Below are 72,089 nucleotides of genomic sequence, written 5' to 3' on the forward strand. Positions count from 1 at the left end.
TTCTTGGAGTGTGGTTGGACTCAAGATTGACTTTTAATACACATGTAGAGAAACTGCTGACCAAGTGCAAAAAGGCACTGAATGTTATGTGATGTTTAGCAGGTAGTGATTGGGGTGCAAGTAGAAGTTCTCTTAGGAATATATATATGGCTATCATCCGATCAGCAATAGATTATGGTAGTATGATTTATGGGTCGGCGAGTAAGTCTCTACTAAAAAAAGTAGATGCTGTACAGACGCAGGCTTTGAGAATATGTTGTGGGGCATTTAAAACTTCCCCTAGAGCTTCCATGCAAGTTGAAATGGGAGAAATGCCGTTGGAAATAAGACGTAAACAACTGAAAATGGTATATTGGGCATCTTTGATGGGGCACAACAATGAACACCCTACTAAAGCAATATTGTTAAAAAGTTGGGAAAATGGAATAAGTAATATTGAATATTGGTCAAGAAATGGAGGAAATAGCGGAATCAATAGAGGTAAAAAATATAAAATTCAGTAATACAGTACACATGTCAGCGGTTCCACCATGGATGTTTGTAATGCCTATAGTAGATCTTTATTTAACAGATGAAGTGAAGAAACAGGATTGTGATCCAATAAAAAATAAGAGTTAATAAATATATTGGATCAGAAGTATTATGATATGATACATATATTTACTGATGGTTCAAAAGATCCAGGAAACTATGAAAACGGGAATAGCAGTAGTTATTCCACATTATGAAATAGTTATTAAGAAAAGAACCCAGATTTTTATCTGTATTTACAGCAGAGTTGGTAGCTATTGTTATGGCTCTCCAGTGGGTAGAGGAAAATAGAATAAAAAAAATGGTAATATGTTCAGATTCATTGGCTGCGTTAAAGAGCATCCAATCAGGCCAGTCTAACTGCAGACAAGATGTTATACTTGAAATACTGCAGTATATATATAGAATGGAAAATTAGGGCATTTTTATTTCATTTATTTGGGTTCCAGCACATGTTGGAGTTAAAGGAAATGAGAAGGCAGATAAGCAGGCTAAGAATTCTTTGAACTTGAATCAGATAGGAATTGACATAAAAATTAGTAAGGCAGAAGCAAAAACAATAATTAGGAAAGCTCTTATAAATGCATGGCAGAAAACTTTGGGAGAAAGAGAAGACTGGACGACATCTATATAGAATTCAAAGGGAAGTAGGAATACGTAACAATGACATGGGATTAAGAAGACGAGAAGAATCAGTAATAATAAGAATTAAAATAGGACATACTGCATTGAATGGAAATTTAAATAGAATTAAGAAACATCCGAATGGATTATGTATGCATTGTGGGATTTTTGAAACTGTAGAGCATGTACTGTTGCATTGTAGAGCATATAACAACGAACGACAAATGCTAGAAGCTAAAGTAATAGAAGAAGGTGGAAGCATGATGCTAGTAGATATATTAAGTAAGCTAAAAAGGAATAAGAATATTAGATTTGCTTTGTTGAAATATCTTAAAGATACAGGAAATTATATAAGAATATAATGATGGTTATTTATTTATTTATTTATTTATTTGTGTATTTATTTATTTATTTATTTTTGACTATTAGTGGTAGTATTTAGTATGATATACATACATATATAATACATATACATGCATCGATGCTCCACACTCCAGTTCAGATGGTGGCGGTAATGCACTAATAAGCTAGTCTGCCAACCGCCAATAAACAGAAAGAAGAAGAAGAAGAAGTCTTTCAAAGATGGCGGCTTGTTTATAGACGTGTGTTTGTTGCAGTTTTTTCTTATTTGTTTTATTCCTAAACAAACAGCCCAACAATTATTTCTTATTGTGTTATTTAAGATCAAGTTCAGTGCATTTTATTATTTTAATATTTTAAACATGAGACTATTTATACAAACATCTTTTTCGCGACTGGTGCGTTTGATAAGGAGGACTGCCTCAGATACAATGCCGAGAACAGCCGTGAGGAAGCGGCTGTCTGGACGGATGCGACGGGTCTTTTCGGCGAAAACGAGAGGAGAAATTGGGAGGCAGTGACGCTCGGGCTGTGGACACAGAGGCCGGCTCGGTTTACTGGGACGGCTGCGGGTTTGCTTAAGGACCAGGCGCATGACACTCATCTTCTTTGGGAGAGAACTTGTTTCTGAACTGCAGGCCTCCTCACGATTGACTTCGCGAGGTCTACGGTGGCTGTGGTCACAAGGAAACGGGAGTCTTTCACCCTACGCGTCGTCGGCTGTTCGGAAAGAGTCTTCAGTCAACGTAGAAAGGAAAACATTGTTAGTTTTCCTCCTGCTTTTATTATCAGGAAACGTCCACCCAAATCCAGGTCCTGAGGTAATCCAACTTCAAAAAACACCCGATGAATGTAAATCTGCAAAAGGTTTGAGGTTTGTGCATCTGAATGTGCGGAGTTTGGTCAATAAAATTGACTTCTTACGAATATGGGCGGATGTGACTGATGCAGATGTATTGGTTTTTACAGAGACATGGTTAAAAGCATCAGTTATAAATGATATGATAAAAATTGATGAATATAATATTTTTAGGTGTGATCGCACTAAAAAAAGGGGGGAGGAGTCGCAATTTATATAAAAAGTAATTTAATTGTTTCCTGCATACAGTCGATCAGCAAACCAAATGGTTTTGATCTAATTGCCCTAAGATTAACTGTATCGGTAGGATCTGATATTATAGTTGCTGGATGCTATCGTCCCGCCGCCTTCTTCATCTTCGAGTGAAATATGTACTTTACTTGCGGAGTCTTTCTCTGAATGGAACAAACATGAACTTATAATACTTGGCGATTTTAATTGGGACTGGCTTTCGCCATCGTCAGACCCATTTAAAGAGATTTGTGATTCTCTCTGCCTAATTCAACTGATTACTTCAGTAACTCGAGTCAATCAAAAGGACCTGGGTAAATCAACTCTATTGGACTTAATTTTACAAATGCAATCCCATAAGTTTACTGCAGTTGGTGTTTTTTGTAATGACATAAGTGATCATTGTGCTGTTGCATGTGTGAGAAACTGTAAGACTTTCAAAGATACCTCCACGTTTTATTTACAAAAGAATATTTAAACATTTTTAATGAACAGGCTTTTATGCATGATTTATATAATATTGATTTTAGGTGTTATTTCATATATGCCAGATATCAACCTAGCTTGGGATTATTTTAAAAAGGTTTTTTTTTAACAATATGTGACAAGCATGCTCCACTTAAACGTTTAAGGATAAGTGGCAAAGACAACCCCTGGTTTAATGATACTCTCTCTCTACACTTATCAGACAGAGAAATGCTGCTTGGGCGAAGGCAAAAAAAATCAAATGATCTATTAGATTGGAGTTCTTATAGAGCATTAAGAAATTCATGTACTAATTCAATAAAATGTGCAAAACGTGATTATTATCTCTCTATGGTAAATGAAAATTTAAATAATCCTACTAAATTCTGGAAGCTAGTAAAATCTACTTCAGGAACGAGTTTATCAATTAAAATTCCAGATCACTTAATTGGTTAATCAAAATATTGTTAGAGGTAGAGCGAATATTGCTGAATCTTTTAATAATTTTTTTACTGCAGGCCCAAGTTATGAGTCTGATTTAGGTGTCTCTACAGAATTAGTTGTCTCTGATAAACATTGTCCCAGGCAGGTGTTTAATTTCTCTCCTATTACAACATCCCAGGTTTATAATGCTTTATTGAAACTCGATGTCAAAAAATCTGCAGGGGTGGATAAAATTGAGCCTTATTTTTTTAAAAATAGCTGCTGGTATTTTAGCAGAGCCAATTGCTTCTATTTTTAATTTAAGTTTAATTTCAAATATTATTCCGAGAGCGTGGAAGTTGGGCAACAGTTATTCCCTTATTTTAAAAGTGGAGATCCTTCAGATCCTAACAACTACCGTCCTATTTCTAGATTACCAGTCTTAGCTAAATTATTTGAATCATTGCTAAACGATCAATTAAAACAATTTTTAACAGATAATAATGTTCTTAACGATTACCAGTCAGGCTTTAGAGCAGGTCATAGTACCCTAACTGCAACTTTATTAGTTACAAATGACCTTATAAACTCTTTAGATTGTAAAAAGTCCTGTGCCGCATTATTTGTCGACCTTTCAAAAGCCTTCGACTCTGTTGATCATAATTTATTATTACAGAAACTTAGATCTATAGGTATTAGTGAAGCTGCTATGAAATGGTTTTGATAAGTATCTATCAGAACGAACTCAATGTGTGAATATAGAAAATTATAATTCTCCTTTTCTTCAAGTTAAAAAAGGAGTTCCACAAGGATCTATTTTATCTCCTATCCTATTTTCTATTTTTATAAATGATTTGGATTCAGGAGTAGATTTCTGCTAATGTGCATCTATATGCTGATGACTCAATTATTTATACAGCAGCAGCATCTATAAATCAAGCTCTGATGAATTTACAAAAAGCATTTAATACTATAAAATATACGTTGGATAAATTAAAATTAGTTTTAAATTCAAAGAAGACAAAATATATGATTTTTAACCGCACTCACCGTAAGGATACAGACATAACAATATCAACTTTATGTGGTTCAGAAATTGAAAGAGTCGGTTCCTATAAATATTTAGGTATATGGCTAGATGAAAAATTAGCATTTAATGTTCACATTGATCAATTGCTGAAGAAGCTTAAATCAAAACTAGGGTTTTTCTATCGTTTTAAAAAATTGTTTTCCCTATGAGGCCCGAAAGAAACTGGTTGAGAGCACCTTTTTTAACAATAATTGACTATGGTGATCTTGTTTACATGCATGCAGCTTCCTCTGTACTAAGAAAATTGGACTCTGTTTATCATGCAGCGTTACGTTTTGTATGTGGTTCAGAATACCGTACGCATCATTGTATTTTGTATGAATCTTTATCATGGTCCTCTTTGTATCATAGGAGAAAATTTACACATGTATGTATTTATTGCAAAGGCACTCCTTGGTAAATTACCATCATACATTACAAAATTTTTAACTTTTTATACTAATGGTTATGGTACCAGATCGCAGCTGCATTTTTGTTTAAAAGTCCCAAGAGTATTCACTGAATTTGTAAAGCATGCTTTTTCTTTTTAGGCCCCTAGGGTTTTGGAACAACCTACAAAATGTATTGAAATTAGAGTCTTTGCCATCTTTGAGCACTTTTAAATTTATTCTGTATTCTACATTTAAAGAGTCTTGTAAATGTTTTTCTTGAACTTCGATCTATTTTTGATTTGTTGGATTGTTGGATTGTTTGTGTTTTAATTATTTATGTGTCTGAAACTATATGTGTGCTGCCGTTTTTGACCAGGTCTCCCTGGAAGAAGAGATTATTATATCTCAATGGGATTTTTTTCCTGGCTAAATAAAGGATAAAAAAAAATTGTAACTGTAAAGGGTCTATGTTTATTTGCGGGCATTTATATATAAATTCCCTTCTCTTTCATCCACACCATATTATCATATGGAGGTTTCTTACTCGGAGCTCAAGCCGAGCCTCCTTCACGGACAGCAAGCCAAGTTCGTTTTACCATTACCTGGCAGGGCTGAATGGACAGACAAACTCGTGAAATGTGTTAGTAAATACAGGCCCAGACTTGAAACAGACTTGTAGTGAATGTCGTTTGCATATAGTTAGCAGAATTGAATGTTTGATCTGTACATTAATTCAAACACAGGCATACAGCCAAAAGTGCTAATTTTCACTTGACAGATGGTAAGCAGAACAGCCAGTTTGTCTTATTTTAGCTGAAGAGAAAACTGAAGTATAACCTTACTCGCTGTTCGCTGCAGAGCAGCCACTCCCAGACTGCTGCCCTGAAGGGGTTTGTGTTGATAGATGACTCATTGTATTCACAGGCACCGTTTACGCACACACAAACACACACGTCCACATGGATGCACAAAAGTACACAAAAGGTGTGTAATGCTGTCTCGCTTTACATGTAATCCCAGTTAAGTGCTGATCTGACATTTGGAGAACGCTTGCAAACAGCAGCGCAGCAGAATGACAAAGAGCAGTTTATTCTTGATTCTACTTTCCGTGAGTAAACTTTTTTCATTGAGTCAACTTTAATCATCATTTTATTAACAATGATGACTAATCTCTAATTTATTTTAGTCTTATTCTGTATTGTATCCTCCAGTCTCTTTTTGATAAAGTGTTGAAAATTGTCTATTTGGAGCTTTTAGAAATCTCACATATAATACAATCACAATTAACCAGAAAAATAATATGCAAATGATGAGAAGTGATGCTAAAAGTATGAGTGACATGTCTGTACATCCAGAATCAAGTAAACTAAATTACATTTAAGAGAAATACTACAATTCTATGTATAAATAAAACATTATATGAATCTGAAACTCTGGATGTACGTCAGATCTGTGGGAAATATAATACTGGCGATCACAAAGGGAGTGTGTCATGGTTTAGCATGCAATAGGTACAAAGAGTCAAATGTATGTTGAGGAGGAACTGTATTACAGTCAAACATGGAACAGATTAATCCATGGTTTATGAAACACATTTGCTATTCTTATCAACTGATATTTCTATAGTGACAGATGACGTTTTTAAGTAATTTGTTTACCTGCGATGTTGCTTCCTTTTGTTTTCCATAGATAGTGCAGTGTCAATTTACTTTGAGTGGTTTTAATTAATGAACTAGCTACTATGCTTTTCTTCTAAAGACTTCTACACTCTTAGAAATAGTTGGCATTGAAATGTCAAGTTATATGACTGTACAGCAGGGTTTCTCAAATCTTGCCCTGGAGGGCCAATCTGCTGCAGAGTTTAGCTCCAACACCTGATCAAACTCACCTACCTGTGATTTTCTAATGATCCTGAAGACATTGATTAGCATGGTCAGGTGTGTTTGATTAGAGTTAGAGCTAAACTCTGCAGGAAAGTGAATCTTGTGGGCCAGATTTGAGGATCTCTGCTGTACAGTCAGTTTCTCAGGCACTAAGAGGTGTTTCTATTCAATTGCTTGTTTGTTTACTGATTGTATGTTCATTATTTAGTATCACCATGTTTTTTTTGTCTATTCATCAGCTTGTTGACGTGGCCGCTACCAGCAAAAAAGATACCAGCAATCGGGAAAAGCGGGTAGGTGATGTAAAAGACCAAATCAGCACGTAATAATCTTTTAAAAACTTAAAATCCCACTTATCATCAGACCACAATACAAGACTTATTTTAGATTTAAATACACACACACACACACACATATATATATATATATATATATATATATATATATATATATATATATATATATATATATATATATATATATATATATATATATATATATATGCAGATTCACTATCAAACAGATTTTAAAAATCATCTTTCCATATTGGCTTTGATGAGTTCTCACACAGGATCCAATTAGCTTTATGTATTTATTTAATTCATTTATTTATTGGATAATTTAAAGTATTAGCGTTTGTTGTCTTAATATATCAGCTCTGTCCTGACAAATTAAGGAATTTTATTTATTTTTTATATTATTTTAGTTCTGTAGCCTGTTTCAGAATCAGAGAGGTGTTCCGTTTGAATCAGAAGAAGTTTGTCTGTAGCTTTTAGTATTACTGATCACATCATTATATTCTATCTCTGTCTCAAGGATGCTGTTCTTATTCGTTCAAAGAGAAGATGGGTTCTGTCCACTATTGATCTGGAAGAGAACATGCCTGGACCGTATCCTTCTATAGTAACACAGGTAACTTTAATCCTGTTTGTGTCCCTCATAAAATCCCTTCACAAGCACTGTTTTCTTTTCTGTGCTGCCTGGATCTGAGATCTGCCTAGATATATAGATACCAGAGGAATTAAGAGCATGAACAATCCTACATTTACAAATTTATAATCTTAATAATGGATGCAAATAAATTATCATAAATTATACTGTAGGTGTACATGATTCTCATGTATTTTTGGTTTAATTTATGCTAGATGTTCAATGACAAAAAGCAGGACGACAATGTCAAGTTCCGCATCAAAGGAGATGGAGTGACACAAGGCCCAATTGGTTTGTTTAGCATTGATGAATACACTGGGATTTTATACGTACACCGGCCCATCGACAGGGAAATAAACCCCATCTTTCATGTAAGACAAAAAAAGATTTGTTGAGTTTGTCATGACACTAATGCTAACAACAGGAAGGACTGATTCAGTTTATATCGATGTACTTCATTGGGGCTTTTTGATTCTTTTGTAGGTGGACTTTGATGTGCTGGACAGGCAGACTGATGCCACAGTGGACAAAACACTGTCATTTAATGTAGAAATAAAGGACAAGAATGACAACAGTCCTCAGTTCACTCCAAGCACTATCCGTGCATCTGTTCCTGAGAACACGCCTGAAGGTGATTGCATATACAGGCCCTTCTCAAAAAATTAGCATATTGTGAAAAAGTTCATTATTTTCCATAATGTAATGATAAAAATTAAACTTTCATATATTTTAGATTCATTGCACACCAACTGAAATATTTTCAGGTCTTTTATTGTTTTAATACTGATGATTTTGGCATACAGCTCATGAAAACCCGAAATTCCTATCTCAAAAAATTAGCATATCATGAAAAGGTTCTCTAAACGAGCTATTAACCTAATCATCTGAATCAACTAATTAACTCTAAACACCTGCAAAAGATTCCTGAGGCTTTTAAAAACTCCCAGCCTGGTTCATTACTCAAAACCGCAATCATGGGTAAGACTGCCGACCTGACTGCTGTCCAGAAGGCCATCATTGACACCCTCAAGCGAGAGGGTAAGACTCAAAGAAATTTCTGAACGAATAGGCTGTTCCCAGAGTGCTGTATCAAGGCACCTCAGTGGGAAGTCTGTGGGAAGGAAAAAGTGTGGCAAAAAACGCTGCACAACGAGAAGAGGTGACCGGACCCTGAGGAAGATTGTGGAGAAGGACCGATTCCAGACCTTGGGGGACCTGCGGAAGCAGTGGACTGAGTCTGGAGTAGAAACATCCAGAGCCACCGTGCACAGGCGTGTGCTTTTGAACCAGAAACAGCGGCAGAAGCGCCTGACCTGGGCTACAGAGAAGCAGTACTGGACTGTTGCTCAGTGGTCCAAAGTACTTTTTTTTCGGATGAAAGCAAATTTTGCATGTCATTCGGAAATCAAGGTGCCAGAGTCTGGAGAAGACTGGGGAGAAGGGAAATGCCAAAAATGCCTGAAGTCCAGTGTCAAGTACCCACAGTCAGTGATGGCCTGGGGTGCCATGTCAGCTGCTGGTGTTGGTCCACTGTGTTTTATCAAGGGCAGGGTCAATGCAGCTAGCTATCAGGAGATTTTGGAGCACTTCATGCTTCCATCTGCTGAAAAGCTTTATGGAGATGAAGATTTCGTTTTTTCAGCACGACCTGGCACCTGCTCACAGTGCCAAAAACCACTGGTAAATGGTTTACTGACCATGGTATTACTGTGCTCAATTGGCCTGCCAACTCTCCTGACCTGAACCCCATAGAGAATCTGTGGGATATTGTGAAGAGAAAGTTGAGAGACGCAAGACCCAACACTCTGGATGAGCTTAAGGCCGCTATCGAAGCATCCTGGGCCTCCATAACACCTCAGCAGTGCCACAGGCTGATTGCCTCCATGCCACGCCGCATGAAAGCAGTCATTTCTGCAAAAGGATTCCAGACCAAGTATTGAGTGCATAACTGAACATAATTATTTGAAGGTTGACTTTTTTTTTGTATTTAAAAACACTTTTCTTTTATTGGTCGGATGAAATATGCTAATTTTTTGAGATAGGAATTTTGGGTTTTCATGAGCTGTATGCCAAAATCATCAGTATTAAAACAATAAAAGACCTGAAATATTTCAGTTGGTGTGCAATGAATCTAAAATATATGGAAGTTTAATTTTTATCATTACATTATGGAAAATAATGAACTTTTTCACAATATGCAAATTTTTTGAGAAGGACCTGTAAATGAAGATAAAGTGTGCAGCTTTTTCTGTTATAGTGCTTTCTTTAATCATAGCTTAATATACAGTAATTTGTAGCGTGACTTACCTTTGAAAAGTGTAAACACTGACGTTCTGTGGTGCTTTCAAAACATTGCTCTGTTTGTTTAAGCATCCAGATCAGCTCAATCCAACAACGTGGGCTAAACCAATTGTGTGAGTTTGGGGTGGGGCTAAACTGTTTTGCCAGCCAATGGCAGATGGGGGAGTGGTTTGCACACTTTGAAAGAAAAAAAAAAAGATACAAAAGCTGTCACTGTGCCAGAACCCTTTCAGAAGGTATACCTTTATACCTTATTTACCACTAAAGAGTGCACATTAGTACCTTGAACATATATATTACAGAGTATATTTTAGTACATATATGGGACATATTTGTACCTTCTGAAAGTGTACTACCCCAGTGAGCATTTGTACCTCCTTTGTTTTATTTTTTTTTTATTTGGGGAAAAAGAAATTACTCAATCTAATTCTATTAGAAGTCTTATTGTTCTTGATCTTTTCAGATTAAATAATTCAGTGTAATATTTATACATACTAACACTTTCAAAAGTCAAAACTTACTTCCCAATCCAAAAGGAGCAGTTATTAAAAGTAAACGGCAAGCAGAGAGCTTGTTTTCTCTTTCTAATCATCCTTGTTTTCATAGGCACAGTCCAAGCAACATTACAAGCTTTTGACATTGATCAGAAGGATACTCCTAATTCCCAGTTCACCATGGCGGTGGTGTCACAAGAGCCTGCCTCACCAAAATTTACCCTGAAGGACTTACCTACCTCTACAGTCAAACAGCTGGCCTTCACAGGATGCTTTGATTATGATGTGAGTAACTAATGTCAAATGCACATTTTCATCATTTTTCAGTATTTCTAATCTCTTCTGTCTCCTGTATTTTAGAAAGCAAAACATTATAAAGTGCTAGTTGAAGCGAAAGATCAAGGCACACCTACAATGTCTTCAACTGCAACTGTTATTCTGGACGTCACTGATTCCAACACCCATCCCCCAGAATTCAGTTCAGTAAGTCAAGCTAGTCACACAATCCCAGTTTAATATGCACACAACTATAAGGAAGCCATGTGTGGATTGATGTGTGAGGAAAATGTAAACACCTTGAATGTGTGATGCTTTCACTATGAATGTGGGGAAGTTGTGGCCTAATGGTTAGAGAGTCGGACTCATAATCCAAAAGGTGTGAGTTCGAGTCTCGGGCCGGCAGGAATTGTAAGTGGAGGGAGTGAATGTATAGTGCTTTCTCCACCCTCAATACCATGACTGAGGTGTCCCTGAGCAAGGCACCGAACCCACAACTGCTCCCCGGATGCCGCAGCATAAATGGCTGCCCAATGCTCCGGGTGTGTGTTCACAGTGTGTGTATGTTCACTGCTGTGTGTGTGCACTTTGGATGGGTTAAATGCAGAGCACGAATTCTGAGTATGGGTCACCATACTTGGCTGCATGTCACGTCACTTTCCAAACATACTGTCTGACATAGAAACATTGGGTCAGACAATGCTGTGAGTTTGGGTTGACCAATGACAGAAGTGTTTAGGAAACCTGTTTGTAAACAGTCAGTTGTGTGCTTTGAATGTAATAATTTTGCTAGTAACATTAATAGCACATTCATTCAAAGTTATCTTGTATTTAATAATGGTCTCAAAATGTTATCACAAAACATTCAAATGTAACATTCTTATAAGGCTTGCAAAATAATCAAATGGAATATTCTCTTAACAATGTAGCTAATTTTTGTAACATTAAAAAAAAAAAAAAAAAAAAAACCTAAACATTTGAATGCTTGGATAACATTCAGAAATAATATTTTGGTAACATTTTTGTATAGGGACCAATTCTCACTATTAAGTAGTTGCTCATTAGCATGCCTGTTATTAATCTATTTGGCTGTTTAATAGCATTTATAAAGCACTTATTCTGCATGACCATAATCTACATCCCTAATTTAACCCAATTCCTACAATTAACAACTACCTTACTAACTATTAATAAGCAGCAAATTAGGAGTTTATTGAGGCAAAAGTTGTAGTTAATGGTTTGTTAATCGTGAGAATTGAACCTTAAAATAAAACAATGTTTTAATAACTTGATGGGAACTTTAGAAAAAATGTAATTAGAACATATTTTTGTTAGCTGGGCTTACCCTTTTTTTTTTTTTTTTTCTTCTGATATAATATACTTTGATGTAAATGAATATATGTGTGTGTAACAGTACAACACTGAAGTGATGGAAATGGAATTAAAGGAGATTCTAAGAATCGGCATCAAAGACAAGGACACACCTAACACGCCTGGTTCTAGAGCGGTGTTCTCCATCCTGAAGGGCAACGAGGAAGGAAATTATAAGATTGAGACAGACCCCAAAACCAATGAAGGTGTGCTCTCTGTTATCAAGGTAAATGCTTCATACACTTGTACACAAATATTTCATACACTTCTTAGAAAAGCTTAAAGGATTAGTTCACTGAAAAGTTAAAGCTCTGTCATCATCAGGGCTGGAAGAAAAAAAATTGGAGTGTCTTTACATTAAGTGCAAATAGTGCGTTTATTCATGACTCATCATTTACTCACACTAATGTCGATCCAAACCTCTTTGAGTTTCTTTCTTCTGTCAAACACAAAAGAAGATATTGGAGGAATGTTAAGATATGCTGCTTCCCATTGACTTCCATAGTGGTGTTTCTTTTTTTTTTTTTTTTTTTTTTTTTTTATAATTTTGGATGTTTGTTGATGCTATCAATTGTTTGTTTATTCAATAAAATTCAATAAAAAAGAGATACCGACTTTACAGATTTACACACTTATTCATCACAGTTACTTCTTTGTGTTAGTTTTACATTTTGTCGGGGGCTCATAAACAAGATTGAATTAGAAAATAGATGGACAGCTTTTAATATGCTTGTATGTTCGCAGGGGAAGAATTTTGAGAAAACTGAGATCACAGAGCTGGAGATAGCAGTCGAGAACGAGGAGAAATTATTTCGGTGTGTTGATGGAAAGGCTGTAACAGGCCCCCCACCAAAGCCAAACACTGCCAAAGTGTCAGTGAAAGTCATTGATGTGAAAGATCCCCCTGTGTTTAAAAAGCAAATTGAAAAAGTTTTCCAGAATGAAAACGGACCTCCAGGAGATGTGTTGTTAGTACCCGAGATCAAAGATGAGGACGCCGACGTTAACAAACTCAGGTGCGGTTGAATTGCACAGCATCAAATTACCCATCAGTTAAAACAATTTTCATTTTTATGCTACTTTTATTTAATAAAATATAAAATATAATTATTCTAAAATGTAAAATGCTTCTGTCTTCTGTACACTTCTGTCACCTATACATTTCAGAATTCATCTGGCTGCTCCTGTCTTCTGTCTCAACATCACTAAACACCAATAACCCAGTGCCACTGGAAGCCATGCACGCTCATGCATCACACTGCTCCACCATGAATGAAACTTGATTGTAGACGCTGACAGTGACACGTCTGCCTCCTGGAGAGTGTTCTTCTCTTGGCTGGATATTGTGAAAGGGTTTTTCTTTACCATGGAGAGGATCTTCCGATCATCCACCACTGTTGTCCTCCATGGACGTCTAGGCCTTTTTATGTTGCTGAGCTTACTATTGCTTTTTTATTTATTTATTTTTTTTCTCAGAATGTACCAAACTGTTGATTTGGCCATTCCTAATGTTCCTTATGGATTTGGAAATAATGAAAATAACAATTGTCTGTTTCTGTTGTGTAGAGAGATCCTTTACCACATAATGTGGTCCACAGCAACAGCTTCCAAATGCAAATGATACACTTAGACTCAACTCCAGACCTTTTACCTGCTTAATTGATGTAGAAATAACGAAGGAATAGCCCACATCTGAACATGAAACAGCTTTTAAACTGTCCAATTACTTATGGTCCCTTGAAAAAGGGGGGAGGTACATATTAAAGAGCTGTAATTCCTTAACCTTTCCTCCAATTGTGATGAGAATACCCTCAAATTAAAGCTCAGAGTGTGCAATATAAGCCCATAGTCATTATATGACTTATATATGTATATAATATGTAACTTAAATGTTTTGGTCCGCAGATAAAATAATAAAAATTGTGCATGCGTCCAAATAGACATGACTGTATATAGTCTCTTGAGCACCACAGGAATGAAAAACTAAATAAATAATTAAATAATGTATGGTATGAAAGATAATAGAGAACGATTTGATATTGCCAACCATTTTCCATAAACAGCAAAAAATGGATTTTCCCATTATAATAAACTAAATAAACAAATAATTATTTGGTGTATGTTTAATGAGAAATAAGTATAATAATGAATGTAACATAACTTTTTCGTTACACTTTAGTAACATAACCCCCCCCCCCATCACAGCACTGAGAAGAATGGTAATGCTAACAAATAGCTTTATTCAGAACATATGGTTTACTTTTGAAACTATTTTTACATTTACATTTAGTCATTTAGCAGACGCTTTTATCCATAGTGACTTACAAATGAGGACAATGGAAGCAATCAAAAACAACAAAAGAGCAATGATAAATAAGTGCTATAACAAGTCTCAGTTAGCCTAAACGCAGTATACATAGCAAGGGCTTTTAAATAATATAATAAATAAAAAGAAAACAGATAGAATACAAAAAGATTAGAAAGGTAGTTAGATTTTTTTTTTTTTTTTTTTTTTTTTTAAATAGAATTAGAATAGTGAGTGCAAAGGACTCAGCTGCTCGGATTGAGTTGGGCAGGTCATTCCACCAGGAGGGAACATTTAATTTAAAAGTCTGTAAAAGTGACTTTTTTGCTTCTTTGGGATGGCACAATCAAGCGACGTTCACTTGCAGAACGCAAGCTTCTAGAGGGCACATAAGTCTGAAGTAATGAATTTCGGTAAAGGGGTGCAGAGCCAGTGGTGGTTTTGTACATCAATGCCTTGAATTTTATGCGAGCAGCTACTGGTAGCCAGTGCAAATTGATGAACAGAGGTGTGACGTGCATTGTTTTTGGCTCATTAAAAATTAATCTTGTTGCCGCGTTCTGGATTAATTGTAGAGGTTTAATAGAAGTCACTGGAAGACCTGCCAAAAGAGTGTTGCAATAGTCCAGCCTGGACAGAGCAAGAGCTTGAACAAGGAGTTGTGCAGCATGTTCTGAAAGAAAAGGCATGATCTTCTTGATGTTGAATAAAGCAAATCTGCAGGACCGGACAGTTTTAGCAATGTGGTCTGAGAAAGTTAGCTGATCATCAATCATATCTCCAAGGGTTCTGGCTGTTATTGCAGGAGTTATGGTTGATGTGCCTAACTTGATGGTGAAATTGTGATGAAACGATGGGTTTGCTGGAACCACAAGCAGTTCTTTTAGTTTTTTTTACTGAGAAATTACTGGTAAATTTCACAAATAATTGCAAAGAAATTGTAACACATTGAATTAAATGTTTAATTTTGAAGCAGAAAAACTTAAAAAAAAACTTGTTAAATATACTCCAATAATATTTGTTTTATTTACATCCTCATTTTTTTTTTTTAAAGTGTATAACCTCCTGGGTACAAACCACAACACAGATTTGAACAAAGGTTTCTGAGTTATTAATGCCACATATCATTATGTCATCACTCCTGGGTTAATAATATATTCTCTGCACATTCCACAGACATGTTTCAGATAATTAAATCTATTGTTTTATTTATTTATTTAGTTAGTTAGTGTATTAATTCATTCATTCATTCAGTAAGCAATGCGCTGCTGTAATGAAAGGCTTCGAGTTGCAGTCCACTTCAGTGACTAGCAGATGGCAGTATACTGTAGAGTGTGTGTAGAAAAGCTTTGCAGAAAATAAACTCCAAATCATTTCAAAGCAGTGTTGATGAACAATAATTATTGTATATGTTCGATAATTTTGACCTCTGTATGATGTTTGTTCAATAATGAAAAAAATACCTAATTTCAAAACCATTTGACTCTTCCAAATACGATCATTTTGAGCTTCTGGACTTGGACATTTCCAATCTGGCAACACAGCTTCAAAGTGTGCATGGATTTTAAGCGCACATGGAAAACAATCGGACATTGAAAGGATGTGAGAGAAGAAAAAAGAAGAAGAAATAAATGCTGGCAACTGAAGAAATAGCTCTGTTTTTTTCTTTCTCTGACTTGCTTTCATTTTCATATTGTTTAGATTGTTTTCCTGTGTGCTCAGCCTCTTATTTAGCTGTTAGTCGTAGTCCCTGCATGGCCCAGGAGGACACCCTGATTATACAAGACACTCTACTGATAATTTATGATGACAGTGATTGATTCAGCAATTGAGTTTGCATGTAGGCTAATTTAATCCAATGGTGTGTATATCTTTATTCAAACCAAGTAATTCATAAAAGGAGCAGAAGTTTAGTTTTGAATGGCTGACACAAAAGTGTGTGAAGTTTTTTTAATTCAAATTAGTTATTTTACAAAAAAAGAAGTTTGCAGTTTGTTTATATTCTTTACCGCCATTTTTGGCACTCTAAACAAACCCAGTGTGGAAGAGTCGCAGGTCACTTTGAATACCGGGTTCTTCCTTTCGGTTTGGTCAACGCTCCTGCTGTCTTTCAGGCTCTCATTAATGATGTCCTGAGAGATATGCTTAACGTCTTCGTGTTTGTATACCTTGATGACATACTTATTTTTTTATCATCCCTCCAGGTGCACGTCCAGCAGGTTCGTCGAGTCCTGCAACGTCTCTTAGAGAACCGCCTCTTTGTTAAGGCCGAGAAATGCATATTCCATTCTCAGTCAGTTACGTTTCTGGGATCTGTCGTTTCCGCTGGGGGAATAAGTATGGACCCTTCCAAGGTTCAAGCCGTCATTGATTGGCCTGTACCCGATTCCTGAGTCGCCCTTCAGCGCTTCTTAGGCTTTGCAAATTTTTATAGACGATTTATGCAGATTCGAATTTTAGTCAGTGGCTGCCCCACTTACGTTGCGCTCACCTCGGTCAAGTCCCGTTTCACTTGGACCGAGGCGACCCCAGTCTGCGTTTCGGACCGCTTGAAGACATTATTTACCTCCGCTCCTATTCTTATCAATCCTGAGGTCGAGAGACAATTCATCATCGAGGTCGACGCGTCGGATGTGGGGGTGGGGGCGATACTTTCACAGCACTCGCCTTTAGACAATAAGGTTCACCCGTGTGCATTCTATTCACATCGTCTCTCTTCCGCGGAGCGCAATTATGATGTGGGTAACCGCGAGTTACTGGCCATTCGTCTGGGCGTTAGGTGAGTGGCGGCCATTGGTTAGAGGGCTCTTCACAGCCATTCATTGTCTGGACTGATCACAGGAATCTTGAGTATATTTCTATCCGCTAAGAGGGCTCAAACGCGCGTCAGGCTCGTTGGGCACTGTTTTTTTCTGGTCGCTTCAATTTCACGTTTTTCCTTAGGACCTGGTGGTTCTAAGAACACCAAGCCTGATGCTTTAATCTCGTCTGTTCGGTCTCCTCAGAGGATGCCCCAACCAAGGGGAACATTCTCCCCCTGGAGTGTGTGGTTGGGGCTACCGTATGGGGGGTGAGCGGATAGTCAAAACAGGCTCTAAAACCGCGCTATTACTCCACGACAGTGTCCCAAGGAATAATGTTATTCGTTGCCGAACTGTCCGCCCGCAAGTGTTCATCCGTTTGGGCACTATAATTCGTCTAAGTCCTCAGTTCATCCTGGTGTCCGGGGCAAACGCTCGCCGTAAAGGAGATTCGTCATTGAGAAAAAGATTTGGATTTTGGTAACCTACTAGAACCGAATGTGTAATATTTCCGTCAACGTACAGATAGGCCCTTCAATGTCGTTGCCCAGACTGGTACGCAATCTACAACGGCAGTCCTGTCAGACTTGTGTCATATCCATAATGGACTCACTGAGGTCCATGGCAATTCACCTCCCACTTCAAATATAGTTTTACATTTCGGCATACTCATACTCCTGATTGTGTCGTAACGTTCCCCCCGAATTTCTTCCTGTGAAATGCCGAAAACAGCCTTAGGTCAGGTGTCATCATTCAACTCGCCGGTGTTAGATTTCTATTACAGGTTTATGAAGATATCCTCCACCATGAAAATATATCGTTACAAACAATGTACCATTTCATAAAAGGAATACCGTGATAGTAAGCTCACAGTGGTGGATCTTTTTTTTTTTTTTTTTCTAAAGCCCGCCCCACGTTCTGGTTCAACTTCCCAAATTACCCTCAGCTAAGAGACATCTCAGGCGGTAGTAAATCATGTCTTCAAAACTCCATGGTCTCCCCACAGAATTGTGTTGTTTTCCGATGAGGGGTCCGCAATTTATCTCTCAATTTTGGAGGGAGTTCTGCCGGCAGATCGGCGCCACCGTCAGTTTGTCGTCAGGTTATCACCCCCAAACTATGGGCAGGCCGAACGGGCCAATCAGATTTTAGGTCGTATGCTCCGCAGTCTAGCATTCCAGGCTCCTTCATCCTGGTGCGAAACATGTTGCCCGCGTGGGCAGAGTATGCGCATAATTCATTACCGTCATCTGCCATTGGGGCTTTCCTCCACCCCACCATTTAATGGTAGCCTCGTTATTTCAATCAACCCCACTCTGTTCCTTCCTATATTTCTCAGGAGCTCGGGGTTTCCGTTCAGGCGGTTGAGGCATTCTTCAGAGATGCCGTCCGAACAGGGAGAGGGTGGAAACTTGCCCTTTGTCGGACCAAGGCTCGCTCTCGCCGAGCAGCCAACCGTCGTTGCGTTAAAGCCCCAAGATATATTTGCGGCCAGCGAGTCTGGTTATCCACCATTAATCTTCCTCTACAGTCCGCTCCCGAAAGCTAGGTCGCCTCTTGGTAACATAGCATGACCTTTTCCATTATTAAGGGTAAATTTTCAAGTCCCCGTTACTGTCATAAGAGCTCAAAGTTTCTAGTATTCCCAAATTTTTTTTTCTTTCGACGCATTCCATGTGCCCGTGGTTCATTGTAGTCTTGGGAACTTAAAGTCCGTTATTCGGATGCCCGCCCGCCCTGTCCCTCCGCCTGGTCCCTCCCCTCCCGTGTTGAGGGTTCTCCTATCTATAATTACTGTCCGCAGGCTTCTTGATGTTCGCCCTCGAGGTCGCGGTTCCAGTATCTGGTCGATTGGGAGGGATACGGTCCTGAGGAGAGAAGCTGGGATTCCCATCTCGGGACGCTCCTGGCCCGCTCCGCTCATCGAGGATTTCCATCGCTCTCGCCAGACTTCAACTTTGGACGCGCAAGGGGGCGCTCGTTGAAGGGGGGGACTGTCATAAACCGCTGGTCTCTTCCTTCTGGTTTGTTTACCTTCATTCGCGACACACGCGCTCACATCATACAGCTGATTACTATTATCTCAGCGCTCTCCGCTGCGCACACCACGACCTAATCATTCCCATTCATGTTTCTCCTCGCTCACCTCTCTCGTAGCTGTTTCCCTTTAGAATCAACACTTACACTGATTACCTCTCACCTGATCCTTTTCTCTCTAATTATCTCGGCTACTTCTAGTCACTGTTTGCTCTGTCTTTTGTCGGATTATTATTGAACGTTGAGCTTACGCTCGGTGTCTTAGTTACGATCTCTTCAGCATTTATTCTCTAGAAGAATTCCCTTGTCTTGTCCTGTCCTGTCTTATCCTGTTACGTGAGTAAGAGTTGGATATTCACCTTTGTTCTCCTGCCCATGGGTTTTTTCACCTTCTGTCTGTGACCATCACTCACACTGCCGTCTGCGAGTTGTTTGCACCGGACACGAGGACTAGAAACTGTTGTTGCTCTTTGATCTTCTGGCACTGGATTCCGGTCCCTATCATCTGTCCGTGAAGAATCTTCATTTTTGTTATTTCTCAGATCTGCGTCTGTTGACGGCAGTCTCCTTGTTTAAAGTTATCGAACAATAAACTGTACTGCATACCTCTGCTCTTGGGTCCTCTATTCAAAACCTTGACAAAAAACAAGACAAGCACATGTAATTTAAAATTCAAAATTTAAAATGAAGAACATAAAAATAATCAGATAAAAGTTTCACAGAGATAAGAAATGTTTAATTAAAACAAATACAATATATATATATATATATATATATATATATATATATATATATATATATATATATATATAATGTATATATATTCTGTGGCAAAATGTGAATGTGGGATAGTATATGGTTTTCAGTGATGTATATATATACATCATCATCAACTATAAAGGTTCATTACTCTTTTTCCTCTTGATCATTTTTTATGATTTAATAAGATGCAGATAAGTGTACACAGTGTTATGCTTCCTTTATTTTATATAATTTTTTTTATTTAACTGTAAGCTTGAAAATGTCTCTTTTATTGTCATTGAGAACTATTTGATAAGTTTAGACTACAGTGTCTGAGAAATGCATTTGTGATAGTTTGTCAGTGTTACAACACACATACACTTATCATAATCTTATCTAATCTCTGTGTGAAGTCAGTGCTGACAAACATGTCACATATGGAAGAATAAACACATGAGATGGCCTCACCCAGTTCTCTCAGTATAAAACATCAGTTATCAAGAATGCATGTGTTTGCCTGCTATAATTCTCTCTTCTGTTTAATTTTCCTTGACACTGAGGGTGTGAGATGGGCAGTGCAGACGTTTTCTAAAGGAGAGTTAAAAAATGAGAAACACACTAACTGTGTGTTTTAGAGTAACAGGTAACACAATAGAACAGGTGTGTTAAAATACTTTCCTTAACGCTAGATGCCCAGCCTTTGTCTTGACACTTCTGGTCTCAAAACAGACACACATCATACTTTTGTAATACTCTTCACTAATGCATCTCACGAGGTCGGTTGCAAAAAGCCCAGAGCTGAAATCTAGACAAAAAACTCAAATATAAGTTTAACATTTTGAATGCATCTCATACTCCCGAATTGTGTTAAAGTTTTGATGACTTTATTATTGTGAAATGTTGAAAACAGCCTTAGTAAAGAATGTGCAGGTGTGTCGTTTAACTCGCCATGTGTAACTGCAAAATCAAATAGCTATTCAGAACAGGTTTATGAAGATATCACTGTCACCATATAAATGAATGAAAATATATAGTTCAAACACTGTACATAACACATTTAACATAAAACATGACAATAAAATGATAGTAAGACAAATTACATTTTAATGTAGAACATGCTAGAACATATCTGAACAAACTCTCATTCCAATGGTATGAACTGACTTGACAATCCCTGAAACATGTTATCATAAATTACATTCTACAATTGATAAACAAGTTTCCAACAAATCACAATTGCCTGTTGTTCTAAATTCCCAGTGACACATATGGAATATAATACTACATAAAAACAATTTGCATAAAATATACACATTTCTGTATATTAAGGCAAACCTACTACAGTAAGAATATGAAAATAGAACAGTAGGTATTAATTATAAAAAATATAAATAATAAATATCCCAGATGATTCAGAATGAATTAATCAAAAATAAATTGCTATTCTTATGACATCATCATCGCAAACTATGCTTTCACCTGGCTTACATTTTCATAAGTGCCCTATTCTTTTCTATTCTATTCTATTCTATTGCACTATATTCTATTCTACCCCACTCTATTCTATTATATTCTGTTCTTTTCTGTTCTATTCTAATTTTCTGTTCTACTTCACTATATTCTTCCTACAAGTGGGAAGTTGCAGTTTATAGGTTTAGCGATATCTTTATCTTATCTTATTTGCAAAGATTTTAAATCTTTTTTTTTTTCTAGCATTAACTGGCAACAGTGCTCCTCTGAACACATTCGGTAAACGCAAAAAAATATCATGATATTATCCATCAGAAACGTTATCAACGCTCCCAAAAACAGTAGCATTTAACACTAGTAGCCTACACAGATCTGTAGCGTAGTAGTAACGTAGCGTAGTAGTAAATTTTCATAAAGTCATGCTAAAAACATTCATAAGAGCACTAGACAAAGTTATCATCTATTTTTTTTAAAGATTTTTTTTTTTTCTTTTGCATTTGCATTTGCATTGTGCTGTTGGGACTTGGAAGGAATTTTTCTCTGGCATGCCATTACATTTCCTTAGCTTCTGCCCATCCTTATCATTTTTTTTCGATGCTAAGAGTAGTCTCAGAAGTACCCACATTTATGAATTTTTATTCCTTTAATAAAGCACTCACAACAAACTGAAAACTAGCTGCACACGTTTCAGGATAGTAACCCAGGTAGCCAAAATGGTTTGGCCCAATAATGGCCCAGATCCAGCAGGCCAGAAGAAATAACTCGGCCTGGCTGCGGTTGCCAGACTCGGCATGGACATGGGATGAATGACACCCCAGAATCAGCACAAATACACTGGCCCAAGTCCGGCTGCCAAAACTGCTGGCCACAATCACACCGACGAGAAATGAAATACTTAGCCAGTACTGGCCCAAGTCTGGGTACTGAAAACTACTATATATATATATATATATATATATATATATATATATATATATATATATATATATATATATATATATATATATATATATATATACACACTTACACTTATATACATAACTTCTAAAATATGTGTATTAAAGCCTCCTTCCAGTTTTTATATAAAACCAGAGCTTTGAATAATTTGTTTTTCCACAAAATGACATTGTTACCTTAAAATCCTTAATATTTCATCAAATTTTTATTTAATTTATTTTTTTATTTTACAGTGTCTTTGTTAAGCTTACATTTACCTATATATGTCAACTAAATATGTCACCTTTACAAAGATTAAGGGTTTGGCCCTTACACCATTTCTTTTTATGGCATCCCCACCTACTACCCCATGCATTACCCCATAACATCCATATGTGTTCCTTTTCCGCCAAGTATAAAAATGAAACAATGAAAATATGAGTGATGTTAGAATTTATATGCAAAAAAAGGGAGCTTCCTCAAGCAAGCATACCATAAAAGAGGGACATATTGACAGAAAGAGAGACAAAAAGGGGAAGAGACAATGACAACCTAAACTGGTCCAGGTCTGCATGGCCATATCTCAGCCAAAATCAGACCATCCCTTATGGTCCGTAATAAGGGGCTGAATGTGGCTAAATGTGCTGTGTCTCAGTGCAAATCGGGCCAAACCTGCATATCCAAAGCCTAGCCAAATCTCGCAACCATTACTGGGCCAGAGCTGGCTCACTTTTGGTGAGCCGCTGCCAGAACACAGCCGAGTGAACCGACACTCAGCCGCAAATGGCCCGATTGCGCTGGCTACCTGGGAATATGCTGGGCAGTTCTGGATGTTCACTCTTGAGATCACGAAAATAGTCTTGCTCTGGGTATTTCTACAGCTTCTGTCCTCTTCTGCATTTTGAAATGCTAAAATTTTACATTTTCCTTGATAATATTTCAGCAATAAAAAGGGCATTCTGTATTCTCCCTCAGCTATTTAGAATCAAGAGATGTCAGATTTTGTAACATCGAGGCTGAGGCGGCATTAGAATCCAGTCGCAGAAGTTTATTAAGAGAAAATATCAATGACAGAATCGTTAAGCCAGACAGAGAGTCAGTACCGTGATAACAGTCCAATCTTTAAACATACACAAGGGGAATCCACGAGGCAGAGACGAGTAGGCAGGCAAAGGGTCCAAACACAGTCAGTCCAAATCAGGCTATCAATCCAACGGGGCAATCCAACAATCGTAAACAAGTCCTCAGGCAGAATCATACACAGAACAGGCAGGCAGACTCTTGTTAAATACTGTTCAAGCAGGAAATTATTGTAGAAGCAGAGGGAGCGGTACACAGTCAGAACTCAGGTGAGGGCTCCCTCTGCTGGTGCGGCATTACAGAACCCCCTTCTCTAGGAGTGCCTCCTGGCACTCAATGCGGACGTCCCCGTGGTCGTGGCACTGGTCGATCAAGTCTGGCTCGATGACAGTCCTCCTTGAGAGAGGGATCCAGGATGTCGCAGGCAGCTACCCACGATCTCTCCTCCTGTCCATAGCCCTCCCAGTCCACCAAATATTGGAGCTGACTCCCTCTCCGTCTTGAGTCCAGTAACTCATTCACCTCTCTGTACTGTACTCTGTACTGACTGTACACAGTCAGTACTCAGTCAGTACTCAGATGGATGAGATGGCGGCGCCGCCGCGGTCGGACGCCGTCCTGGTCACTCCGCTTAGACTGTGTTTTTATTTAATTTTTTACTTACAATTACTCTCACCTTTTTCACGCATAACATCAGCACTGATCACTTATGACAGCAGAACACTTTTAAACATCAGAAACCAGCTTTCTCACTTGTTTTTTGACGGTTTACCCAACGATCCAAGTTGGCCACCTGAGATTCTCCGCATGACGGATGAGAACAATGGCCATGAGAGGGCTCCTCCGAGGCAACGAAACAGAAAACACAGAGGGAAACACGCTGGGGTTCGCAACAGACTGAGGACCAGAGTGCACAGTCCACCTTTACCCAGTATCCTGTTAGCCAACGTCCAGTAGCTCAAGAAAAAGATGGATGATCTCAGAGCCAGAATAAGATTCCATCGAGACATAAGGGACTGCAACATAATCTGCTTAAGAGAAACATGGCTGACCCCCTCGGTAACGGACGAGGCTGTAACACCATCTGATAGCTTCTCTGTTATTCGGATGGACAGGACTGCGGAGGCCGGCAAAACAAGAGGTGGCGGAGTCTGTTTCATGGTCAACAACAAATGGTGTGACCCCAGGAACATCACCATTCTGTCGCGTTCCTGTTTGCCTCATCTGGAGCATCTGACAATCATGTGCCGGCCATTCTATTTGCCTCGTGAGTTAACAGCGGTCATCGCCATGGCTGTTTACATTCCACCTCAAGCGGACACAGAGATGGCCCTGTCTAAGCTCCACAATGAGCTTAGTGTCTGCTTAAACAACCACCCGGACGCTGCCATCATTGCCAGTGGGGACTTTAATAAAGCCAGTCTTAGACATGTAATGCCAAACTTGTACCAGCACATTTCCTGTCCAACCAGAGGGAGGAATACATTGGACCACTGCTATTCTCAGTTCAGGAATGACTATAAAGCCAGCTCGCTACCGGGTTTTGGAAAATCTGACCATACCGCCATCTTCCTCATACCGGAATACAAACAAAAGCTCGTGCAGGCAGCTCCAGAGAGGCGCCCTTACCAAAAAGTAGTATACTTCAAGTTTATTTTATTAAGTATACTTAAGTAAAGTTCATGTATATTTTGACTTTTTGTAAGTATGTCAAGTATACTTAATTGTCATTATAAGTATATATCAGCAGGGGAGAAGAGGAGGAGATACTTAAAGAAGAGTAACATAAAGCCCATTTCCCTGAGAAGTACATAAAAATGTAAACTATAAAGTTTAATTTGGTACTTTCCTATTTTTTAGTTTAAAATAAGTATACTAATAGCACACTTGAATAAACTTCTTTTTCATAAGGGCGGGTGGTGAAACGCTTGTCCGCCCAATCAGAAGCTGCACTACAGGATGCGCTCGATGATTTAGACTGGGACATGTTTAGGTCTAGTTCCACTGACGTCAGTGAGTTTGCAGATGTATCTATCAGCTTTGTCGGCACGTTGGTTGAGGAGTTAACCCAAACCATAACAATAAAAACTTTTTTGAACCAGAAACCATGGGTCGATAAATCAATCCGGGCAGCGGTGAATGCACGCATGGCCGCGTATAATGTGGGGCTCGTCTCGGGAGACATGAGCAGATACAAAACTGCCTGTTACGCTCTCCGACGCGCTGTGAGAACCGCTAAACAACAGTACAGAGAACAAGTGGAGTCTCATTTCCAACTGAATGACTCCAGGTGCATGTGGCAGGGACTGAGAACTATCAGTTCTTTTAAAAGTAAACCCTCCGTCGCGGTGAGTGCTGACTCTTCACTAGCCAACGAGCTGAACACCTTTTATGCATGTTTTGAAGCAAACCGCTCTGGCGATATCAACAGTCTGCCGACGTGTACAGAGGAAAATAACAGCTACGACAGTGACGCATGCACAATCACTGTATCGGAGGACGAGGTTCGTCGAGCTCTGAACCGTGTGAACATCAGGAAAGCGGCTGGCCCAAACAGGATTTCCGGTCGTGTATTGAGATCATGCACCGATCAGCTGGCTGGATTGTTTATGTCTATCTTTAATGAGTCCCTTGCTCAGTCAGTCGTCCCTACATGCTTTAAAAAATCTATCATCGTTCCTGTACCAAAAAGCAACAGTCCATCTTGCCTAAATGATTATCGACCAGTGGCACTCACATCGCTAATTATGAAGGTTTTTGAGAGGCTTATCAAGAACACCATCTGCTCCTCTATCCCTAACAACATTGACCCACTCCAGTTTGCCTATCGCCCTAATAGGTCTACTGAGGATGCTGTGTCCCATCTCCTGCATGCCACTCTCACCCACACTGACAGCAATAAAGGGAACTATGTGAGGCTGCTGTTTATAGATTATAGCTCAGCCTTCAACACTATAGTCCCCCACAATCTGTTCTCCAAGCTCAGAAACCTTGGACTGAATGCCCCACTCTGTGACTGGGTTCTTGATTTTCTTTTATGCAGACCTCAGGTAGTGAGGGTGGGTCAGACCACCTCCAACATCATCACCCTGAGTACAGGAGCACCACAAGGATGTGTTTTGAGCCCGCTGCTCTACTCGCTCTACACATATGACTGTGTGTCCACTCACACCTCCACTTCTGTCATCAAGTTCGCGGATGATACAGTGGTGATGGGCCTCATCTCCAACAACAATGAGGCTGCCTACCTTGATGAGGTAAAGAGTCTGACATCATGGTGCCAAACAAACTGTCTCTTTCTGAATGTCAGCAAAACCAAGGAGCTGGTTGTGGACTTCAGGAGGAGGCAGCAGCGAATCTACACCCCACTCATCATTAACAGGACCCCAGTGGAGAGAGTGAGCAGCTTCAGATACCTTGGCGTACACATTTCCGAGGACCTGACTTGGACTAACCACATTCAAGCTCAAGTTAAAAAAGCCAGACAACGACTGTACCATCTGAGACTCCTGAGAAAATTCAAGGTTTCCCCTAGAATCCTGAAAACTTTCTATATCGGGGCTATAGAAAGTATATTGACTCAGTTCATCTCATCATGGTATGGAAACAGCTCAGCCCAGGATTGTAAAGCTCCGCTGAGCACATATCCAGAACATCTCTCCCCTCTCTGCAAGACATCCACACCAGGGCTGTAAAAATCCTTAAAGACCCCACCCACCCTGGAAATCCACTGTTTCATCTGCTACAGTCAGGTAGATGCTTTAGCAGTCTGATGGCAAAAACGGAAAGGCTCAGGAGGAGTTTCTTCCCTCACACTATCAGACTACTAAACCATGGACATTAAACACACTACATTTTAGAGACTCTGGTAGTGTAGGGTTACCTAATAACTCTCTGCACACTGCACTTTTTTATGACACCTAACTGTGCAACTCATCTGCACATTGTTTACATCTCTGCACATCTTCTGTATAGCAGTTCTTGTAGCATCGCTACAAGGCATCTGTGTAGTAGTTTAATATATTGTGTATATTTCATTATTTGTATTTAATCATCTTTTTATTTGATTTTATTATTATTATATTTTTTATATATTTCGTTATTTGTATTTAATTCTTTTTTTTCTCCTTATTTTTTCGGATATTTGATTATTTGTATTTCATTTTCTCTTATTTATTTTTTATTTTTTTGCACAGTTTTTTTGTTTTTTTTATTCTTTTTTTTTCTTTTTTTTTATTTTGTCATATAACTTGTACGTGACAAATAAAATCTTGAATCTTGAATCTCTCACAGCTCGCTGAAGACGTATGTGTGCACTGTCCCACTCCCTCTCACTACACTGGATCCAATCGTTCACAGCAGGGACCGATGAGGGTTTGCCAGACCACGGAAACAAAGGTGGTTGATACTCAAGGATGCACTGGAAGGGAGTCAGACCTCTGGATGAGTGAGTCAATTAATTTTGTGTGTATTCAGCCCATGGAAGGAATTCAGACCATCGGTGCTGTTCTCAGCTGCAATATGATCGACGATATCTGCCTAGCTCTTGGTTTAATCATTCGACTTGTCCATTTGCCTGGGGGTGGTATCCTTATGTGAGGCTGACACTGATGTCAAGATGCTTGCAGAAAGCTTTCCAAAACTTGGGATGTAAACTGGGTTCCTCTGTCACTGACGATTTCATCTGGTATACCATAAATTCGAAAGACGTGATGAAACAGTGCTTCTGCAGTCTCCACAGCTGTGGGAAGTCGTTTTAAGGGGACCAAATGACAGGATTTTGAGAAACGGTCAATGATAACCAGAACAGCAGTGAAGCCGTTGGACAAAGGCAGGCCTGTGACAAAGTCAATAGAGAGATGGGTCCAGGGACGTTGTGGAATGGGCAGTGGTTGGAGGAGCCCAGAAGTTAACTCCTTGGGGGTCTTAGATTGGGCACAGACTTGACAGGCTTTGACATAGGTCGTGACATCCTTAAGCATTGAGGAACACCAGAATGAATTGCAGAGGGCGAAGTGTGTGGGATATTCCTGGATGGCCAGAACTAACTGAAGTGTGGACCCATTGCATTACTCTGCATCGTAGATTTTACGGAACATATCGTTTCTGGTGGGCAATTGACAGGTGCTGGTTCTTGGAGTTGTTCCCTTTGTATTTCCTCCAATATGTCCCAGGTGATGGGGTGATGACCACAAACGAGGGGAGTATGCATTCTGGTGTGAGGTTTTCTAGGGGAAGATCATACTGCCTGGAGAGAGCATCTGCCTTACTATTCTTACTGCCAGTGCGATATGTCACTGTACACTGGAATCGGGTGAAGAAAAGTTACCAGCGAGCTTGGCGTGGGTTTAGTCATTAAGCACTTTTGATATATTCTAGATTTTTGTGGTCCATGATTACCTGAAAAGGGTGGACTGTCCCCTCTAGCCAGTGTCTCCATTGCTCAATGGCTGCTTTCATGGACAAAAGTTCTTTATTCCCAACATCATAGTTTCTTTCCACTGCAGTTAACTTTCTTGAGAAGGCACAGGGATACAGTTTACCAGGTTGGCCATGGCGTTGGGAGAGCACGGCCCCGATTCTGCAGTCTGAAGCGTCCACCTCCACCACAAATGGAAGATTGGGGTCAGGATGTTTAAGGATGGGGACTGTGGTAAACCTGACCTTCAGGGTATTGTATGCTTGGCTGGCCTACTCAGTCCACTTTAGTTTCAGAGGCTTTCCTTTCAAGAGAGATGTCAGAGGAGAAGCGATCATACTGGAATTCCTGATAAAGAGTCTATAAAAATTAGCAAACCACAGAAACCTTTGAAGCTCCCTTATCGTGCATGGTTGTGGCCATTCTGTGACTGCCTTGAACTTGGATTCATCCATTTTTACTCCTTGATGACTGATATGGTAACCCAGGAATGAAGTCTGTCTGACATGAAACTCACATTTTTCTGCCCTGATGTACAGTTGGTTTGCTAGTAGTCGAGTGAGGACGGCCCTGACATGATTGATATGTTTATCTTCAGAATTTGAGTAAATCAAGATATTGTCAATGTAGGCTATTACGTACTGGTTCAGAAGGTCTCGGAAAATCTCATTGATGAAAGACTGAAAAACAGCTAGAGCAATGGCAAGCCCATACGGCATAACCTGATATTCATAGTGCCCCTAGTGGTGAGAAAGGCAGTTTTCCATTCATCACCCTTCTTGATTCTGATCAGGTTATATGCACTCCGTAGATCGAGTTTGGTGTAAATTGTAACCTCACGGAGCTGCTCTAGGGCCGAAGGAACCAGTGGTAGGGGATATCGGAACTTCACAGTGACGTTGTTAAGTCTTCGATAATCAATACAAGGCCTTAATCCACCATCTTTCTTTTCAACGAAGAAAAAACCTGCTGCAGCTGGAGACGTGGAGGGCCGGATGAATCCTGAGCTTAAAGCCTCTTCAGTATATTCCTCCACGGCTTGGGTTTCATTCCTGGACAGAGGGTAAATCCTACTCTTTGGAGGCATTGCATTGTGGAGTAGATCAATGGTACAGTCCCCTGCCGCTTGCAGGTTTGAAACTTCCTCTGGATTCAGTTGAGGCGAAGTATTCTATAACATCGAGGCTGAGGCAGCATTAGAATCCATTCGCAGAAGTTTATTAAGATAAGATATCAATGACAGAATCGTTAAGCTAGGCAGAGAGTCAGTACCATGATAACAGTCCAATCTTTCTACATACACAAGGGGAATCCACAAGGCAGAGACGATTAGGCAGGCAAAAGGTCCTAACACAATAATTTGGGGAAGTCGTGGCCAAGTGGTTAGAGCATTTGACTCCTAACCCTAAGGTTGTGGGTTCGAGTCTCAGGCAATACCACGTCTGAGGTGCCCTTGAGCAAGGCACCGAACCCCCAACTGCTCCCCGGGCACCGCAGCATAAATGGCTGCCCACTGGTCTGGGTGTGTGTTCACGGTGTGTGTGTGTCTTCACTGCTGTGTGCGTGCAATTTGGATGGGTTAAATGAAGAGCACAAATTCTGAGTATGGGTCACCATACTTGGCAGTATGTCACGTCACTTTTTTCAGTCCAAATCGGGCTATCAATCCAACGGGGCAATCCAACAATCATAAACAAGTACTCAGGCAGAATCATACACAGAACAGGCAGGCAGAATAACAATGGATAATGCTTGGTAAGGCAGGTAAACTGGCAATACTTCACAATGAGCAAATGCACAGACTCTTGTTAAATACTGTTCAAACAGGAAATGAATGTAGAAGCAGAGGGAGCAGTACACAATCAGTACTCAGGTGAGGGCTCGTTACAGATTTATGAATCTCATCTCCTTGAATGCTCTGAATCAACAATGCATTCTACTTCTGCTCAAATCATATCGAAATTGGTGACTTGTAATTTGTAATGGAGTCATTTTTGCCATAATCTAACTGTACTTTTACCCAAGTATGCTTTTTGTGTACTCTTTACACCTCTGGTTTAGTCTTATGAGTAGTTTGTCCAACACTGACAGTTTTATATTTTTATTTTCTGTTCATTAGAGAATAAATAGTTAAAGCTAATCTTTTTAAAGGCTACACCCCACAGATATTTGTGCCCCAGCTGTCTGGTAAAACCCACAGGGAAGGACTGTGGATTAGAGTATAAGTATTGGTATGGTTTAAGACAACTGCTAACAAATGCTGTCTTCAGAGTCTGTTGTAAAAGAAAGGTCAGGTGAGGACAAGGTGACAGTGTGTACACCTACACAAATGTTATACGTGACTTCATATGGACAAAAGTCAGCAGTGCTAGGTCAGATAAACAGCATAGTTTAAGCCTATCCTTATATTGTAATCATTATGATCACAAACTGTAATCATCGCCTTATGTTACAAGTCCCAAGGCATGGGACATGAGGACAGATTAAATGTCCTGAATAAACTGGAGAAATGGAGACATGTTAACAGGTTAGTGGTTTCTTTAGCATCACTCGTTAGCATCTTTGTTTATATCAGTATCTCTTATTAATATGCTAAATATATTTATTTTTCTTTGGCATAAAAGTATTTCTTTAAATAAAATGCAATTCAGTTCACTGTTAAATCAAGGTGACAGTTTTACAAAGTTATGTTTGTGTTTGCAGCGGTGCATGTGAAGGAAATGATGAGAAATAAAAAAATAATCTGTCTCTGTTGTCTTTCTTCTGTTACATGATCTTGTTTAAGGGTCTTAGCATAGATCAGGGGTTACACACCTGAACCAGCCAATCAAGCCCTTACAAGGTATACTTCCCTGCATATGTGTTGAGGCAAGCTGGAGTTAAAGTCTGCAGGACACTGGCCCTCCAGAATCAAGTGTGGTCACCCCTGGCTTAGATCATTACAAGAATTAAGACAAACGTTACCTTTACTTTAATAATAACTAATTTTGAACAAGCCTGTTTTTCTCTTTAAAGCCCGAGACACACTGCACAATTTTCGGCTGTCCCAGGCAAAAGATTGGCATTGTGAAACAATCGTGGCGATTTCTGTAATCGTGGCTCCTAATCGTGGTCCTATGTCGTACAGTGAGAAAGGTTCAAAGATGCCGTTGTCACAGTCTTGCCACCAAAGATAGCCCACGATAATTTTCTGGCAGTGTCAAAAATTCAGCATGATCATCGCACAGTGTGTTTGCAGTTAGGACCCACGTTTACTGACCAACCAGTAAAAATGTGACATGAAATCAACACGACATGGCACTAAAACATAAAACTGTTTACCTCAAGCTCTTATTGCTTCCTCTTTCACCGCTCCCACTTTTTTTAAGCACACATAAAAACTACAACTGTCAAAGTGTGATTCATTATGCTCTTTTTGTTTACCACTAGCGCATGCTAATGTTGTTTTATTCTTCTATAGAAACGTGTATCGTAGCCTACGAGTTAATAGGTGTCATCATCGTACAGTCTACATGCATGTTTTCAAGTCAAGTCAAGCCTGCTTTATTGTCAATTCTTCCACATGTACAGTACATACATACAGAGAATCGAAATTGCGTTACTCTCAGACCCCCGGTGCATATAGATAACACTAACAGTAGAGCCTAAAAATCTAGATCAAATATAAAATATAAGATATAACATACAGTAAGGGAATGTAAAAAAGACATAATAAAACAAATAGAAATAAGGTTAAATAAAAGCAGCGCAAGGGACATGGCAGATAGAGTGAAAACCAGTGAACAAACAGTGCAGATAAAAAGATTTTTAGTGCATAAAAAAAGGTTATTCAGTCTGATTAAAGTGACAAAAGGGCTCAAGAGCAGTTATTATCTAACAATCTAATAAACTGTACCTAAGTTTATTAGATTTATTTATTAGTGCAGTGTGTAGAAGGCTTTAGTCTGAAACCGTGCAGACTGTAGTAATCAAAACCCATCGTAACTGGAGTATGAGTGGTTCTCATGCCAATTACACATTTGAACAAGGCAAAACAACTAGATACTTAGTCAATGCAAAACCAATGTGTTTTTTTAAGCATTGAACAAATTAATATCTTATTCATTGTAAGCTTAGGAAATTGTAAGCAACACACCCATAGTGCCATGCTTTGATTAATATCAGTAGGCTATTCCTGTAGTTTAGATGAATCATGTTGCTACTAGACCCACATCAAACACTTTTGTGGAAGGATCCTATCAGGGAAGCATCTAAAATAAACTTACAGTACAATATAAATTTCACAATATAATGGATTTGACTGCTTACGTACATTAGATATAAAAGCTCAGTGTTAGGCAAGCATCCGGTGTAGGGGTAGCAGCAAAGTCTTTCTGTCACATTCTAATAACTGTTGATCATAACTATGTTAGCTTGAGAAAGAATAATGCTGATACATACTAGCAATGCTTTAAAATATGCTAGCAGCATGTTAAATAATGTTAGCAATGTGCTATGGTTGCAACTTGTGCTAAACATGTTAGAGACATGCTAGCATTTTGATTATTCTTGCTGGATGTTTGATATTGTTATAATTGTGATGTGTTTGCCTACAAAAAAGTACTAGCGACATTTTAATTCATGCTATAAACATATTAAAACATGTTAGCAACATGATAAATGCTCTGATAACATACAAAACATGTTAGAAACATGCTAATTCATGCTAGAAATGTTAAAATATACAAGCAATGTGTTAAACATGTTAGAAATAAGCTAGCAAGATACTAATTAATGCTAGCCACATGGTAAAACATGTTAGCCATGTCTGAAATACTGTATGCTAACAATGTTCTTAATAATAAAACACCTGTCTGACTTTTTTGTTATATACAAGGAAGATAGCAGGATAATAATTAATGCTATATATATATATATATATATATATATATATAATATATATATATATAACATATTATGTTATTCTAATATTTTATATATTATAATATCATTATAGTAAATTATATATTTATAGAGAGAGAGAGTACATAATTGCACATATTTACTACAGTAAACAACAGTTTATGTATATGTTTTTTTTTATATAACTATATTTTTTTGTTTTTTTATTATAGCATGTTTGATTTGGCTTATTAATTATAGAATGTTTAATTGACTTTTATTTTTAAAGTTTATATAGTATAATTAATTTTGATGTTGATTTGTCCTGTCGTGTAACACTTCCTTATTAAATTTTGTGCTTAATTTTTTCACAATTTCCATTTATGCCCTTCACTGGAAATTTTGGTGGCCGCTGACACTAAATTTGGAAGCAATGGTGTTTTTAAAATTAAATGAAATATTTTGGCCTTTGTATCAATGTATCTAAATTTAAATAAGTTCTAACAGCAGCAGGTTATTTTACTTCGCCATAAATGCTCGTCTGTACATTATAGTACTGTGTTTGATCATATTTCAAAGACAGTAGAATTATGAAATTATATATAAATATGTACTTACATCCTGCTTAAATAGGCAAACAAAACATTCAGCTAATTGCATTTAAATTGAATTTAAACTGTAAAACATTTTACTTTATTAATAGCAATACAAAAACATTAAATTCAGTTTGTACTTATATATCTTAAAGTATGCTATGCTACATTATATAAAAATGTGCTAAATTATATGCTAAAGTCTTTTTCACAATGGAATATGGTTTGCTGCTGTGTTTTCAGAGTGAAAAATACTTGAAATATCACCAAGAAGACAGAAGTCAAGGTTTCTTCCTCATTCCAGGGAGTGACAGTTTGTATAATTCATATTCATCTTGAATGATGCTGCAGTTACAGGAGACTGCTAATGTATGGTAACGTTTGGTTAGGGCATGTATTCAGAATAAAGGTAATGTAAGACCTTGTCGAGAAGCCTGGTGCTGTGCATGTAAAGGCAGGCTTGTTATGAACATCAAGTGACAGAAAATGCTTCAAGTGTTTAGTTCCATATCAGTTATAAAAACCTTAATAAAGGAATATAGGCCTAACTCATTAATTTCAAGTTTGTTTGGTATGTTTCGTCTGTTCTTATTGTAGCCTACTGCACTTTGGTCTACAATGTAGTGAACTTTGGACTATTAAAAGATGTGGAGTCCAAACAACATTGGACCCCATTGACTTTCATTGTATTTTTCAAAATACCTTCTTTAGAAGACATAGAGTCATATAGAGGTTCGTAATGCCATGAGGGTGAGTAAATAATGACAGAAGTGTAATTTTTCATTCCTTTAATGGTCTAGTCCTTCAGTATCAAGAGGGAGCCAAAAGTGTTTCTCTGGCTCGTAATCTTTGAAATAGCCTTCCTGATGGGATTTCTCTGTTTCTGTCAAGGCAGAAGACTCATCCATTTATCCTGGTATACATCTACTCTGTCACTGTCATTCTGTTTATTTATTCAGTTGGTAGTGTTATTTATATGGAATTACATTTGGTTCAATAAAAATTAACGTAACTTTATGGAACTGAACGTAACTTTTTCAGAAACTATCAAAAATATGTCATTACAAAAAGAAAAAAACACAATGAAAATGAAAAAAATGAACTCAGTCGCAAAAATTTAACAGGCTCTTCAAATATGCTTCATTCTTTGTTAATGTTTTTCAAAGATTCGTTTTCGCTAATCATGGATTCTGAATGCATTGCCACCAAATTTTCGTTTGGTGTTTTGACACAAACTTCTCGTGGGGGCGGGCTTAACAGTGATCTACTCTGATTGGATAGTGAGCTTTTGGACTGACAGGTGCTCTCTGACCGGGAAGTACACAGACGTCACTCTAGAGGCGCTCATATTGGAAAGCTCTTGCGGTGCTTTGTATTGCTAAATATGTAAATAATATTTGGCCTTCGATCGTCTCAGTCTGTAAAGATGAGCTCTTGTCCTTCAAGGCAGCTTGAAGTAAGCTTGTGTTACTGAATACAATAATAACCCGCAACGAACTGCTGCACACTGTAACATGAATAAAACTTGTATCGATGTTATTGGGTTACTTCAGTAACACAAGCTTACTTCAAGCTGCCTTGAAGGACAAGCGGAGGAGGAAGATGATGCCGCTCCGTGTCTCTCCTGAGAGCTCATCTTTACAGACTGAGACGATCGAAGGTGAAATATTATTTACATATTTAGTAATACAAAGCACAACGTATTGCATACAAATCACCGCGAGAGCTTTTTTTTTCCTTTTTCTTTTTTTATTAATGCAGAGAACAAAAACATAAAAAAGTATAAAACATCCATCACATAATATCAACCACAAAAAAAACAAAAACAAACAAACCAAAAAAAAAAAAAAAAGAATAAAATAGAACTTAAGAAAAAGAGGGCCAAAATCTAAACAAAATTAAACAAGGAGATCAAAGGCAGAGCAAATTCTAACAGTCCTTATAGCTTTCTTATTAGTAGATACTGAGATTACATTCAAATAGTTTTCCATTTCGTTTTTTAGGAAAACAGAGAAGACAGGTTTACAGTTGGAGAATTTGCATTTGTGAATATGAAAATTTGTTAGGAAAAAATTTAAATAAAAAAACTGATATTTTTTCGTTTGTGGCGTCAGAGTCATAATTCCCAAATATAATGTTTTTCATATGTACTGAGAAGCCTGGCAAAATCTTACTTGACAAACACACCAATATCATCCCAAAGTTTCTGAGTGTAGTGACATGACCAAAATAAGTGTACAGTTTCTTCAGAACTCGAACCAAAAAGAGCTTGTAAAATCAATGTCAGATTTAAATCTTTGTATAAACTAATTTACAGGGTAGAACCTGTGTATGAGCTTAAAATAAATTTCTTTCACTTTGTCTGTGAAAAATAATTTTTGCGGTAGAGACAAGATTTAATCACTGTGAGAGCTTTCCAATATGCGCGCCACTGTGCGACCTCTGTACTTCCCGGTCAGAGAGCACCTGTCCATCAAAAGCTCACTATCCAATCAGAGTAGATCACTGTTAAGCCCGCCCCCACGAGAAGTTTTTGTCAAAACACCAAACGAAAAACTGTGAAACGTAAGCGAAATCTGTGGCAATGCATTCAGAGTCCACGATTAGGGAAAACGAATCTTTGAAAAACATTTAACAAAGAATGAAGCATATTTGAAGAGCCTGTTAAATTTGTGCGACTGAGTTCATTTTTTTCATTTTCATTGTGTTTTTCTTCTTTTGTAATGGCATATTTTTGATAGTTTCTGAAAAAGTTACGTTCAGTTTTATAAAGTTACTTTCTTTTTTATTGAAGCAAATGTAATTCCATATAATTACAGGGATTTGTGATTTAAATTTGTGTGTTTTATAAGGCAAGCTTTGCTCTTTTATGGGGTTATGAAAAGAACAGAGTCCTAATCCTCAGCATTAAGCTTTGGCACAATATTCCCACTCACACTGTTTGTGCTCCAGACAACGATCTCTTAGTTCTTTAGGGAAGTAACTTACAGTACAATTTCCATATGTATATACAGTTGCTGGTAGCCACTGACTTCCATAATATACTTTTCTCCTCACTAGGGAATTCAATGGCTACCTGCAACTGTTTCCTTACCAACATTCTTTAAAATATCTTCCTCTTCTTCTTTTTAAGGCACAACCTGTAGCTTTCTCTCATTTTTGTGTGTACATTCATTTGGGGGTTTAGAGAATTTATATCACGTCTAAATCTGTAAATATGCAGTCTTGTTTCATTAATACAATATACACTTTTTTTTATTTACCCTGAAAGAATGGAAGTGAAATGTGACAACATGCCCCATATGGACCACGTTGTAGCGGGTTGTAACATGTGAGGGTTACATTATAACACGGGTCATGTTATAACATGACCAAACACAACTATGCGGCATAGTTGAAAACAATGTGAGCAAATAAATGAAGAAACACATTTAGAGACACAGCCTTTCCTCCACACACAGCTCTTACAGAACAAGAGCCTGATTATGAAGTTCTTTCTCTCAGTCTCTATTCACCTGTTTCTCACGAATCACATCGTTTACTCCATTGAATAACAGCTCTAATAGCTGGGCATGTTGTAAGTAACACCTGTGATCTGATCTTCTAAATAACAGATCATAACAATTTCAAAGTAATTTCTTCTAAATTTTTGATAATAACTGTTAATTACATTTAACTTCAGTATGAAATGTACCTTTTGCTATGGTTAAGTGTGCAGTGATATCTTGTTTTTTTATTGTTTGTTTGTTTGTTTTGGCACTAGTTTTTCTCTTAATATGGTTTATATAGCAACTAGTAACAACTAGTAAAGTTTTGTCATGCTTGCATGTGTGGAGCACTATCAATCGAAACGTGACCAAAAAGCACCATTAGCTAAAGCTGTAATTATAGTATAATGGCAAAACAGATTCAGCATACGCTCCCTATAGTGTGTACTGTATTTGTGTTAACACTCTGGAGAGCATCAGAGGTTTCTACAGCATGTTATTGCAGTGGTTGATCAGTGAAGCCAATTACAGACATACTTGTTGATTTCTTGAATGCAATGGCCAATCAGAGGTGTTTAAGTCAGAATCCACTCAATGTGGCTCAAAACGCCCAAATTTTTTGTTCAGTGTGGAGTTTTGCATGCTCGTCATTATAACAAGGTGTATACAGGATGTAAGATATTCATTGTGTTGTATATTGTGTAGCCTAGATCACTATGAACTTAGATGAGTGACAGATTTTAGTGGTTATAAAGGGAGCGGTCTATATTATTCTATCTATATTAGGCTGTATTATTCAGGCAGAATTTGAATGGATTAAAATTGATTTTCATGCTGCTAAGAGGACCTGTGGCCACATTAATCCACATATAAATGTGAGATTCACTCTCGAAATCGCAATGATTAACATGTAATAATAACTATAGCTATAGATGGGACAAAAATAATAAATGCTGCATGAAATAGATTATTGAAAGGCTAGAGCCACTAATTAATTTCAGAAGCATCTCTTAGTGACTTCTTGATTCTGGAACTAGGGTCCTGTGCTGATTTAGATGCCTGTTGATTAGATGTAGTCATAGTACACATAACCACGAGTTTAATGTGGTAATGTGGTCCAGTTGTAGTCACGATACTGTGACTGTGCTGCATGTATTAACTGCACAGAAGTGCACGCTAGGCTTAATTTGGAACGATCTCATCTCTCTTATCTGATTAACTGTAATGAAGCAAAATATCCAACATTGATTTATGCAGTGACTAAACTTTACTAGAAGTTGCTCAGGAAACCTAAACCTGATAGTAAACCACTTACTTCAAATATGATGCACACTGGATGAAAAGTGCCACGCCATCATGTTGTCACGTTGAAGGCAAAAGTCCAGCATCTAATCACCGAATCTAATCACTTTACAGGCAAAAGTTTGCTGGGTTTCAGTGAGTTTTGCTGTAAAAACATGTATCTCTCTAAATGAAGCATAGAGTTTATTCCGTCCATAGAAAGACAAAATGTATTACTAAAAAACGTCTATACACACTTTTCCAGCCGAGGTTGAAGTTATTGTACATTAACAATGATGCAAGATAATTATAATGTGCTTCTCATGCAATGTGCGATTATCTTTGAACTTGTTCTTCTGTATCTTGCAACCAACATTAATATTTTCTTATTATTGAACATTTATAAATTAACAGTGTGCCACCTTGGACTCCCTTTCATCACTGATCCTATCTTACCAAAATAATTCAGAATGCCATAGTTATTCATTACATGTTTTAACTGACAACTTAATTAATTATTATTATAATTACAATAATACATGTAACTTTAATCGGTAGAGATGCCAGACTGATGAGATGGGCTCCTCCCAATGTTTCATCCTATCTACTTTAACATCTCAGGTTACTTTAACATCTTTGGCTGATTCGCTGTGGGATTCATAAGGAAAGCTGCTTTGCAATGATTTGGCTATAAATACATTTTTAATTAAACTGAGTAAGAGTTTTAGCAGCATTCTAATAATGAGTTATTAAGTAATATGGATAAAAGCAATGCCTGAGGAGGTTACTCTGTTAAACACCGTGAATCACATCAACGAAAGGTGAGCAATCTTTCTACTGAAGGGCCAACATCCTTAAGAGAGTTTAGCACCAACTTGCCCCAAGCACACTTGGCTGGAAGTTTCTAGTGATCCTGTTCACCTTGTTTGGATCATACAGGTGTGTTTAATGGGTTATGCCCATCAGATCTCAAATTATATGTCTGTGTTTAATAACATTCTGTGGATTTTTGGAATACAATTGCCTATTTTATTTACTTGATATGACTATTTTCATAACTAGAATTTTATGTATTCTAAATATACAATTACATAATATTTGCACACTATTTGCGTATTTTTTATAATATTTTCAGAATTATTTTCCCACAGTATTGGAATGGTGAAATGTTTTACATGTTCTGTTACTGTTTAAACTGCAGGTAGTAGATGTAGAGTACATCACTTTCTCAAAAGCGTCCGGTAAGGTTCTCACAGAAAATATACATGAGTCATAGTTTCTGTATGTACTAACCATTAAAATCATGTTTTTATTAGTCATGCTCATTATCTTTTGTCAGTGCTGAGGTGTGCACACAGATAATTACTATATATTACTGCAGACAAGGTGCATGTGAGCTGATTTCTGGTCTGAGGCCGTTAACTGACAAATATCAAAATATAAAACAATTAAACCCATGTGTTCAGAAAAAAACACAGCCATATATATATATATATATTATTATTATTATTTTTAATTTTTTTTTTCAACCCCTTTGTCTCCAAGGCTATTCTGTGTCCACAACAATATTTGAAGAACCTGTACACGTGTTTGTGATCTATTGGAATACAATTTTACTTACAATACTTATAATATATTTTAGAGCTTGGCATAACTAGAAAAATTATCACAAAAATAACATAACATAAAATGGACTTATAGGATTTTATTTAGACTTTTCTTGAATCACACTTTTATAATTATTTAAAAGGGGGAAACTGAGGGTGTGAATTAAAATAAGTTTGACTTGTTTTAGCTTATTTTATTGCTTGTCTTTGTTTTAAATTATTTTAAGTGAACTTGAGGCCCTTTTAAAAGTTTACTGAGGTCCCCTGGTTGAGAACACCTGTCTTATACTATAGACATGGACACTTCTAACTGCAGAGTAACATTTTTATTTTAAAGGAATAGTTCTCCTGAAAAGAAAATTTGTTGAAAAATGTACTCAACCCTTAGGCCGTCCAAGATGTAGATGAGTTTGTTTCTTCATCAAATTTGGAGAAATGTAGCATTACATCACTTGCTCATCAAAGGATGCTCTGCAGTGAATGGGTGCCGTCAGAATGAGAGTCCAAACAGATAAGAACTGATAAAAACATCACAATAATCCACAAGTTATCAACAGCACTCCAGTCCACCAGTTAATGTTTGAGAAGACATGTTTGGAAAAGAAGAAATCCTTTGTTGTTGTTGTTGTAGTTGTTGTTACTTTAAACTGTAGTTTCTGGACAAAATAAGAGACCATCTCCTGTTCAGACAAGATTACTTTTTCACTGAAGAAAGCAATATTCTCAATAGAGGACTTATATATTAGCTGTTTGCAGTTAAAAATGTCTTAATGTTTGATTTCTTTCTTTTAAACAGCAGCTTTTCACTTCATAAAATCTTATCTGATGGACTGGAGTGGTGTGGATTACTCGTGGATTATTGTGATGTTTTTATCAGCTGTTTGGACTCTCATTCTGACGGCACCCATTCACTGCAGAGGATCCATTGGTGAACAAGTGATGCAATGTTATATTTCTCCAAATCCATTCTGATGAAGAATCAAACTCATGTACATCATGGATGAGGAGTACATTTTCAGCAAAAAAAAAAATTGTGTTTTTACTAAATACTTTTCATGTAGTGGTTCACTTAAAATTCCCTGAAAAATACAATGACAAAATAAAGATAAAGCTGCAATAAAAACATGAAAACAAATTTCCACTCAGCCTATGCTGAGCATTCCTACAAAAATAATAATAATAATAAAAAAAAACTGAAATAGCATATATACAAACAAAAAAAGAAACGTGAATAGGAAGCTCACCACAATGGTGTTAATGGTGATTGCCAGAGCAGTGCTGTGTGTTAGGGTGTTTTGGGTGGTTAGTACGAAAATGTAAAAGAAATAGGCCTATTTTCAGTCCACTTTTTTTACATCCTAACACACTCTTGTTCTACATACCACAGCATGTGCCTTGAGATGAATAGTCCCCCTCAGATAAATGTGTTAGTAAATACAGGCCCAGGCTTGAAACAGACTTGTAGTGGATGTCGTTTGCATATAGGTAGCAGATTTGAATGTTTGATCTGCACATAAATTCAAACACAGGCTTACAGCCAAAAGTGCTCATTTTCACTTGACAGATGGCAAGCCGAACAGCCAGTTTGTCTTCTTTTAGCTGAAGAAAAAACTGAGGTGTAACCTCACTCGCTGTTCGCTGCATAGTAGCCACTCCCAGACTGCTGCCCTGAAGGGTTTTTGTGTTGATAGGTGACTCATTGTATTCACAGGCACTGTTTACGCACACACAAACACACACATCCACATAGATGTGCAAAATTACACAAAAGGTGTGTAATGCTGTCTCGCTTTACATGTAATCCCAGTTAAGGTGATTGCCACAGGTGCTGATCTTACATTTGGAGAGCACCTGCAAACAGGAGCACAGCAGAATGACGAAGAGGAGTTTATTCCTGATTCTACTTGCCGTGAGTAACCTTTTTTCAATGAGTCAACTTTAATAATCATTTTATTAACAATGGTGACTAATCTTTAATCTATTTTAGTCTTATTCTGTATTGTATCCTCCAGTCTCTTTTTGATAAAGTGTTGAAAATTGTCTATTTGGGGCTTTTCGAAATCTCACATATAATAGCTACAACCACAATAAACCAGAAAAATAATATGAGATAACGATGAGAAGTGATGCTAAAAGTATGGGTGACATGTCTGTACATACAGAATCAAGTTAATTTAATTACATTTAAGATAAATACTACAATTCTATGTGTAAATAAAACATTAAATGAATCTGAAATTCAGGATGTACGTCAGATCTGTGGGAAATATAATACTGGCGATCACAAAGGGAGTGTGTCGTGGTTCAGCACGCAATAGGTACAAAGAGTCATATGTATACTGAGGAGGAACTGTATTACAGTCAAACGTGGAACAGATTAATCTATGGTTTATGAAACACATTTGCTATTCTTATCAAGTGGGACATTTCAGTAGTGACAGATGACGTTTTTAAGTGATTTGTTTACCTGCAATGTTTCTTCCTTTTGTTTTCCATAGATAGTGCAGTGTCAGTTTACTTTGAGTGGTTTTATATATTGAACTAGCTTCCATGATTTTCTTCTTAAGACTTCTACACTCTTAGAAATTAAGGTTCTTGGCATTGAATTGTCAAATTATATGACTGTACATCATAACAATATTATATTTGTGCGCGTAAACCTGACAGTGATACATATTAATCTTTTCTCTGGCTCTAAAAAGGGTTTCTATTTAATCGCTTGTTTGTTTACTGATTGTATGTTCATTATTTAGTATCACCCTGTTTTTTGTCTATTCATCAGATTGTTGACGTGGCCGCTACCAGCAAAAAAGATACCAGCAATCGGGAAAAGCGGGTAGGTGATGTAAAAGACCAAATCAGCACATAATAATCTTTTAAAAACTTAAAGTCCCACTTATCATCAGACCACAATACAAGACTTAATTTATATTTAAATGTACATATATTACATAATATAAGTAAAAAAAAAAAAAAACGTATATTTGAAAGACTTGATCAAACAGAAGATTTTAAAAATCAGGATATGGATCATTTAAAGTATTAGTGATTGTTGTCCTAACTTAATATTTCGGCTCTGTCCTGACAAATTAAGGAATTTTATTTATTTATTTATTTTATTTTATTTTAGCTCTGTAGCCTGTTTCAGAATCAGAGAGGTGTTCCGTTTGAATCAGAAGAAGTTTGTCTGTAGCTTTTAGTATTACTGATCACTCATTATATCTCTCTCTGTCTCAAGGATGCTGTTCTTATTCGTTCAAAGAGAAGATGGGTTCTGTCCACTATTGATCTGGAAGAGAACATGCCTGGACCGTATCCTTCTATAGTAACACAGGTAACTTTAATCCTGTTTGTTTCCCTCATAAAATCCCTTCACAAGCACTGTTTTCTTTTCTGTGCTGCCTGGATCTAAGATCTGGCTAGATGTATAGATACCAGAGGAATTAAGAGCATGAACAATCCTACATTTACAAATTTGCAATCTTAAAAGGATACTCCACCCCAAAATGAAAATCGTTTCATTAATCACTCGTTCCAAACCCGTACAAGCTCCGTTCGTCTTCGGAACACACTTTAAGATATTTTGGATGAAAACCAGGAGGCCTGTGACTGTCCCATAGACTGCCAAGTAAATAACAGTGTCAAGGTCCATAAAAGGTATGAAAGTTGTCGTCAGAATACTCCATCTGCCATCAGATGTGCAATCTTGGTTATATGAAGTGACAGGAATGCGCTGTTTCTACATATATTTAGCTTAGATTTGAAAGAAAACAGCGCATCCTTGTGGCGCGGATGATACAGAAGAGCATACAGTGATATGGAGAGACACAGAGGAGACTGCAGACAAAGGAATTGTTGAATAAAGACGTTATTTTTGTTTTCTTCGCTTACAAAAAGTGTTCCCGTCGCTTCATATAACCCAGATTGCACGTCTGATGGCAGATGAAGTATTCTGACGATGACTTTCATACCTTTTAAGGACATTGACACTGTCACAGGCCTCCCGTTTTTCATCCAAAATTTCTTAAATTGTTTTCGGAAGACGAACAAAGCTTTTACAGGTTTGGAACGACATGGGGGTAAGTGAATAAAGACAAAATTTTCATTCTGGAGTGGAGTATCCCTTTAATAATTGATGCAAATAAATTATCATAAATTATACTGTAGGTGTACATGATTCTCATGTATTTTTGGTTTAATTTATGCTAGATGTTCAATGACAAAAAGCAGGATGACAATGTCAAGTTCCGCATCAAAGGAGATGGAGTGACACAAGGCCCAATTGGTTTGTTTAGCATTGATGAATACACTGGGATTTTATTCGTACACCGGCCCATCGACAGGGAAATAAACCCCATCTTTCATGTAAGACAAAAAAGATTTGTTGAATTTGTCATGACACTAATGCTAACAACAGGAAGGACTGATTCAGTTTATATTGATGTACTTCATTGGGGCTTTTTGATTCTTTTGTAGGTGGACTTTGATGTGCTGGACAGGCAGACTGGTGCCACAGTGGACAAAACACTGTCATTTAATGTAGAAATAAAGGACAAGAATGACAACAGTCCTCAGTTCACTCCAAGCACTATCAGTGCATCTGTTCCTGAGAACACGCCTGAAGGTGATTGCATATATATGAAAATAAAGTGTGCAGCTTTTATATCATAGTTCTTTCTTTAATCATAGCTTAATATACAGTAATTTGTAGCGTGACAGTGTAAACACTGACGTTCTGTGGTGCTTTCAAAACATTGCTCTGTTTGTTTGTTTATCGAGTTCAGATCAATCTAAATACGTGGGCTTGGGCTATTGTGTTTGTGTTTGTTTTGGGGGGTGGGGTTATTTTGTTTTGCAATGGCAGATGGGGGAGTGGTTTGCACAATTTAAAAAAAAAAAAAGGTACAAAACTGTCACTGTGCCAGAACCCTTTCAAAAGGTACACATTTATACCTTATTTACCACTAAAGAGTGCACATTAGTACCTTGAACATATAGTGTATATATGCCTTCTGAAAGTGTACTACCCCAGTGCAGCATTTGTACATTTTGTTTTTTAAATATTTCTATTTGCGACACAGAAATTACACAATCAAATGCTATTGGAAGTCTTATTGTTCTTGATCTTTTCAGATTAAAGAATTCATTGTAATATTTATACATACTAATACTTTCAAAAGTCATAACTTACTTCCCAATCCAAAAGGAGCAGTTATTAAAAGTAAACGGCAAGCAGAGAGCTTGTTTTCTCTTTCTAATCATCCTTGTTTTCATAGGCACAGTCCAAGCAACATTACAAGCTTTTGATATTGATCAGAAGGATACTCCTAATTCCCAGTTCACCATGGCGGTGGTGTCACAAGAGCCTGCCTCACCAAAATTTACCCTGAAGGACTTACCTACCTCTACAGTCAAACAGCTGGCCTTCACAGGATGCTTTGATTATGATGTGAGTAACTAATGTCAAATGCACATTTTCAAAAATTTTCAGTATTTCTAATCTCTTCTGTCTCCTGTATTTTAGAAAGCAAAACAATATAAAGTGCTAGTTGAAGCGAGGGATCAAGGCACACCTACAATGTCTTCAACTGCAACTGTTATTCTGGACATCACTGATTCCAACACCCATCCCCCAGAATTCAGTTCGGCCACGGTGAGTCAGGCTAGTCACACAATCCCAGTTTAATATGCACACAACTATAAGGAAGCCATATGTGGATTGATGTGTGAGGAAAATGTAAACACTGTGAATGTGTGAGGCTTTCCAAACATGCTCTCTGACATAGAAACATTGGGTCAGCCAATGGTGTGAGTTTGGGTTGACCAATGACAGAAGTGTTTAGGAAACCTGTTTGTAAACAGTCAGTTGTGTGCTTTGAATGTAATCATTTTGCTAGTAACATTAATGGAACATTCATTCAGAGTTATCTGGTATTTAATAATGATCTCAAAAAGTTATCACAAAAATGTTTTTTTTTTATACATAATTTATGTAGGTTTATAGAGTTTTTTATTGAAACTGTAAATGTGAATACTTGTTTCAGAACATTCAAATGTAACATTCTCAAAAGGCTTGCAAAATAATCAAATAGAATGTTCTCTTGTTACTAAATTATGTTTAAACATTTAAAAAACTAAACATTTTGAATGCTTAGAGAACATTTGGAAATATTGTTTTGGTAACATTTTTGTATAGGGACTAGACATGTGCAGGTATTCGGTAATGGGATATATCACGTAATGAATATGCACGATATTGTTATCGTGGGCACTTCTAAATACCGTGAATAATTATATAATACAAATTATTCAGAATTTTGAATGTATTTTAAGAATTATTTTCCCATCTACTGGTCAAAATCCACAACACTGCTATATGCTGCTTGAAAGACGTAAACAAGCCGATGTGAGAAGCACATGGGGGAACACATAAGAGACGAGCTGAATGAAAGCACATTCACTCTCTGACAGCAGATGGTGCTAAACTGCAGAAAATGCAGCCTGGAAACCCCATAAATAAAGCAGCTGCGCTACTATCTAAAACTTATTTAAATAGATTTAAATAGCCATTCAGATTTGTGTATTCGCTGCGGTGTTCATCACAGCGGCAGATACTTAAATATTTAGACTTAATAGGCTATTTATTTTCAAACTTTTTTTACATTTTAATCTGGGCTATAACATGCCCTAGATATTGTTTGAAAGTGTTTTGATTCTTTATTGTCCGTTCACAGTTTGCATTAGGGCTTCATTAGTTAAGATTAGTTAATTCATTAGTTAACAAACTGCCAATGAAAAATTCTTCTGAACATTCATTAATCTTAGGTATTCCAATGTTTAATAACACGTTGTTAAAATCGATTGTTGCAACTGTGTTATTTAATGGGCTAACATGAACTAAGACTTGTATTTTTTAACAAAGATTAATAACTTCAGTAGCAAATGTAGCTATTACTCATTGTGAATGTTAATGCATTAACTAAGGTTAACTAATGAGGTCTTAATGTAAAGTGATACCTATGGGTCTTTATTGTTCTTTTGCACTTTAATCTCTGTAAAACGTTTAACTTTATGTATTTTTCTGTATTGCTTTATTGCATTTAAATTTAACTTTTGTTATAAGAAAAAAGTTATTAAATCTGTTGTACTGTATTATGACCACTTTTTTTTAAACTAAATTTCAATACCATGGTTATACCGTATACCGTAAAAGTATTAGCAATTAATCGCAACATGAAAATTTGATACCGGCATATCACTAATAGGGACCAATTATCAGTATTAACTAGTTGCTCATTAGCATGCCTATTATTAATCTATTAATTCCTAAATTTAACAACTACTTCACTAACTATTAATAAGCAGCAAATTAGGAGTTTATTGAGGCAAAAGTCATAGTTAATGGCTTGTTAATTGTGAGAACTGAACCTTAAAATAAAGTGTGACCAATGTTTTCATAACTTAATGTCATTAGAACATATTTTTGTTAGCTGGGTTTACCCTTAATAAATACCAACGCTATCTCATGGCCAATTCGTTCGTATTTTGCGTGGTGGTTAATTCGTACGAATTTGTATGACCTCACTCGAACACTGTAAAAAAAAAATAAAAAATATGTAGTTTTTACAAAATAATTTTGGCAGCTGTGGTTGCCAGAATAATTTTGTAAAAAATACAGAAAAACTGTAAACACATTAACAGCCCAAAATTGTACATTTTACAGTATAAAATTGTAATTTACAAACAAAACAAATTGAATGTAAACCAGTAAATTCAACAATGCACACTGCTATAAAAATCTGTTTTGTACACCACCATAATAATGCAGGTGGTAAAAGAGAAAGCCACATGAAGAATCAAAGCTCATCACAAGTAGCTTCGCCACAAGCAGGAGTATATATTAATATATAGAAGGTGCACAGAGTCATTCATGCAAATACAAAACACCATCATGGTAACACGCATGATACTTAAATAATGGAATAAACTTTCATTAAACAACAGAAGATGTAACATAAATCCCAAATGTACATAACTGATAACAAAATCTATTAAAATACATGATTATTTAAACAAAATACTTTCAAATGTGGAGTGTCGCATACGGAATTCTGGGAATATCAGTTTACAGTTTTTGACTGTAAATTATACATTGATTATTTTTATTTACTTCTATAAACTGTTTATTTAACAGCATTTTACTGTAAAATTACATGAAATGTCTGGTTAGATTTTTTAAAGTTTTTCCCTGTATAAAGTACGGGAACTTACTGTTCAACTATTAACAGGTTTTTTTCATAGGGTTTTTACAAAATTTTACAGTTAAAATTACACTTATTTTTTACAGTGTATGATTTTATATGATTTGCCTAAACCCCAGTGACGGTTAGGTGTAGGTCATTTGTACAAATTCATACGAATTGTGCAACTCTTAAAATACGTACGATTTGGCAAAAATTGTATGAATTTGTACGTGTGTGGAATTACGAATTCATACGAATTAGCCACATTGTAAAATATGTACGAATTGCCGTGAGATAGGACTGTAAAAACTAGTTTTTTTTTTTTGGTTTTGTTTTGTTTTATTATAGAATGGGGTTTGATATGATATACTTTGATATAAATTAATATATGTGTGTGTAACAGTACAACACTGAAGTGATGGAAATGGAATTAAAGGAGATTCTAAGAATCGGCATCAAAGACAAGGACACACCTAACACGCCTGGTTCTAAAGCGAAGTTCTCCATCCTGAAGGGCAATGAGGACGGAAATTATAAGATTGAGACAGACCCTAAAACCAATGAAGGTGTGCTCTCTGTTGTCAAGGTAAATGCTTCATACACTTGTACACAAATATTTCATACACTTCTTAGAAAAGCTTAAAGGACTAGTTCACTGAAAAGTTAAAGATCTGTCATCATTTACTCACACTAATGTCGATCCAAACCTCTTTGAGTTTCTTTCTTCTGTCGAGCACAAAAGAAGATATTGGAGGAATGTTAAGATATGCTGCTTCCCATTGACTTCCATAGTGTTTTTTTGTTTTGTTTTTTTCAAACTATGGAAGACAATGGCTACTCTCAACTGTTTGTTGATGGTAGCAATTGCATCTTTATCGGGGGTAAATTCAATAAAAATAAATACAGACTTCACAGATTTACACACTTATTCATCACAGTTACTTCTTTAAGTATGCATGTTAGTTTAACATTTTGTTGGGGGCTCATAAACAGGATTGAATTAGACAATAGATGGACAGCTTTTAATATGCTTGTATGTTCGCAGGGGAAGAATTTTGAGAAAACTGAGATCACAGACCTGGAGATAGCAGTCGAGAACGAGGAGAAATTATTTCGGTGTGTTGATGGAAAGGTTGTAACAGGCCCCCTACCAAAGCCAAACACTGCCAAAGTGTCAGTGAAAGTCATTGATGTGAATGATCCCCCTGTGTTTAAAAAGCAAATTGAAAAAGTTTACCGGAATGAAAACGGACCTCCAGGAGATGTATTGTTCGTGCCCGAGGTCCAAGATGAGGACTCGGACGTTAACAAACTCAGGTGTGGTTGAGCTGCACAGCATCAAATTACCTAAAATAATTTTCATTTTCATTTGTATGCTTCTTTTATTTTATAAAATATCAAATCAAATTATATTTTTATATTACTCCAATCTTCAGTGTCACATGATCCTTCAGAAATCAGTCTAATACTGTATGCTGACTTGCTGCTGAAAGCAATTTCTGATTGTGATCAATGAGGAAAACATGATATAAGGATTCTTTGATTAAAGTAAAAAACATTTTGAAAGCACTTTATACATCTATGTCTTGATTAATTTTGAATCAGAGGAATGCATCCTTGCTGAATATAAGTATTAATTTAGTTTTAAAAAAGTCATTCTGACCACAAACTCTTCAACAATACTGTATAGGAAAAATGGATAATATGAAATTGTGTTATATAAAATGTAAATATACATACAGTCTTAGTTACACACACACACACACACACACACACACACACACATCAGAGATGTAGAGGAAACTGGACAGTGACCCGACAGAGAGTAAAAGTGTTTTACAGTCTGTATGTGTATGTAGGTATGAGTTAGTTCAAGACCCAGCCAAATGGGTGAGTATGGATCCGAAATCAGGAAAGATCACCACAGTCCAGAAGATGGACTACGAGTCTCCTTTTGTCAAAAATGGCACCTACACTGTTGTGGTGCATGCTATAGATGACGGTAAGCACTGAACTATCTGTTCTCAGTATGTTCAACACAATCCAAACTTTTGTGAAAGCATTCAAAGTCATTTTACTGTTCTTAAAAGCAGTCATTTAATCTCTGAACGCAGCTGTCACTGACTTTTTTTTCCCACGTGCTGTTCACAGGACAGCCTTCAGCTACAGGCACATGTACTGTAGTGGTCTACCTAGGCGACCAGAACGATAACGCTCCCTATCTCGTATCTAAAAATGCGGTCATATGCGGGAACAAAGTCGATCGTGTGGATGTGAAACCAACAGACCTTGACGGCCCTCCGTTTGCAGGTCCTTTCTCCTTCTCTCTGGGAGGAGAGGAAGTGCTGAAGAGTCTCTGGAAGCTGGATCCCACCACAGGTCAGGTCACATACATTTCACTTACTTCATTCACAGTAAATGGTTGAGGATGTTTCTGATTCCATCAGTTGGTTGCGCAATTTTTTTGTTTTTAATATGTCTCTATATATTTTTATTTCAGTTTTAGTTGTAGTTATTTTAGAACATCACATATCAAAATAGTACATTTAGTACAGCTGGCACTAAAACTAAGACGGTTACACTTTATTTCTCACTATTAACTAACCATTAACTATGACTTTTGCCTCAATAAACTACCAATTTGCTGCTTTTTAATAATTAGTAAGGTAGTTGTTAAGTTTAGGTATGGGGTAGGAGTACGAAATCTAAAATATGGTTGGAATAAGGCATTAATATGTGCTTTATAATTACCAATAAACAGCCATTATGCTGGTAATATGCATGCTAATAATCAAGTAGTCAATAGTGAGAATTGGTCCCTATACTAAAGTGTTACCAATGAGACATACCTGTAGTCTAAATTTTATTTCAAGAAACAGAAATGTTTTGTTTCGGTTTTAGTTAACCCTGTTTTGCTGGCTTTGTACCGCAGGAACAAACACCTCTCTGATAAGTTTGACGAGTCTGCCATATGGCAACTACTCCATTCCTTTGAAGATACAGGATCAGCAGGGGCTGCAAAGAGAAGACGTTCTTCAGGTGGTTGTGTGTGAGTGTACGGGAATCAACACGTGCCGTGGCCGTCTTCCTTTTTCCTCAAGACTGGGTCCAGCAGCCATCGGTGTCCTGTTTGCTGGACTTCTCCTATTGGCCTGTGAGTTTCAACAAGACGACAGACAGACAGACAAAAATATCAAATGCAGCCTGCAACAACAGTTCTGCTCCGCTGATATGATTGAATAAGCACGAGAGTACAGTTCATATAATGGCACATCCTCCTATGTTGTGTAATGTGTACTGTATGTTATATAATGGCACATTGTTGTTTTGCAGTGCTGCTCCTCTTTTGTTTCCTCTGTGACTGTCAAAGCAAGAATTTTCAACACATCCCTCTGAACCTGCAGGATGAGGGCAACCAAACCCTTGTCAAATACAATGAAGAGGGAGGAGGCTCAGTCTATAAGGTATGCGAAACTGTCAGTCTGGTTGAGAGTTGAGAGTTGTGAATTTAGTAGAAAGAGCTGTAGAAACTATCAACTGTGTGCCTGAGCTTTATTTCTTAATTAGAAGTTTAATTATATGACACAATAATTTTTACTGATTATTGACTGATATACGTCAGTCTAAATTAAATTAAATCTGATTGCATATTTTGAACATTTTGAAAAACATAACTTTAATATAAACAATTTTTGAATGAGATTGATTTTGTATCTATATTTAACAATTATTTTGTTTTACTACAAATGAATAGATTATTTGTGTGTAATCATAACTTGTTCCAGGACATTCCAAAATGTTTGCTCTGATATTTACATAAAAAGCATGACCCAGTTTACCTGAGAATATTTGGTGCAGTTTTAAGCAGCACATGTGGTATAAGAGCAGAACATGTGATCATCATTATGCCTGTGATTTATTTATTTTTTTCTTCTCAGCCCGAGTCAATGTATCTGAAGGAAAGCTTTAAAACTCCTTCTGCACCGGTACATACAAGTTTTTTCTCTCTTTTTTTCTGTTGCTTTTCTCATTGGCCTAAGGCCTACGTGGTCAAAAGCCATATCACCCCACAAGTCTGTTGTCGCATTTTGGCACAGTGAATAGGAATTGCATGATTTTAATTTATTTTGTCCTATAAGCGTTAAAGGATTGATATACTTCCAGAATTAAAATAGTCTGATAATTTACTCACCCCCATGCCATCCAATGTGTTAATGTCATTCTTTCTTCAGTTGCAAAGAATATAAAGGTTTTGAGGAAAACATTCCAGGATTTTTCTCCATATAGTGGACTTCAGAGGTGCTCAATAGGTTGAACATCAAAAATTCAGTTTCAGTGCAGCTTCAAAGGGCTCTACACGATCCAAGCCAAGGAATCAGAAGGGTCTTATCTTGTGAAACGATTTGACATTTTCTTAAAAGCAAATAAAAATGTATTTACTTTTTAACCACAAACGCTATTCTTGCACTAGCTAGACTTCACACATTACATAATCACATTAAAAGAGGTCACACATGGTTAGTTTTTCTTCATCTGTGTACTCCGGTTCAAAAAGATAGGGTAGGCCGAAAAACTCCCATCTCATTTTCTCCTGCAGCTTCAAAATGGTGTGACATCATTGTTTTATCTTTTCTTTTTTTTTTTTTGCAAGTTTGCTTTGTTAACACAGGGTCATGACGTCATGCGTGACCTTTCCGATGTGACTGTGTAATGCGTTAGGTCGAGCTAGTTCAAGACCAGCATTTGTGGTTAAAAAGTTTAGACATTTAAAAAAAAATGGCAGATTGTTTCACTAGATAAGACCCTTATTCCTCAGCTGGGTAAAAGCGGCACTGAAACTGCAATTTGCACCTTCAACTCGTTGAGCACCTCTGAAGTCCACTAAAAATCCTTGAATGCTTTCCTCAAAAACCTTCATTTCTTTTTGACTGAAGAAAGAAAGACAATTATCAGGAAATTTTTATTCTGGAAATGAACTAACTTTAATACTTTAATACAAGATTAGTAACTTCTGGGATTTTAAAAGTTAAGTAACAACAGGATCTAAAATAAAATAATATGACATGGCTCTAAGTTAATGACAAGTGACTAACTGTCTGCCTGTTGTTCCAGCCTGAGTATTCGGTTACTGATGGATACTGGAAGGGGGAAAACAATACGCTGAGAAGACCTGCAGGGGTGAGTGTCAAATATGAAATGAATGGGTGCATTGGTCTAAACAGGTTGTCCCTGTTCTCTTAATGAGTGTTTTTTGGGTGTAACATATAATAAACCAATCAGAGTCTCATCTCCCATCCCATTTAAAAGCCAGTTGTGCTATTTGTGCACTAGTTGTTTGCCGTTTTACAAGGCGGAATGTAATTTTTCATTTTTAAAAATGTTTGTGTGCTGCTGCGCGTCCCTGTGTGTGTAATACGCAAAGTGTATGTGCGTTGTGCACCCGCGTATAGATGCATATTACTAACGTGCTCTTTAAATAACAAAGAAAAAATATTGCGCCAAACTTTAGATCAGGTTTGAGTTGGTCTATGGCACAGTCTATTTTCAGTTCCTCAAAATAGCAATGCGTCTACAATGTGCCTGAGCACACCTCTTTTTCAGACCAGCATACCCATGAGCGCACAAATGGGCGCAAATGCATTTGCTATTTAAACAACATGGCGCAGGATGGGAAAATGAGAACTGCAAATTAGCAAAAACACTTGCGCCGTATTGCGCCAGGTGTATAATAGGGCCCTTGTTAATTTTTTTTTTTCAATTAGCACAGGGTAGTTGCCAACTCTCGCAAGACAAATAAGCAATCGCAGCTTCAAAAACAATCCCAATATTATTATATTATTTAAAATCATCAATATTTTTCATTATCAATTGTTTATTTTCAGTAAATGAGCCTGCAACATAGTAAACTGAAACCATAGAGTTTAAAGAGAAAAAAAAAATTACTTATTTAACAAAAATCATCCAATTGCAACAAAGCAGGAGTGCACACACTATCCTCCGATCACCTGCGAGCAGAATAGTTTTGGAGATGGAGAAGTAGAATAAAACAAGAGCACTAAGGGGGAGCTTTAATAGCCATATATTTATAACAAAATCAACTCGAACCGCATCTACTATATAACTGCTCAATTGTTAGTTATTTATTGATTTAATGATTTATGCATTATAAAAATATTTTACAAATTAAATGTCCCTTTCCTCCCCTGCACCATTCGCCTTCTCCATCTCTGTACACCTCTGTTGGTGGCCTTGTTAGTCTATTTACATCTACTAGCCATCCTTGCCTGGATTAGAACACCATGTCGGCATGTTAAACATGGATTTTACTCCAGTGAGGGGTGTGATGTGTGATGACGAATGCGCTACATCACATTCATTACTGCACTGATTGATTATTAGCTGCAAGCAGACAGTTTCAACAATATATTGAAAAAAGAACAGTGACCATAAATGTAAAGAAACAACGTTGCTTGTCAGGTTTTCCTAACAAGCAACCACATTTTTTTTAAATAAGCACAAAAAACCGTAACCAGTGTTTTTTTATGTGACTTAACAAAAAAAGAAGCCCAAGGTCACATAAAATATGCAGACTTGCCAACAGTGGTGGAAATGTAATGGTTGAATTACTTGTAGATCTGCGATGTTGTGACATTGTACTCGTGGATTGGGAAAGAAAGATGATGAGATAAAGCAACAAAAAGATCTCAAATTAAAGGAGTGTTGAGACTTGCTGGCTTTTCCTAGTTATTGCCCTGAAAGTGTGACTGATAAAGACTCAAAAGCGTGAGGGATTAGGATACATTTAGTATTTTCTGTGGAATTGTGTAGTTACAGTTTCTGTGCTGATACAATGTGAATCATACAAAAAGTATGATTTTAGGGAAAAAAGTAAGCGTGAAGGTCCACCCCTAAACATAACCATCAGCAGGGTGTAAGCAGATCATACAAAAACGTACAAATGAGATTATACAAATTCATACAAATTAGCCACCAATTTGGCAAAATGTAAAATAAGCAGGGATTGCCATGAGATTGCGTTGTGTTCGGGTCACATTTTTTTCTGTTCAAAACACTACAACTCTTAATTTAAATATTAGTAAAACTAAACATCATAAATCATGGTCATAAGTCACATTGTTCTTTGGTGATGTGATGTTGTCTGATTTTTTCTTTCTCTGACAGTACAACTTCCAGGAAATGGGCAGTGGTGGAGGAGTGATGAGCATGGTGAGTGACAGCATCCGTCAGACGGAGACACGTGAGGCACGGCAGACTGGGAGGGGAAGAGTTGTAAAAAAAAAATATGACATTTTGTTTTTTTGCCCAAGTTGTTCCTTGACATGAGTTCCTGCTTCAGAGCAGTCTGAACTGTGCTAACATACACAGTAGAGCAGGCTTCACGTCTGAGACTGCATAATCTGGAATTCGACAGAAAGTTTTGGCTTAAACTAATAGACTAGACTGTACTATTTCTGTTGCTAATCAAATGTAAATGCATGGTAGATTTACATGCTTACATTATATCTTTCAATATACACCTATCTAAACTAGTGCAGCCTGACATCAGAACCCCGAAGACTAATTCACAGCCTGGTCCCTTTGAGATTTTCCTTTGGAATTCTCTAATGGGGTTTTTCAATTTTTGACGTTTTGTTCTACAACATACTGCACACACTCACAACCCAAAGGCCTTATTTAGTTACTTATTGAAAAATATTAGTGCTGTCAAACGATTAATTGCGATTAATCGAATCCAAAATAAATGTTTTTGTTTACATATGTGTACACTGTGTATATTTATTATGTATATATAAATAGAAACACATGCATGTATATATTTTTAAAAAATATATGTTTATATATTAAATATATTTATATATAATATTTAAGAATATAAATATATAAATGTATATACATGTAAATATTTTCATAATATATACTGCATATGTGTGTATTTATATATACATAATAAATAAACACAGCATACATAAATATATTATGTAAACAAAAACTTTTATTTTGGATGCAATTAAAAAAATCTTACTGACCCAAACATTTTGAACAGTAGTGTATATACAGTAAGTGAGTAAGTGTTATTATTGTGATGGATATTTAAGAAAATAACAAATTCTCTCTCCATTATTTCTGCAGTTCTCTCTCTCTCTCTCTCTCTCTCTCTGTATCTTTTTGTTTTTGTTTTTATTTCTCTCTCTAAAGCCACATCACAACTGGTCAACGGTCCGAAGGGAAAGGGAAAGTGTTAGGGTAAGCTCTTCAAATGATTCATACAAATTAAAAAAAATAATAATAATAAAATAAAAATAAAAAGGATGGATGGATTTTAAGAAATGATTTTCAAACACTAATCAACTACAAAAGTACTGAAACTATGAGCATTTTAACTGTAGAAATAGATAAAAATGTTAAATGCAGAAATAACAAGTAAAATTAAATATATTATCTAAATTGAATATATCTCTTGTTTTTAAGAATGAAAGTCGCCAGATGTCGCGCTCATACAGCTTAGCACGAACAGAAAGAAACCTGGCAGAACAAATTGACAGGGTGAGTCCAATACACAAAACACCTGACGAGCATGATTTGAAAGAAACCTGGAGTACATATGAGAGAGAGAGAGAGAGGGAGAGAGAGAGATCTTTTATAATGCTAATTTTCACATTTAATTTATACTGATATAAATATATACAAACATAAACATACTCAACAAAAATGCAGTTATTTTAATGTCAATTTATGAATTAAAAATTAAGAAAAAAGTAAATGTACATATGTATAATAAATAATGTATTTTAGTGTATTTAAAATATATTTACAGTACATACAGTATATAAACTTTATTTTGACAGAGTGCACTTTTTAAATGTGTACTTAAGTGTGTTAAGTAACATGGTCATGCAAGTGCCTCTCTCACTTAAGCAGCCTTTTATTTGATTAACATTACATTATCTGCAAGTACAGTTTTTATAAATATACTTCTTTATGCTATTAACTTATAACTTCTAATTAATTATAACATATAATTTTATACCATAAAACTGATTAATTTAAGGTAAATGTAATTGTGTATAAACAAACTTTGTTTAATGTGGGGGGAAAAAATCTTGAACTGCTTGGTTTTTCTTTTGACACTATTGGTGGAAAGGTGAACTTGCTTCAACTTGTTCTTAGTTGAAAATTCAATACACTGTCGCCACCTATCCCTCATAGCGCACCACAATATTAATGTACAGAGACCTGCAGACCATGCAGACACCACAAGGTGGCAGCATCAGATAAAAAACTTTCACACTGCATCAGCATAAGCATTTTGGGTAACACTTTAGAATAAGGTTCCATTAGTTAATGTTAGTTAATGTATTAATTAACATGAACAAACAATGAACGTTACATTTATTACTGTATTTATTAATCTTTGTTAATGTTAGTTAATGAAAATACAGTTATTCATTATTAGTTCATGCTAATTCACAGTGCATTAACTAATGTTAACAAGCTTAACTTTGAATAATGCATTAGTAAATGTTGAAATTAACATTAACTAAGATTAATAAATGCTGTAGAAGGATTGTTCTTGCTTAGTTCATGTTAACTAAAGTAGTTAAATAACATTAACTAATGGAACCTTATTCTAAAGTGTTACCGCATTTTGATATTTCTCTTTCCGTTGTGTTATTCCATAGAAAATCAGCAGCTTTCCGGAAGACCAGAGGGACTATCCAGCGTATTCCACATATCAGTATGAATATGAGGGGAGGGGCAGTGACTGTCAATCACTGGATCAGCTGACTGTTAGCAACCTTGGGGATAACCTGGACTTCCTGCAGAACCTGGGGCCAAAGTTCAGCACTCTGGGTGGGATCTGTCAACAGTCAATGGAGCGCAGGAACGTCCGGCTGTGAAAGTGGGTGATGATTTGAGGCCTTATATCGCTCCACATTTTTACAATACTTGTTCCAGGGTTGTTGCTGGTGTTGTTTTTTTGTTCTTTTTTTTTGTGCTGTGATTTTTTTATTTTTTTTTTTGAGGCAGTGCTCTAGGCCATTCTTGAATTTGAGCGCCATGACACCTGTACAGGCACAGGATGATTATGGATATAAGCTATGAACATCACATCTTCAGTGCTAAGACTGCCTGGCCTCAAGGAATACACTGTGCATTTGTGCTCATGATGGATGTGTAAAGAAGCATGTTGGGTGCTTGAAATAAAAACTTGTGTCTGCATCCCACCAGCTTGTCTGAAATGAGGCGGTTGGTGGCTTGGACTGTTAGTTTTGGCTGTGACCAGTTTGATGGCCTGATAGGCTGCCATACTGTTCAAATCTTAAGATCCTTTTTTTTATTCTGCAAACACAAAGCCACACATCACTACAACAATTATTTATGCTGGTAGTGTTTGTCTGGACTTATCCTGTACTTGCTGCCTTTAGCTATCATACTGTTTTGTACACTTTAACTTTGCACTGCAGTATCACTTGTATATTTAAAGGGTCAGTCCAACCAAAAATGACAATTCTATCATTTATTCATCTTCATGTCAATCCAACCCTATACAGAAACTTATGTCCACCATGGAATAAAATTTATACTGCAATTGTTTCCTCACCATTGAAATTTTTTATCTCACAATTCTGACTTTTATTTCTCAAAATTCTGATTTTACATCTTGGAATTCTGTTATTCCTCTTAGAAATTATTATTTTTTTTTTTATTATTATTATTATTATTATTATATTACACCTGACTACATGCTCATGCTGAATTTTGAAAAAAACTCACATTTCTGAGAAAAAAAAAAAGGAATTGCAAGATTAAAAAAGAAGCATTGACCATTATAAATATCTATACTGTGGTTAAAATAGGCTAAGTTTCCATTCAAACTACTTTCTTCTGTACAGGAAATAACAAAAAATTAAATATAATGCTTTGGCGGATGTTGAAAAAATAAAAGCTTTGATTTCCAACAAACCCACTGACTGAAACAAAACAAAAAATATTTATTTTATATTTCATAGAAGAAAGAAAATCATAAAAATTTTGAACAATGTGTGGGTGAGTAAATAATGACTGAATATTCATTTTTGAGTGACTGGGCATGAACAAAAAAAAAAAAAAAAAAAAAAAAAAAAACACCGTGATCAAGGATGCCAAAGAACAAGCAGAAACTATTTCTCAGAGCTATAGGGATAGAAAATGAAAGTAAAGATAAGTCATCATTCAACTGTATCTGAGAGTCTGGCAGGTGGCAGTAATGCGTCACTGATCATCATTACATTCCTGGAAATAACCCAAGTGAAGACAGGCCCTTTAAGTAAATATCCCTATTTACTTAAAGGGATAGTTCACCCAAAAATGAAAATTTGATGTTTATCTGCTTACCCCCAGGGCATCCAAGATGTAGGTGACTTTGTTTCTTCAGTAGAATACAAACAGAGATATTTACTGTAACTCAAACTGTTGCAGTCTGTTAGTCATATAATGCAAGTGGATGGGAATCACGGCTAAGACATACAATAAAGCAAAATAAAAAACATACACAAACAAAACCAAATTAAACCCTGTGGCTCGTGACAATACATTGATGTGTAAAGACACAAAATGATTGGTCTGTGCAAGAAACTGAACAGAATTTATATCGTTTTTTACTTCTGATGCACTTCATTGCCTGAACTGTACTGCGTGTCCTCGACACAGCCTGCGCATGAGGCATCTTCTTCTTGCTTGCTTGCTTTACGGTGGATCACAGACTTATAAGTGCATTACCGCCACCTATCTCTCAAATGGACCATTGACACTCTATATACAATCTCAATTGGGAGTGGCAATGGTCCATTTGAGAGATACTGTAGATACATTTCAGACAGTTCAGGCATTTTAGTGCATCAGAGGTAAAAAAAAAATAAATAAATAAAAAAAACTATAAATACTGTTCAGTTTCTTGCACAGACCAATCGTTTTGTGTCTTTACACATGAGCCGCAGGGTTTAATTTTTTTTTTTTTTTTTTTTTTTTTTTTTTTTTTTTTTATGTTTTAGCCGAGTTTTCCATCCACTTGCAATATATGACTAACAGACTGCAACTGTTTGAGTTAAAAATCTCAGTTTGTGTTCTACTGAAGAAACAAAGTTACCTACAACTTGGATGTCCTGGGGGTAAGCAGATAAACATCAAATTTTCATTTTTAGGTGAACTATCGCTTTAAAGGGCCTTTCTTCACCTGGGGTTTTTTCCACTGTTGGAAAGTTTTATGAAGAGTGGCTTTAATTAATTTTTATTGTTATTGTTAAATTTACCTTACAATAAAGTGTTAATCTGTTTCTTCCATATTGCTCATTGTATTGTAAATAGTTTTTGTTTGTTTCACCCAATGGTTTTAAGGACTGTTTATATATTTTAAATTCAGTCAGCTTGATGGTTTGGGTGTAGGGTGCTCAGGGCCTGAGGCGTTGTCTGCAATTGTTCACTTTCTCTTTAAAGAAAAATCTCTCTAAAAATATATGTGTAACATTATCTGATTTTTGATAACACTTTACAAAAACATTCAATAAGGAAACATTAGTTAATGCATTATCACAACAATTTTTACAGTATTTATTTATCTAGTGTAATGTGAAATCACAAAAACGTTATTATAACTGTTTAGTATGAATTCATGTATCTTAAATGCTTATATAGTATCAGTACATGTAGACTAGATTAATAAATGCTGTAAATGCATTGTTAGTGTAGTTCATGTTAGCTAACTGTATTGAACTCTGTTATAAAGTGTTAATGAACAACATGTCATAAAGCACAGGAATCTGAATTCAAATTGATGCTGAATAAATGACACTGATTTCTGAGAACTGAATGTTGTTGCTGTATTTAGTTATTTTTCATGTCTTGTGTTGGTCATTCAAAAATCTAAATCTTTTACGTACAGGGTATAGTTTGTCAGCGTTGACTTGTGAGTTAAATGTTAGGTTAGAATTGGATTGTTAATTATAATGATTAAATAAAGAAAGCATGTTGAGGCACACCTCCCAGCACTTCAGGTCAGATATAGTGAATTATGAATGTTCTATCGACTCCCGGCATGCATGACACAGACAACCCCCATATCACCAATGGACTTTTTTGCGAACCCCTTTGGCATAAAATATGTAGAGGACATACCTCCTGAGATCCTTATTTAATATTTAAATTGGTTCCCTTTCAGTCGGTCACTCTTGACGTCACGTCGGTAATGACCAGAGAGACCAATTCACTTCGAGTGTAAACTAAACAAGCCAATGCACATTGGTATGCGATGATTGCATCCAGCTGCCGCTGATCCCAGCATGAGTATAACTAGGCAGCAGGTGCAATGCATACTCAGCTTTTTGCTTTAGAGCTGAGCGGTCATATGGTTCTGCTCCTGACTTTCCTGCTTGAGGAAAACTCAATGAGTTCGGCACACTCTTTGGAGCTTCTAGTGTTGGCGGTACAGCGCTTCAGCAGCGGTGATTTCCCATGTCAAGTGGGTTGCACACATCAGGCTGCACTACCCACTGTTTGTGTTGCAAGCAGCTATCTCCCCTGTGCAATTCAGCACATTAAAAGAGCAATTTTTAAAAGAGCATTAAAGAGATGTCTTTTTAAAGATGCCCTTCCACCCGTGTGTTTCTGGATGCTGTCATTACCTGATGCTGGGTGATGGTCACGTTCACTGCCTCACGTGTCTGGGCGTTAAGCACGCTGAGGCAGCGTTTGTGGACGAATGCTCTCATTGCAGGAGAATGTGCATTGGCTCATTTAGTTTACATTCAAAGTGGACTGGTCTCTCTAAGTGAGATCCCAATTCATCAGTCATTATATAACGAGGGTTACCTACATAATCAAGATGTTATTTAATGTCAGTTTATGGTCACATGGCATGTAGGTAAATAATTTTTTCTTGTTTTATTTAGCATGTAATTAAATAATAAGTAAGTTAATTTTTATTTTACATTTAATGATTGACCCTAATGAGTTGGCTTCTGGCCAACATATCCATAATAAATCCATAATAATGCTTCCTCAAGTGAAAAAGTCCATCTTCTGTTGTCCTCTCACATAAAAATCCACCTACATATTTGTTAGAGCTGTTTTGGACTGTTTTGGCTCGCAAATGGTCCTTGGTCTGTATATATTTGTCACCTGATTGAGACTAGATGACTTTGAGAAAACAATATTACGTATAGAGGACTTATAAGCAAACGGTTTGAAGTTAAAAATGGGTTAATGATTAATTTGATCCTTACAAACTCAAAGCTTTTTACTTCACAAGACGTTAACTGATGGACTGGAGTGGTGTGGATTATTGTGATGTTTTTATCAGATGTTTGGACACTCATTCTGATGGCACCCTTTCACTAAAGATGATCCACTGATGAGCAAGTGAATGCTACAACTCTCCTAATCTGTTAATTTTAAGAAGAAACAAACTCGTCTACTTCATGGATGACCTGAGGGTGAGTAAATATTCAGCAACTGTTCATTTTTGTGTGAACTATTCCTTTAATGAAACAAATTCTGAGAAGTTGTTACAAGTAGCCTGAGTAAACTCTGTATTTAGTTAATGTGATACATACAAAATTATGGGACCATTCAAAACAAGTCAAGATATATCACAAAACAGGCTCTTTCCCCGCAGCACTGACAGGAGTTGCTAAATGTTACCAGAGACGTGTGAACTTGTAAACTCACCCCGATTTTCCTCCTATAACATTTACATGGACTGCTATTCTGAACAGACTCCTATTTTACTAAACATATTGAGGCAGATGAATAAGATTAGAATATCAGTTCTAATATAATAATTATAAGAGAAAACTACAAGATTAAGTAGAGGTGTGCAGTGGCTTTTGTTTTGAATGTGTGTGGGTGTCAGTTTAGCAATGAACATTCTGTCATCATTTATTCACTCATGTCTTTCTTTGTTTTTTGGAACATATGAATAGAGCCGTTTCTTCTTCGTGTTGCACAAAAGAAAGTCACATATACATGCATCTAAAATACTCTCCAGCCTTTGTTGAAGAGGTCATAGAAATGTTATCAATGATTTCCTCAGAGTTTGACTGTTTTGCTATAGCAGGGGATTGTAATATTCACATAGATAATGCAGAAAACAAAACTACAAAAGAAATGATAAAGGTTCTAAACACTTTTGACCTGATTCAGCATGTGCATGGACCCACACACAAAGGTGGACACACTCTAGATTTAATCATAAGTAGGGCTCTAAACATTTCATCCATTGTTATTAAGGACATAGCACTATCTGATCACTTCTGTATTTTCTTTGATATATTGATCTCTGCTACCACTGAATCTAGATCTGTCTCTGTCAGAATGAGATGCATTTACGAGAACACTAGTGTGCTGTTTATGGAGGCTATATCTTTAACACGAAGCATTTCTGCAGATTTCTGATATTCTCCTTGATTCCTTTAACTCAAAAGTTAAGAATGTTATTGATGATATTGCTCCAATAATAGTCAGTAAGAAAACAAACAGACAGAAATCAGTTTGGAGAAGATCAACAGCAGTTCAGAGTATGAAAAGACAATGCAGAAAAGCCAAGCAGATTTGGCGGAAGACGAAACTTGAAATTCACTATAGCATCTGTAAAAACAGCCTTCATGCTTTTAATGTGAAACTAGCCACAGCTAGACAGAATTTCTTCTCAAACCTTATAAACAGCAACTTAAACAACACTCGTACTATTTTTGCCACTGTTGAGAGACTGACAAACCCCCCCAAGTCAGATTCCCAGTGAAATGCTCTCAGACAGCGAATGCAGTGAGTTTGCTTCCTTCTTTTCTGAGAAGATCATCAATATCAGGAAGGTGATTAGCACATCCTCAAGTAATGCAGAGGTCAGACAGATTCGGCCGCAATATCAAAAAGATACTATGTCTATTTTTTAAACAATTGATAGCAAAATTTTGGAAGAAATAGTGCGGCACCTAAAATCATCAACATGCTATCTTGACACACTTCCCAGATCTTTTTTCAAAAGGGTGCTTAACTGTTTAGCCTCACTTCTTTCTGGGACATTTCCAAACTCCCTGAAAACTGCAGTTGTTAAGCCTCTCCTGAAAAAGAGCAATCTTGATAACACCATTTTGAGCAATTATAGACCAATATCTAATCTTCCTTTTATAGGCAAAATGATAGAAAAGGTAGTTTTTAATCAGCTGAACAAATACTTAAACTCAAATGGATACCTGGACAATTTTCAGTCTAGTTTCCGACTGCATCAAAGCACAGAGACAGCACTCATTAAGATAATAAATGATATTCACTTAAATTCTGACTCTGGCAAAATATCAGTGCTGGTATTGCTAGATTTCAGTGCTGCGTTTGACACTGTTGATCATAACATACTACTAGAGAGACTGGAAAACTGGGTCAGGCTTTCTGGGATGGTACTCAAATGGTTCAGGTCATACTTAGAAGGGAGAGGTTATTATGTGAGTCTAGGAGAGCATAAGTCTAAGTGTACGTCCATGACATGCTGAGTCCCACAAGGCTCAATTCTTGCACCGCTCTTGTTTAACCTGTATATGCTCCCACTAAGTCAATTAATAAGAAAGAACCAAATTGCCTATCACAGCTATGCTGATGATACACAGATTTATCTAGCCTTATTGCCAAATGACTACAGCCCCATTCACTCCCTCTGCCAATGTGTTGATGAAATTAATAGTTGGATGTGCCAGAACTTTCTTCAGTTAAACAAGGAAAATACTGAAGTTATTGCATTTGGAAACAAAGATGAAGTTTTCAAGGTGAATGCATACCTTGAGTCTAGGGGACAAACAACTAAAAATCAAGTCAGAAATCTTGGTGTGATTCTGAAGTCAGACCTTAGTTTCAGTAGTCATGTCAAAGCAGTAACTAAATCAGCATACTATCATCTTAAAAACATTGCAAGCATTAGATGTTTAGTTTCCAGTCAAGACTTGGAGAAACTTGTTCATGCCTTTATCACCAGCAGGGTGGACTATTGTAATGGTCTCCTCACTGGCCTTCCCAAGAAGACCATTAGACAGCTGCAGCTCATCCAGAACGCTGCTGCCAGAATTCTGACTAGAACCAGAAAATCTGAGCATATCACACCAGTCCTCAGGTCCTTACACTGGCTTCCAGTTACATGTAGGATTGATTTTAAAGTACTTTTACTCATTTATAAATCACTCAATGACCTAGGATCGAAATACATTCCAGATATGTTCACTGAATATAAACCTAACAGAGCACTCAGATCATTAGGATTGAGTGAGTTAGAAATACCAAGGGTTCACACAAAACAAGGGGAGTCCGCCTTTAGTTACTATGCCACCCGCAGTTGGAATCAGCTTCCAGAAGAGATCAGATGTGCTAAAACATTAGTCACATTTAAATCTAGACTCAAAACTCATGTGTTTAGCTGTGCATTTATTGAATGAGCACTGTCCAAACTGATTGCACTGTATTTTACATATTCACTGTATTTTATGTAAAATCATTTTCTATTTTGAACTGTTTTAAATTCATTTTAAATAAGTCAACATTTAAATCATTACAAAACATTTTAAAATTGCTTGTTTTATTTTTGTTATTATTTTTCTTCATTATTATTTTACTTTCTTTTATGTAAAGCACTTTGAAATACCATTGTGTACAAAATGTGCTATATAAATAAACTTGCCTTGCCTTGCCTAAAAACAACATGATGATGTTAAATGTAATATGTAGAATTTAGAAAATTCCTATTTATTTCTGTCTCCACTAAACATTGCCTAACTCTTGTCACAATGTTTGCTTTTTTAAATTCTGTCCACTGTGCTATTAGATATGCAATAAGACTTCGCAATATAAAACAATAGGAATCTTCATCTGTGGGTGTGTGAGAGACGCTGACAGACTGGTTCTGCTTTTTACTTCGGTAGATTTACCTTTCTGCATCCTGGTGAGAAAGATTTTTTTTATTATTTTTTTTTATAGTTTCTGTGAATAGTTGGTTAATCAGTTTCTGCTTTGCATATTAATGGTTTCCTTTTAAGAAGCCCTTCCCTTTACTATAGCACCTCACCTCACCACAACGATACTGCATCTTTTATTGCAACACATTTAGATGCTGTTGGTTTATCTACATTAGTCATGCATAGTTTTAAATGTTAGCTTTCTGTGTGAGATCCCGTGACACTGTCTGTGTAATTATCGCCTACCTTCTGTGGAAAATAAAAAAAATAAAAAAAAAATAGGTGTGAATAACTGTTAATAAAATGACTTGCTATCACATGCATAGAACATTTATGCCAGCTTATGCCAACAAAGAAACAATTAAAAAATTACTTTGAAAAAGAAATACAAAAAAACAAAAATTCACTTTTAGGTTAGAATCTGATCTGCAATCAAGTTCATGGAAGTTAAATTACAGAAAGTGTGTTAACTCTATCATCAAATTCTCATTTAACATTTACTCAAACCCAAATGTTAACAGCGATTTTTTTTTTTTTTTTTTTTTTTTTAATAGAACTAAAAATAGAGAAATAGAGTTGGAGTAAAAGGATGAGGCAAACATAAAAAAAAGAAAAAAAAAGGAAAAAGGTTAGGCCTACATAACCAGCAAATAATGAAAAATACAAATGCATGCTCAGAGCCTAAGCACCATTATAGTACTACAGACATCACACTTTTTATATTTTATTTGTAAATTCGGACCCAGATGATATTGTGTTCCAATATTAATGAACTGTAGAACTGAACACTGAATACAGAAAGTACTGTAGTGACCAGGGCTGCATTTCCCAAAAAGCATCATAAGCTTAAGAACATCGTAGACCCTTTGACAACAACAGAGCTGCAATCAATTTAGGCTTACGATCAGTGATGGGAATAATGGCGTTAAAAATAAACTGTGTTATTTTTCAGTAACGAGTAATTAAACGAATTACTGCTTCCCCCAGTACAACGCCGTTACCATTACTGACTATAAAATGTGGTGTTACTATAATTTATTATAATATCATTATAATTAAAATTTTCAGTTCATTTGAATGGATGCACAGAGCACCTGTATTTGACAAACCGCAAACTCTAGTGTGAAGGTGCTTGACTTGCCATCGCTTTCTCTCACACACGCAGAGAGAGAGACAGAGCAAAAGAGTCTTATATACTGTACCATGCAGAATTGATGCGCTACATGTAAACAATATTCTTTGTTGTATTTTCCTGTCAAAATAATGGAGTTCCTTTGGAATTCTTCAGCTTTAAAGAACTGCCGGGTTTTCCAGTAGTAGGCGGAATGAATGCCCAAAAGGCAGTCTCATTGGCTGGCACTCACCTATTATAGTTCCTGTTTTGATTTCAGCAAATCAATTTGAGCGAATGCAGACAACCCGATTAATATTCAGGAATCCAGCAGCTCATTCATCCTTAGTGCGTTTTAGATTGTTATTAGTAGTAGAATTCTTATCAGTATTATTTTTAGTTATTGTAAAAAATTTTTTTTATAGAAACACTAAATGACAAACAATATCTGAAGCACCACCACCAAGTAACTAGTAACTAATAACTAATTACTTTTTTAAAGTAACATGGCCAACACTGCTTACGATGCTTTTGGGAAACACAGCCCAGTGCCATATTATAAATTCATACACTCTAAAAATGGTGGGTTAAATACAACCCAGTGATGGGTAAGATATGGGCAAACCCAGCGATTGGGTTGTTTTGACCCAGCAGTTGGGTTACTGTCGAGAAGGTTGGGTTAAACATTTAAAACAACCCAATCACTGAGTTTGTCAATATTTAACCTAGCATTTTTTAGTGTGTACTTGTTCCTTTTTACTTTTCTTTCCCCCTTTTTATACCAATATCCACTGGTGGGAATTAAATAAGGACTGCTAAGAGAACACATATAGATAATGGACTAAAGTAGACTCCCTTAACGTGTGCTAACTTGCCCAGCCTGTTCTGTGCTCAGGAACCATGCAATAATGTGTAAAGCTGGCAGGAAAACATTTTGATACCACCCTCTGATAAAACCTAATTATTGGAAATTAGGTGTGTCTTGAGTCAGAATATTTCTCATCATTTACTGTTCAACACTGTTGCCAAAGAAAATAATTAATGTTGCATTACCTTATTTCTCATTAAGCATTTGCTGTAGGCAACATACATTCGTACTCATTACCTTATTTCTCATTAAGCATTTGCTGTAGGCAACATATATTATTGATAGTTTTAGCTTCTTTTAAATATTATTATTTGCTTGACACCAGAGTATTGATGTGCAGAATATACACTTTTTAACCACTGACTGAACAGAAAATATTTTTTTAAAGACAGATATTTAAAAAGATACCAGAATAAATGTTAAGGTCTTTTGAATTCATCTTTATTTATAGTTAGTGAACTCAATTAAGCAGTGATGAACAAAATGTGTGTACTTTTATCTTAAAATATTTCTTTCTTTTTACATTTTCAACTTCCTTTAGTGCGTAATGTTACCGTTTCTGTATATTTTGGCCTTTTACAACTTAATTTCACCATAAACAAAAGCTAAATTAACTTAAGGTTTAAACCAAACCATAAATACAATTTGAGAAAAACTAATACATTCGTTTTTTTTTTTTTTTTTTTTTGGCCACAAATTAATAAAATTAGAACAAGGGAATAAATTAGTATAACATCGCCACAATTTAACTAACATGGAGGAAAATAATCTTAATTTGTGGCCATGATTTTTTTCTTCTTCTGCATATTTTTAGTGATGTACGCTCTGTATAATTATTTATTTATTTATTTATTTACTATTCATTCATTATTCATTTTGAAGTCATTATTCGTGCCTTTCTGAATAGGGTATAAAATGTAAAAGTCTCTCTTTTTTTCTAAATGACTAGCTACATATTGCGCCCCATCTATTGGGCTATTATTGTTAACTAAAACAGAATTGATAAAACATTTTTATTACATGAAATAAAATAAAGATTATTTTAAAAGATAATAAAAAAGTCTTTATAAACATTACTTTATAAGATTAAAACTTATTTTATTTTAATTAGGTGTCAGGGTAGCTATTTCTTATTTTCCTTTGAAGTTAAAGTATTAAAATGACTGAAACTAAATAAATTAAAACTAAAACTTAAAAATGATATACACATTTATTACAAAAACAAAAGGACAAAACAACAAAATACTACGAATTTAATCAAATTAATATGACAACATAAAATATGCAAGTAAAATCTATTTTCAAAATACTTACAAAAACTAGAAAACACTGGCCCCAGTTTCAGCCCAGCATCATTTGAATATGCCCTCCCTCTCTCTCAAGTGTCATATGAGCAGCCTGGATTACTGTAAGACACAGAGGAAAGCTCAGTCTCAGTGACGATCTGCTTCAGCATGAGGACCCTTCCTGTCAGCTTTCTCCTGCTGCTGGTGAGTTAAAGCTCTGTGTGATGTGATACACTAGAGCCTCATGTTTCTCTGCTCATATTTCTAGACAACAGGCGTTTATGTTGCTGGAACTAAGTCTGTCAAACAGTATAAAGTCAGCTTTATGAACAATGGGCTACAGAAGGGTTGCTTTCCATTGAATGATTAGCTGATGTGATTGCTTTGCCAAGCATCAGATAGTAAGAACTGCAAAGGAAGGGCATGTTTGAATTAGTTCTGTTAAGATTGATTTATGTTACATCCATTAGGGGTGTGGGTGAAAGGGACTTTTATTCCTCTAAATCCTTCGGGTCATGACACAAGAGCAGTACTTTGCACTTAAATAATTTTTTGCATTGTAAGCTCATGCCTTAAGGCACCTGTCTACTCTCATATGTGACCCTGGATCACAAAACCAGTCAAAAGTGTATATTTTTCAAAATTTAGATTATACGTCATCTGAATAAATAAGCTTTCCATTAATGTATGATTTATTAAGATCGGACAATATTTGGCTGAGATGCAACTGTTTGAAAATCTGAAATCTGAGGGTGCAAAAATATCAAAATATTGAGAAAATCGCCTTTAAAGTTGTGATATTGAAATATTTAGAAAATCTTGTTACTAATAAAAACTTAGGTTTTAATATATTTACAGTAGGAAATTTACAAAATATCTTCATGGAACATGACCTTTACTTAATATCCTAATGATTTTTCACATAAAAGAAAAACAATAATTTTGACCCATACAATGTATTTTTGCCTATTGCTACAAATATACCCCAGCGAATTAAAGACTGGTTTTGTGCTCCAGGGTCACACATACGCTTATTATCAATAAATAATAAATAATTATGTAAATTGAGTCAAAATGCATGGCAATATCTAATTATGGTATATAGTATTCTTTACAATCTGCACAGTTGTGAGCTTCATTTTTCAACGATTGACATGTCAGTAAGAAAATTTTTGATGTGATTTGCAAACGTATATGTCCTCAAGCATTCTCAGAAACATAAACATCACAGAAATCGCACTTGATGTATTACTGTGAATGCTGGCCAGAAAATACATATCATGTTTTTGGAAAACGCGGCAGTGGTCCTAAATGCACCACTCACTAGTCTCGAGTCCCACGGAGGAGCTCCGGAAGGATAAAAGGAGGAGCGACAACAGTGAAAGGAGAGAGGACCGGGTCTGGATTTTTTTTTGTGTTTTGGTTCTGTTTGTGCGTGGCAGTCATCTGCAAGGGGCTGTCGCACTATTTTATGTTTATTTTATTATTAAAGTTTTTATTTAAATGTTCACCGGTTCCCGCCTCCTCCTTTCCAATCGAATAACTTTGTTACACTAAACTTTTAAAACTTTGCCATCAGCAGTAAATAATTAGCTTATGACATCATTAACCGATACTGACAACTATTCAACTTTTTAAGGATACTTTGTCTTATGTTCAGCAGCTGTGCTGCAGATACAGTATGTGTTTTCCAATGGCCTGTCAATGTGGACTATAACCGTGGTGCTATCATTACACGATCAAACT

General features: G+C 36.5%; 1 protein-coding gene across 2 annotated transcripts; it reads left to right on the forward strand.

The window, feature by feature from the left end:
* Nucleotides 1-5,918: 5,918 nt before the first annotated feature.
* cdh26.1 (cadherin 26, tandem duplicate 1) lies at nucleotides 5,919-59,494 on the forward strand. Of its 2 annotated transcripts, none has more exons than XM_042750250.1 (19): nucleotides 5,919-6,062; nucleotides 7,077-7,130; nucleotides 7,654-7,749; nucleotides 7,983-8,138; nucleotides 8,251-8,398; nucleotides 10,675-10,847; nucleotides 10,923-11,045; nucleotides 12,253-12,435; nucleotides 12,954-13,225; nucleotides 50,951-51,093; nucleotides 51,243-51,470; nucleotides 52,024-52,245; nucleotides 52,425-52,555; nucleotides 53,030-53,077; nucleotides 54,204-54,269; nucleotides 56,274-56,318; nucleotides 57,309-57,356; nucleotides 57,582-57,656; nucleotides 58,793-59,494. In XM_042750250.1, the coding sequence occupies exons 1-19, from the start codon at nucleotides 6,027-6,029 to the stop codon at nucleotides 59,009-59,011; spliced, it is 2,466 nt and encodes an 821-aa protein (XP_042606184.1). In that variant the 5' UTR covers nucleotides 5,919-6,026; the 3' UTR covers nucleotides 59,012-59,494. The 2 variants fall into 2 exon arrangements, with proteins under 2 accessions (XP_042606184.1, XP_042606183.1); XM_042750249.1 differs by lacking the exons at nucleotides 5,919-6,062; nucleotides 7,077-7,130; nucleotides 7,654-7,749; ... (4 more) ...; nucleotides 12,253-12,435; nucleotides 12,954-13,225 and adding exons at nucleotides 42,562-42,757; nucleotides 43,631-43,684; nucleotides 44,087-44,182; ... (4 more) ...; nucleotides 49,495-49,677; nucleotides 50,137-50,408.
* Nucleotides 59,495-72,089: the final 12,595 nt, after the last annotated feature.

The sequence above is a fragment of the Cyprinus carpio genome, chromosome B23 (genome assembly GCF_018340385.1).
Source record: "Cyprinus carpio isolate SPL01 chromosome B23, ASM1834038v1, whole genome shotgun sequence".
Lineage (NCBI taxonomy): Eukaryota > Metazoa > Chordata > Actinopteri > Cypriniformes > Cyprinidae > Cyprinus > Cyprinus carpio.

Coding starts and splice junctions, on each gene's coding strand:
- cdh26.1 (XM_042750249.1), top strand. CDS start 42,722: ATGACGAAGAGGAGTTTATTCCTGATTCTACTTGCC. Junction 46,298..46,372: donor CAGGATGCTTTGATTATGAT/GTGAGTAACTAA, acceptor CCTGTATTTTAG/AAAGCAAAACAATATAAAGT. Junction 57,657..58,792: donor TGGCAGAACAAATTGACAGG/GTGAGTCCAATA, acceptor GTTATTCCATAG/AAAATCAGCAGCTTTCCGGA.